General features: G+C 42.5%; 1 protein-coding gene across 2 annotated transcripts; it reads left to right on the forward strand.

The window, feature by feature from the left end:
* Positions 1–55,096: 55,096 nt before the first annotated feature.
* ATP5MC3 (ATP synthase membrane subunit c locus 3) lies at positions 55,097–60,267 on the forward strand. 2 transcript variants are annotated; one of them, XM_075001750.1, is made up of 5 exons: positions 55,097–55,235; positions 55,311–55,410; positions 56,579–56,656; positions 56,977–57,170; positions 60,019–60,267. In XM_075001750.1, exons 2-5 carry the CDS (start codon positions 55,372–55,374, stop codon positions 60,131–60,133), a joined length of 426 nt encoding a protein of 141 aa, XP_074857851.1. In that variant the 5' UTR covers positions 55,097–55,235; positions 55,311–55,371; the 3' UTR covers positions 60,134–60,267. The 2 variants fall into 2 exon arrangements, with proteins under 2 accessions (XP_074857851.1, XP_074857852.1); XM_075001751.1 differs by lacking the exon at positions 55,097–55,235 and having other exon boundaries at positions 55,242–55,410; positions 56,579–56,641.
* Positions 60,268–60,948: the final 681 nt, after the last annotated feature.

The following is a 60,948-nucleotide window of genomic DNA, read 5'->3' on the forward strand; positions in this document are numbered from 1 at the left end:
GATCTTAGAAGGGATGTGGCCTTGGGTAGAAGGGGTAGGACTGGAGCAGCCAGTCCTTAGCACCAACCAGAGTGCACCACTCTGTAGCTGTCCCGTCCCCCTACAGCTTTCAGAGCCATCCAGAGCATGCCATCTGGCTCACCTGCATCAATTTAGAGTCCTGGGCCCAAAGGCAACACCACCACCACCCTGGCAGTGGGCCTGCTCTTTACTGATGTCAGTGGAGATGTCATCTTAAAAACTGATGGTAAAACATCCTTCTGTTCTCATATAATCAAAGAATCCTAGGGGTGGAAGGGATCTTAGAAGGTCATCGAGTCCAGCCCCCTGATCAAAGCAGGATCAACCCTAACTAAATCATCCTAGCCAGGACTGTCAAGCCAGGACTTAAAAACCTGTAGGGATGGAGATTCCACCACCTTTTCTAGGTAAAGCATTCCAGTGCTTCAGCACCCTTCTGGTGAAATTGTTTTTCCTAATATCCAACCTACACCTCTCCCTCTTTAATTACAGACCACTGCTCCTTGTTTTGCCATCTGTCACCACTGAGAACAATATCTCTCCATCCTCTTTAGAGTTCCCCTTCAGGAAGTTGAAGGCTGCTATCAAATCACCCCTCACTCTTCTCTTCTGCAAACTAAGTAAGCCCAAATCCCTCAGCCTCTTCTCACAGGTCATGTGCTCCAGCCCCCTAATCATTTTCATTGCCCTCCACTGAACCCATTCGAATGCATCTACATCCTTTCTATACTGGGGGCAGTGGGGCAGAACTGGACACAATACTCCAGATGTGGCCTTACCAGTGCCAAATAAAGGGGAATAATAACTTCTCTAGGTCTGCTGGAAATGCTCCTCCTAATGCAGCCCAATGTGCCGTTAGCCTTCTTGGCTACAAGGGCACACTGTGGACTCACATCCAGCCTCTCATCCACCGGAATCCCCAGGGTCTTGTCTTCTGCACTGCTACTTAGCCAGTCGGTCCCCAGCCTATAACAATGCTTGGGATTCTTCCGTCCCAAGTGCTGGACTCTGCACGTGTCCTTGTTGAACCTCATCAGATGTCTTTTGGCCAATTCTCCAATTTATCTAGGTTAATCTGGACCATATCCCTACCCTCCAATGTATCTACCTCTCCCCCTAGCTTAGTGTCATCCGTAAATTTGCTGAGGGTGCAATCCATCCACTCATCGGGGTCATTAATAAAGATGTTGAACAATACTGGCCCCGGAACCGATCCTTGGGGCACTCTGAAGCATGCAAAAGGGTTCTGTTGCTTACTTCTACTAAAAAGTGGTGATGTCAAAATACTGTGGTATTACGCTGTACACTTTTGCTGAGTAAAGACTTAGTAATGTTATGTGATCCTAGAGTATTAGCTTTCTTTACTATGTGAAAAGAAACCTCGTATTTTGTGCTTCCTGTTCTTAAATGTTTTATATTTTCTGTTATCATCACCCTTCATGTTCATTTTATCTGGCAGCTTGTAATTTAGGATAGTCATTCAGAGCAGAATTCCAGAGTGGCTTCTCTGGGTAAAATGTATATCGTTTCCTGTAAAAGGAGATGAGGTTACAAATAGTGTGTGGCACTGCAAGATGAGGTTTCAGGACTTCAAAATCCTCTCTAATTATTCACCACACCAGGATGCTCCTGTCATCTCTTACCATGCAGACTAGCACTCAAAAAAATACAAGTGACCCTCGCTACCATACATAATTTGGCAGCTTAATTGGCAAGAGGAGTGTGAAAAGTAGGCTAGGAAAACCCTCTGAGACTGATAGGGCATATATCAGTGGCTTCATCAAGGTAGCAATCCCCAGGTGATTGGAGACAGCAAATATTTCATCAGGAAAAATATAAAGGTGCTTCAACTGTGAAGCCTAGAGCAAATGATTGTGGCACACATGTTTTAAAGAGCCGTTCTTATCCCATGTCGCTAACAAAAAATGGAAAAAAATGATTGATACTAATGACTCTAAAATTACGGGTATTGTGCACTTGAGGGCAGCTTGTATTTGAGCAGAGGGTTAACGAAAGTAGCCATTCAGTTGTAGGACGGCTGTTAAATTTCTTTAAAACAGGATTTGTTTTTGTGTAGCGAATCACACAGTATGTGCTATTCTAGCATACATCAAAATGGAAGACATACTGATGCCGATTTTATTTCATTGTCACTGAGCTCATTTAGATCAGTTGGGCTCATAAAAACTCCCATTTATGGAATAGTGTTATCACATTTACAGTGAGATTACCGCAGGAGCCTTTCAAGTTAAAACAGCACAGCTATCACTAGAAGTGGTTCAAATGGTTTTTTAAATCAAAATGTCTGCATTTAATTTTTGGGTGGACAGTAAAAGCAATTTGGCTTTCTCATTGTGTACCTGGCAGTGAAGGAAAAATGTCAAGATGAATTCTCAGAGATTTCAGGACAAAGGCTTAAAATCTGCCTTCCTGGTGAACCCATTAGGGGATTGCCCAAATGTACATTTTGGGCAAATTTTTGTTTTAATTATTTAAATGTGCATGTGTCCGTTTGCAGTGGGAGGTCAATGCTTTGTGAATTGAAACAGGGAATCTACTGATGAGAGGTGTTTCTGTAATACATTTTTGGTGAACAATATGTGTTGTATTACGTTTTGAAATGAGTACCTTTGTGCTTTCTCCCATGCTGTCCCACCCATTGGGAAGTGCTCCCCAAAAGCATCTGCGAAGTTATCATTATTCACTTCATGTCCCTCCTTGAAATGCTCCTTTGCTGTGACATCTACAAAAAAAACTTTGCAATAGTTCAACCACTGAAGGGTAGCGTTTGTCTATCCATCTTCTGTCTCTTACCTTAAACTGGAAGCACCTTGAGGTGGGGACCAGCTCTTTGCTCTGCATCTGTATAGCATCTAGCACATGACTAATGCTCATATGTGCTATGGTAATACAAATAATAATATGAGTTAACATAATAACCTATTTTGACTTAGCAAGGCTCACAAGAAACTGGAAAATACTAAGGGATCATCTATCCCTTTGTGCATGTCAGGGCAGCTAGCATAAATGGATCCAAACGTGTACAAACATCAGTAGAATAGTCCCTAAATTGAGGGAGAAGGCTGAATTAGATGCTACTGTATATGAACTATATAGTAAAAATATTGAAATTGGCCCATTCACACTTGGTAAATTGGACAATTGGACAATTGGTAAAGGCATATGGAAGTCTCTACCTGCAGGTTGCCAATTAAAATACATCCCAGATCACTAGTGAAAGCATGAGAGGGCACTGGTTTCAGTCCTCATCCCAGTGGCCAAGGGCTCACATTACCAAATTGTCTCAACTGGCAGTAAGGGGCAATGTTGTTCACATTCCCAGCAGAATTCAATATCAGCCTGTGCATGGACAGCTAGGTGTCTTTGCAGCCCTCTTGATGGATGCTTTTAGTTCAAGGCTGCGTCTATACTTACCTGGAATATCGACGGCTGCTATGCAATTTTAGGTACGCCAATTGCTTGCCAAAACTCGACTTTGCAGCTGTCAATATTTGTCCCTGTCCCCACTGCAGAATGCCATTGGGAGCGCTCCTCCCATTGGCATTCCTTAGTCATTGCATCTCACAAGGAGTTCCAGGGTTGACATTGACCTCAGAATGCACTGTTTCACACATGCGCGAAACAACACCCTAGAAGATGGAACCTAAGAGTTTAATCTTCCATGGTGAGTGTAGACCCAGCTGAAGCTTGAGGAGGCTTGCTATGCAAGAAAGCTTTCACAGTCCCTGTCCATCCTGTAGCCATTCTTGTGCTTAATACTGATATTTGACCATAAAAATATATATTATAACTTTATAGCTCTGATTATCCATTTCATGACATGAGCTTTTTCTTGAAGAAGAACCCACTATGGTATGTGGAATAGCAAGACCCCCTTCAGACACATGGGAGAGGGTCTCCTGCCTTGATTCTTGCTTTATACGCTAGTTATTTTCCAGGATTACTGTGATGTTATGGACCCAATCTTGAATCCAATAAATAAATAAAAAGCTCCTGGGGATGGTTCAATTATATAAGTTTGTCAGCCTAGGCAAAGAGAATAACCATTCTTAAAATAATTGCTGTACTATATGTTAATTAGTCATTGTCACTGAATGACAGGACTGGATTAGCAGACAGGTGCATGCAAAACCATATCTAGAGTACTACATGTGCACAAATTTTAGCAGCTAACAATCTTATTTGCAATCTGCAAGTGAGATTAGAATTTAGTTAAACATCTTGAAGATATACAAAATGGCTTGTAGGGTTATTTGCTCCTAAGTAATTGGCAGGAACTCCCGCTCATTAGAATAACCTTTCTACTGACATGCCAAATGTGCTCTGTGTAGAGATGTTCAATAATCAACAACCAATTGTTTATCTTTTCACATCACTCAGCGTGACACATCAGAGATATTAACCACATGGGTTAAGGCCAGTGCCAATCGTTGTTTATATCTCAGTTGAGCTGATTCTCCTTCAATCTATATAATGCCTCCAAAATAGAGTGATATTGCAGCCTCCATAAAAATCCCAGAATGTTTCACACAAAGATACACGCACATTACCACTTCCCCAGCAAAACAAACCAAACGCCACCTACATTAAACAATGGCAGAAAAATATAACACTGTTTGGTTTTAAGAACATAGAAATTGTCAGTCTGGATTGGATCAGTGATCTGTCTAGTGCATTAGCCTCTCTCACAATAGTGAACACCAAATACTGCCAAATTAAAAACAAGAAACCTGGAGGAGGATGATAATGGAATAACCTGTCTGGTTCCTATCAGGGAAATTCCTGCTCTACCTTCTCCATAGCATTATTTTGTATATCTTCTTCCTCATAGAATCACAGACTCATAGGGCTAGAAGTGACCTCAGGAGGTCATTGAGTCCAGCCCCCATCCCAAAGCAGGATCAATCCCAATAAAGTCATCCCAGCCAGGGCTCTGTCGAGCAGGGACTTGAAAAACCTCTGGGCATGGAGATTCTACCACCTCTGTAGGCAACGCATTCCAGAGCTTCACCACCCTCCTGGTGAGGTAGTTTTTCCTAATATCCAACCGACTCCTCTCCTTCTGTAACTTCAGACCATTGCTCCTTGTTCTGTCATCTGTAGCCCCTGAGAACAGTTTCTCTCTATGCTCTTTAGAGCTCCCGTTCAGGAAGTTGAAGGCCATTATTAAATCACCCCCCAGTCTTCTCTTCTTCAAACTAAATAAGCTCAAATCCCTCAGCCTCTCCTCATAGGTCATGTGCTCCAGCCCCTAAATCATTTTCATTGCCCTCCACTGAACCTGCTCCAGGACATCGACATCCTTTCTATATGGGGGGCCCAAAACTGGACACAATAACAATCAGGTCCCTCATCCAAGTCATTAATAAAGATATTGAACAACACCAGTCCCAGAACTGAGCCTTGGGGCATTCTATTTGAAACCAACAGCTATGCAAATACTGAGGCATTGACCACTACCGTGGTCCTGTTCCCTTCCTAAAGTAAATAATCCCAATCTTTTCAATGTTGCATATGTCTAATAGTCCTAATCATTCTCATCACCTGTATTCTCAGCTGTTGTAACCCACTCCCCTTGCAGATTAGCTAAATGCTGTTCGAGTGACCAGAACTGAACCTAGGGTGCACCATTGCATAATATTCTGCTGTTATAGAATTCTTCATCCCTTTCTTTATGCAGCCTATTTGGTTTGTTTTTGACTCCTGCTGCATGTTGAGCAGAGGTCTTCAGTGAGCTGTTTGCAGTGATGATGCCCAGGTCCTCTTCCTGAACTGAGAGCAAATTTGGAATTCAATCAGGTATTTGATGAGCTAAAATGTTTCTTGCATGGACTATTTTGGATTCTCAAATTTCCATATGCTTTCATATTACCCTTTCACTTAGCTTGCCTATGAACTCTCTAATTCTTTTCCAGAACAGCCTGAAAATGTGACCACTTTGCTGCTCCGCCCCTTTTCTGGATCAATGATGAATAATTTAAACACCAGTCCCGATATGGAACCTTGTGCCACCTCACTCCTTACCTTCAGCCAGGGTAAAAGTTAACCGTTTATTCCTAAACCTTTAACTCTTAACCTTCTTTTATGACAGTACTGGTCCTCTTTCTCCCTGACTATATACAACCTTATTATCCTTACTACTTCCTGTGAAGGACTTAGATTATTTTTAAAGTAACAATGAGCTCAGTAAGTCTAATATCTAGTTAGGGGAATACCAAACAAGAAGCCAAATTATTAAATCCCATGTTGTTTTAGGCATATGATGAGTTCCACTGGGGAGACTCTTGGACCAGCTCCTGAGGTGGTCTGTGCACCCCTCAAAGTCAGTATGCTGGTCATACATGCATGCATTCCATGCGTAGTGGATCCTGTTCAGCTTGTCAGCCTCGTGACAATGGTGGACTAGAAGCATGAGAGCTGGCGTATGCTGAATTGAGCTGAAAACAAGGTGGCGGTTTCAGGAAGGGTCTGGGTTATAATTATAACACAGGAAACTTGGCCACACCCATCATAAGTAGCCATCCGGCTAACTAAAATCATGCCGGATTACACAGTTTGCCGGACAAGAGCGTTCTGGATTATGGAAGTTCAGCCTGTAGTACAGCTTGAGCCTCTCTAGCCTGGCACTCTGTTGCCTGGCAACATGGTCCAGCATGATCTTAGATAGCCGAGAGGGCCATTTATCAAGGGTGTGGCCAAGTTTCCTGTGGTTCCCATAAAGTTTGTTTACAGCCACCAGTCCCAGCCCTCAGTGTTCTGTGCTGTTATTTAGCTCTAATTTATTCCAAATCAACATCTGTGATCTGGCGTGATATTAGTTAGCTTGATGTCTGCTTAGGGGTGTGACCAAGTTTTCTGCAGTCCCATAAATTTTGTTTACAGCCACCAACCTTGCTCTCAGTGTTCTGTGCTGTTATTTAGCTGTAATTTAACTCTAAATGTCTTCTAAGAGCTCAGTAAGCAGGGGAAGTGTTGGTAATGCTGCTAGACAATATGTACACCATGAGATGTCATCTTGGGGCATAGATGACCTGTGACAAATTAAATAAATAGTGGCCAGGTTAGACCACATATGATGAGTTCATTCAAGGGAAGTCAGTTGCAGAAGAGACTGGCAAGGCCAATTCTGTGGAGATAATAGAAAGAAATAAGGGTTTTTTTTGTCTTCATAGTGACGGTCACAAGGCTGATACACCCCATCATCGTACAGAGCAGGGCAGAGGTATGTCAGTGCCCCACAGTCAAGTTTAAAGAATGCCCCACATCTTGAGACGGTGCAGGTCAGTGACCATGTTGTTTGCTATTGCCTAGATAGGAGGACAGAGTCAATACTGCCACCCCTGTGGTCATGGTAGCATGGACTGAGGATGAATCACTGTGATAACCTTTGTGGTTGGGCTAGTGGAACCCAATGCTAATCAGCAGGCTGGGCCACCATCCCAGAATTGTGGCCCAGGTTCTTCCACACAGCTAAGTCCCAGTCCAGGGCCAAAACATATAGTATTTGGTTCTGATGCCATTTCTGCACAAAGTTTCCATCTAGGTCACTCCCTGTCTCTCTAGAATCTTTGGCATTTGTGGTCCTTCAGTCTTTTCCCATCTGATGTCTTCCATCCGTGTGTCAGGATCTGGTTCTGTTTGGCTCACCTCCAATCCTTGGAGTGAAGGAGGTCCACCTTCTCCAGCAGTCAGACCAGACTGAGCTCCTCTCCAGCCTTTAATGCCTTGGCTGCAGCTAGAGTATGCCCCTTGAATAGCAGGGGGAGGGGGCATGGCCTCTTCTGCTAACAGAGAAGCATTAGATCACAATGTACCTGTGCAAGGCTGATACACTCCATCACAGTGACATTGCAATATTGTTGTGCAGGTGCTGGAAACTTACCAAGTTGGAGCTCCCAGCACCTAGAAACAAAAGTGTTTCTCACTGTGATTTGGGTCTTCTCTTTTTATCACGAATAAAATAGTGGTTAGTTGTTGATTTGCTCCAGGAGACCCTTGCCAGGATGGAGAATCCATTGCAGCAAATCCTACACAAACATGATCTTCCCATGAACGTGACAGTCCAAGGCAGAGATTGTAATTTCTTTTCTAACAATGAATTGCACCCTGCTAGGCAGGGAGCTTTAAGTGAATTACTCATGCTATGTTGGTAAAGATATAAAATTCCTCAGTAAGGGTATAAAATTCTGGTTCTAAGAACACTGATCAAAGGTTGACTAGAGTGATAAACCCACATCATTTCTAGTTACATTTCAACCAAGTTGTATTCACTTAAGTACGAGTAAATTGGAGCTTCCTGTATTCATGTCTGTCTCATGACCACTAAAACCAACCATAGAGATATCAGTTCAGATTCTGTGTCCCAGAGTGGTGGTTCCAGGAAGTTGACTTCCAGATGCTCTGCCTCCCAGATCCTGTGTAAGTTAGTGATGGGCCCTACTAATTTTCACTTCTGACATGCACTTCCAGCACAGGGCGAAATACGTCCTGGGTGTCTGGCTGGCTTTGGACCACTTGACCCAGCACAAAGTGGCTTTAGCTTCTCAGAAAATTTAGCCCACTGAAATTGATTTTTGAGGGAGAATACTTACTTCCTAGGGGAATACATGGTAACAAATTCCCTCAAATGAGCAATCATCATGTTCAAGAAATCTATTACTTTATGGTCAAACCATAATTAGCTAAGACATTGAGCTAAGATGCCACCTATATGAGCTAAGATGCCACCTTTGTGGTTGATGTCACTGAAACTGTAGTAGCAAAGGTCTGGCAGTGTCTGTCTTCAGCCTTTCATAATCCATGCCAGTTGGCTATTTGTTCTGAGTTGTTTACAGAAATGGTTGTGGTCTTATTGTCTGGTACCCTTCTCATGAAGGGGTTTGGTTCATTGAGATAGTTTTTCAGGTTAAGATCTGTCTACAACCTTTATACCTATAGGTGATTAGATTTTGCAGATTCCACAGCAGGCTGAGACAGACAAGTAGTATTGAATGTGAGTAGGTTTATTCCTTCTTTGCAGAAAGTTCACAGGTTGAGGTGGCTGCTACTGAGGTGGATAGACAATTATTTTTCTTATGCTGAGGTCTTCAGAGTTCTAATCTGACATATAGAATAGGGTCAGTATTTTGTTACAAATAATTAATGTGACTAATTTTACCTCTTTCTGTTCTCCAGTTTCCACAAACAAATGATGACACTTCCAGATTTGTGAATCATTAATTCTTCCTCCATGTAACCATTGCTTAGTAAACTGTTAAAGAAGAGCTCATTGTGCAAATTCTGAATGTGCAGGTCGGTGGCATAAACCACCATGGAACTGGCAGCTATGGAAGGGAAAATCAGCTCTGTAAATTCTGAATTACATTTGAAGCATAAACTTCAGAGTTAGGACCAACCATTAACAATATGAATGTCTATAGTTCATAGTTTTGCCTTGGAGACTATTTGAATATTGAAGATTTGCATTCCATTTTTACAAGTGCCAGTACTGGTAAAGCTGACATTCAAATATTTTCAGAAAGTGAACATGGAAGTTGACAGGTTTCAGAGCAGTAGCCATCTGTATCTGCGAAAACAACAAGTGCCGTGGCACCTTATAAACTAACAGATTTTTGGAGCATAGGCTTTCATGGGCAAAGACCCACTTTGTCAGATGCTTTTTCATGGAAGTTGAGATTCTCAGCCCCTATTTGCTGTGGAAGTCTGTGTCTCATTGTTACTTGCATAGCCCATCCCCTGGTTTATCTCAGTCCCATTGAGTGGATCCCTCCACCCCCAGACCATCCCAGCATCAGGAGATGAATATGTGGCTTAAAGTCACCTTAGTTCCCCCTAGCTTGGGCTATAAGTTCTATCTTGTGGCTCTGAGGTAAAAAAGTCTCACCCAAAGAAAGACAGACATAGCGGAAGTGAACTCACTTAAACATTTTCACCAATTTTTTGTAGTATTCCCATGAATAGCCACACCTGAGAAACAGCAGTTGAGATAGCTCTGGTCACTGAGATCACCTGCTGCATACCTGAGAGGATTGGTTCACATTTCTTGTGGTTCACACTCTGTGTATTGTACACAGTTATCTGCATTTCCCGGAGATGACCCAGCCCTGCTTATAGTGGCGGGGAGAGTGAAAGCAACCAACTTCAGCAATGTTACTGAGCATGCTCAGTACAGGCCAAGTAGCAAATCGAGGGTGCGGGCATGTGAACCTGCAGGTCCCCAGGCCTGGTGTTTCAAAAGGAGCCTGGAGCTCTGGTTGCTGCCCCTTTGAATTGGTGGGGCAGTGCTGCTGCATGCAGCTGGGGGGGTGGAGAGGACCAGTGCTGTGTTACAGGTGGCACCGAGGGCTAAATACCCTAGTCCCCACTCTTTCCACCATCAGTCCCACCCCCTCTGGGAAGCGAAGCTGGGGCCATCTCCCACCTTGCCCTGGGTCCTGCAGCACCTCTCTGCACTACAGTGCATCCCCTATCCCAAATGTTCCCTCAACATCGAACAGTTGATAGTAACTCTGGGGCCTGATTCTCTCATCACATAACAAACTCCCTTTGATTTCAAGTATTATGGTGTTTTATCTCAATTTCAATCAGGAAGCAATTACAGTAGATCACTCATTACATCATTTGAGTAATGCAACAAGTAAGGTAACTTCTTGAACTAAGACCATACAACACTGCTTTATGCTCTTTGTCACACCTTGCATCGGGTAGCTATTAAAGAATAGATCGTTGCTTCTCAGAAGGTAAAAACCTTAAATCCATTGAAGGAAATGTCCTTTGTCATTGGCTTCAATGGGGGTACGCCATGGCCAACAATTGGGTAACTATCCCTTTCTTCACACCACAGGTACATGTCTTCTGAAATATCATTTGAATGCCTGTACTCACCAGTCCTTGCAAAGAACAAATAGTCAAAGCTGTAATAAATGTGCTCACTGACCTGAATTTGATTGGATTCCCTCTGAGAAAGGAAAAAGAACAACAGACACATACTGCAATTGGACATAAGTCAAATGAGGGCCTTTTGAAAGGTTGGTTATAAGGTTTTTGCACTTATATAGCCTACTCCTAGAGAGAACAGTTGAGTCTTTTATGGATCCATCCATGCATGCTATTTACCTTTGGGGTGAGGCTATTTTTATGTAAAACAAACCTGTAAAAGCACCTTTTCTTCCTGTCCTTGTTTGATAAGTTCAGCAGGAGAACCCCGAGCCATGGTTGCACACCGGGGATGGCTCTTCATTGTCGGATCTAGATGCCAAACTAGAAAAGAGATACGGTGTTTTCTGCAGCAGCATCTGTTTTTTTGACAAACCCTACACACTGTTGCATTGATGACTCTGGATTTGCTTCTTAGTCTTCCAACCAGGAAGACCGATGTTCTCTTGAGGTGCTAAAGTTTTGCCCTTCCTCCAGAATAGTCTATTTCCCTTTTTCTGCCATGGTGTTCAATAACTGCCATATGATAACTGAGGTTCTTGTTGCCATACATTTTTTTTTAAAAAAAGTAAATTTAGACTATTAATGCAAAAGCATTATTAGAAAAAAGACTAAATCTTTGCTGCTGACGTGTTGACTTTTAGATCACCATATATGTGTATTAAAAATGGGGATAACTCCTCTTGCAATGACCCACAATAGCGCATCTATGAGTGTGCTATACCTGTAAACAACAATAAGGATCGATGTTATCTCATGGATAACCCATCAAGGATTTAATGTAGTAGGATGTCAAAATAAAACACACTTTAGCAGATAGCTTTATAATACATCAGTGAATCAAGTTACAGTAAAGGGAATCACTGTGTATTTTCATTCTGCACCTTTCACCAAAGGTTTTTACAATGATATTAAATATTAACTCTGTATAGGTTTAATCCCAAGATGCAGCAGCAGCCTTAAGGTTAATAGTCTTTTTAATTAAGGGATAAGTCAGTTATTGAACACAGAAGCTAATCACAAAAGGATTACCACTGAAAATGAACATAGTCTGTGCAATTAGTCTGATAATTAAGACTTAAGTACTGGACAGAGATCAAAGTACTTGTAATCTGCAATAAAGTTCCTGGAGTTGTAAGGATTTTCAAAATGTTAGCTTGTGCTTTATTGCACCTTCCATTTATTGTGTACCCATGATAGCAGCAAACACATTTTCCCAATGGATGTCAGCATGTATAACTGCAACAGCTGTTACTACATAAGCCTGGTGTTTCTCACAATATGATTACTCTGTCAACGACTACCATAAAAGGTGGCATCTGTATTCATCAAACAGAGTTATCAATAAATGTAAAGCCATACAACAATTAGCGATCTCCAAGGAAGAACAAATCCAACAGAAAAAAATGTCAACTACGCTATTTAATTACTAAGATTGTTAATCAATAAAATACCTTCATAACTTTTAATTAAATTTTTATTTGAACTGGATGTTTAGAGAATCTGATTCTTTGTTTTCATTTCATTTAACAGTTGCTCTACTAAAGTACTGGTGGCATCTGTGACATCCTCTGGGGGACACTTCATGTCTGTAATTGCATTTTGTCACCTACAGAGGGTGTTAAGAATCCTTGTTAAAATCAAGGAAATAGTTAAGAGACATCTCACTGTAGCCATTATTATAGTACAAATTACCAGGTAAAGCAATCCAGAAGCTGTCAGGAAAGGTTAGTAAGAAAGCATGTCAGGAAATCAACCATTCAGCAATTCATCATGGCCTAACACTAGGTCTAAAATGAAACCTTTTTAAAAAGGGATTGTTTTATGAAGTAGGAGACATTATCTTCTTTTACGGAAGTGAATAAAGATAACACTGAGAACATTTTTTTTATGAAAGATATAAAAGCATAATGATGAAAAATGTTGATTATTTCATCACACAAATTTGCAAGCAAATCAAAAATAAGAGAGTTTGCTGGAACTGAAAAGACACTGTCCTGTATATTACCTTGATTTTATTTGAATTTTTAAGATAGAACATCATCTTGCAGTCTTTGGTCAAGAAAAATTCCCAGGGTTTCTAATTCATTAACATGATCTGGACTGTGTAAGGCTTCAGGAAACACAAAAATTGTGTAACATATTTCCATATTTTTGCCTAAAAATACTGATTGCCAAACGTTCTTTAGTCTGTTGAAGAAAAATAAGGCCTGTTCTACACTAGGGATCAAAGTCGATCCCAGATATGCAATTCTAGCCATGCCATTTGTGTAGCTAGAATCACTGTATCAGGATCGACATTCTTCCTTGGTATAGATCAAGCCTCTTTGGGCTCACACTGATATCCCTTACTCTGTGCATGAGTGTGGAGTACCAGGGTCAACGGCTGGGCCCAGAGAGTTTGGTTTTGCTGCGTCTTCGCACGCATGGCAAAACCAATCCCCAGCAGAGCGATCGCAACGCACCAACTTCCCAGTAAGTATAGACATACCCTAGGAGTATGTTATTGTTTGTCTTACTAGCAAGTATAATCTGCCCCTTTCTGAAAGGACTTGGCAAATTAGTAAATCCAATTTGATAATTTACCCTTGATTGTTTTTCTTACATCTCTGTGATTTCCTGTTTAATATTCAGAACAAGGGGCAACAGTTAATCCACAGCAGGGCAGCCTACTACATCTTCTGATAATTTTTCAGGTTGAACATCCCATTATCTATCAGAGAGGATAGTGACAACAAAGCTGAAGAGACAGAAAAGATTTTCTTAATTCTCAGTAGCAGAAAAATGCTGCCTGGAGATTGTTGGAGTCTTAGGGGAAAGCTAGTCTCAAAAGGATTGGGTCATTTTGGAGAATTTCTAAAGGGACACAGAAAATTTCACTCATAGGTCACTGGGGAAGGTCATGTTGGGCTCAGATTAATAGAGCGCAAAAGCCCTTATCCTCTGACAGCTGACGGGTGGCCTATGTGAAATGTGTCTGTGCCATAACTACTGGACCCTACAAAGCCCTCCTTCCCTGAGTAATACAGGGTTTTAGTTTGTACATGGTCACTATTAAATCAGCATCCTATTCCAACTGGTCATTGAAAAGCAATGGAGATCAATCTAGTGAAAATGCATAAATGTTCTTTCTAAAATGAATAAATGTCCCCTAGCTTTTGGTTTCCATTTGATATTGGATGAAAAATTGTCACTTGACTACTCCTGTCATTTCTCACAAACAAATTACAGAAACTAAGATTCTTCTAAGTTTTATTTAATAATTCATTGATCTTTATGATTAGTAGTAGAAAATTAATCAGCTATCCAAAGCAAGAATAGGACTCAACAAGAAAATTTATTTTCCATTTATTTCTATCTCTTCACATTATAATGACTTAACAGAATGTAGAGAATGTTGAATGTAATATAGTTCTAAGCAATGTGTTAAAACCTAGTTTGATTTTTCTGACGCTAAAACTATGGGAGGTTTAATAATGGGACATAAACTGGGAGCACCTTTCTGTGTATAAGAAATGGGATGTGTCTACGTGCATACACATCATTCATATGTTACCAAGACTTTGTGTTCATTTGCCATGTTGAATGACACATATACCACTGAGATGTAAAAACTATGTACGACCATCTATGAATATAAGAATATCCTCATGAAGAGATAATAGCATAAATCACTTTTACAATGTGAATTTCAGAGAGAGATGGAAATCCAGTCAACCACCTTCAATACAGAACTTTTTAAATTGTTTCCTAAATTATTTATACATATATTTTAATTCATGGAAGAACACATTAACAAAATGCTACTTCCATGACATTCTGGATGAGAATCTATTTTGTTACAATGCTAAAAATTCTCAATCCATCAGTTAAATGCAGATTCGGGGCACAGTCTCATATTTCCTTGTCAAATAAATTATGTCTTACATCAAAGACCACACAGATTCCTACTTAACAAAACAGGGGAATGTCTGAATGCATCATAAATGTGAAATATGAAGGAGGACAAAATGAGACAGCCAATAAAATGGAAGATTTGTTAGTCAGCTAAACAGTACCTTAGAAATGATGCGCCTGGCAATCAAAATTTGTGATTAAAGAAATATTCTTTAATCTGTCACTAACTTTCCCTATAGATTGAGGTCCTATTATAATAATAAATGACAAAAATCTGCAAGGAACAAAAAGATTATACAAACAAAAAGTAGCAAATGAAAACAGAACAAGAAACGTGTGCATTTCTAATATATATTTTAAGGGGAAAATCTAATTTACCTGTAAAAACAGCAAAATATACAGAAAATGATTAAAGAAAACTATGGAGAACACCATCCAAACTGGAGGCTAATGACAGACACACATGTCTCTAATCACAAAATACTGGCCTACTTTAAAATATTTGTAGTCAGACTAATAAATTTCATAGACCGTAATCACCAGTTCACAATATCAGTTTTATACCAGTGTATCTTTGAAATCAGTAGTGTCACCTTGACATAAAATTGGTGTAATATAACTACGCTCATTATTTACAAATATGACCATTTATGGCTATTGAAGTATCTCAGATTTCTTAAAATAATACACATCAGCCCATGTTTCAGAAAATTGGGACTTTCCTGGGAGATTGGAGTACCCAGGAAATGCAGGACTGTGAGTCTAATCAGTATAAAATGTTTTAAAAATCCAAGGACCCACGGCGTTCCTTTTGTATGGATGGGCAGATTAAATAAAACCTCTGAGAGAAGTGTATGTTCCCTTACCAAGACTTTCTTCTGCATCATCTTGGCTTCCACGGTTGTGGGAGAAGATGTTTTCCGCTGGTTCTCACTGATAAAACACCCCACTCTGTAAAAGGTGAACTGTCAGACGGGGTCACCAACAGAGGAGGGAGGAGGGCAAGGGGGCAATTGCCCCTGAGACTGGCATTTCAAAGGGTCCCAGAGCTCTGGCTGCTGCTGCTGCTGCTACTACTTTGGTCTCTTTGAAATTCTATGGTAGTGGTAGTCTGGCTGCCTGTTGCTGTCAGGGATGGATGACGCTAAAGGCTGACTGTCCTTCGCCCCATCCCTTCTGCTTTTGGCCCTGCCCCTTCCAGGCATGGAGCCAGGCCCCCAGCAGCTGTTGGTGCCGCTGCTGTCAGATATAAAACAAGTCTGTACTTCACACTTTCCTCTTCTATTCATTTCCTTTCTTCTCTCAAGGCGTCTTGCGCCAATACACTCCTGATGTGTATTAGAAAATACATACACCATGATGCTCCAGGGATTAACAAGCCCTGTATTCTTTTGTGTGAAATACAGGTTCCTACAGTGTAACGCTTTGAGCTTATGGGTGCTTAGCTGAATCAAAGCTGAAATCTGTTGTCTTGTTGTTTTTGTTGTTTTACATTTGACCATCTCTAAATAAGGGCAGCTGCCTACTTTCATCAGATACTGATTGATAAGCATCAGAGGGGTAGCCGAGTTCATTTGTAAGTTCGAAAACGAGAAGTCCTGTGGCACCTTATAGCCTAGCAGATATTTTGGAGCAGAAGCTTTCGTGGGCAAAGACCTGCTTCATCAGATGCATGAGTGGGGGGTTCCAGAGGAGGGTCTAAATTTATAGGCTCCTGAAAGGAGGGAGTCCCAGTCAAGAGGAAGGCCAGAGTTGACAAGGTCAAGTCAGTCATGGGCCACATCCTCCGTGACTGAATTGAACAAGACTTCTTGTTGTTTCTGATAAATAAGCAGTAGCAATAAGCTAATTCTTCTCTTTGGCCAGCATGCTGTTGTAGTTGTGAAGAGAGGACAGGTTCACACCTCCAGATCAACTGCTGGTAGTAAGCCTCACCCTTCCTGACTGAGCTAACCTTGTTATCCCCAGCCTTGCTCTGGCTTATTTATACCTGGCCCTGCAGATTTCCAAGACCATCATCTGATGAAGTGAGTCTGTGCTCACGAAAGCTCATGCTCAAAACTTTTCTGTTAGTCTATAAGGTGCCACAGGACCCTTCGTTGCTGTTACAGATCCAGACTAACACGGCTACCCCTCCGATACTTGCCACTTTAAAGATTTTGTGTGTGTGTGTGTGTGTGTGTGTGTGTGTGTGTGTGTGTAAAAGTACATATGTCAGTCTCTATTGGAAATGAAATTGATCTGAAGAAGTGGGTCTGTCCCACAGAGGCTCATCACCAAATAAATCATTTTGTTAGTCTTTTGGCTAAATTAACAGTCTGCTTTCACCAATAGGGTCATGCCACATTGTTGAAGTTCTTGGCACCATTTGAATAAAGATCTGTCGGAGTACAGTATATACTTCTACCACTAATTACCTTAATATTTACATAAGTACCATTGAACATGGCATGTTATCTAACTGGATCAGCAATACTAAGCTGAGAAAGAGATGGCCAAACCAACATGCCTCACTGAGAGACAGGAATGATTTTCATACACACAATAGCTGAAAACCGTAGGATACAAAGCTGTGTAACTTATGGTTTTGTTTACAGTGCACTGCGCCAGTGCATTTTTGGGGATCTTCTGTCTGGAGTTTAGTCAGTTGCAACCTGTTACAATGAAATATTTTGCTCCCTCACAGACTTTTCTTTTGTTTTTACTTTTCATTTAAAGTTAAAATCACATGCAATGGAAAAAGTCCCATATATACTGTCAGTGTGCGTCAAAAAATACAACACAAACCATGGCAGCCTTTTAAGAAAGGTCACGCTGTGTCAGAAGTATGGCCCATCTAGGCCAGTATCGAGGCTTCAAATGGCAGCTGCTGCCAGAAGTTTCAGAGGAAGTGAACGGAACAGGGCAATTTATCAAGTGGTCCATCCTCTGTTGGTCGTCCAAGTTTATAGCTGTTGGAAGGTTAGTAATGCCCAGACCATGTGTTGTGTCTCTGATCATCTTTGCTAAAAGCCACAGATGGCCCTATCTTCTATGAATTTACCTAATTCTTTTTTTAACCCAGTTATTCTTTTACAACAACTCCAGGAATGAGTTTCACAGATTGATAGTGCACTGTGTGAAGTGCTTCCTTCTGTTTGCTTTAAACCTGCTGACAATTCATTTCATTGGTTGACCTCTAGTTCTTGTGTTATGTGAAGGAGTAAATAACAATTCCTTATTCACTTCCTTTAAGCTTTTCATGATAGTAGAGACCTCCATTATATGCCCCCTTCAGTCATCTCTTTTCCACGCTGAAGGATTCCACTTTTCTTAATCTTTTCTCATGTAGCAACTGTTGGTCAGCTTCTGATAATTTTTGTTGTCCTCCTCTGTGCTTTTTTTTTTTTTGGTGGGTGCTGGGGTGATCAGAACTGTAGGTAATATGTAAGGTGTGGGCATACTGCGGATGTATTTAGTGGTATTATGGCATTTTTGTCTTACCCATCTTTTGCCTAACAGTTCCTAACACGATTATCATTCTTGACTGCCACTGAACACTGGGCAGATGTTTTCAGAGAACTATCCACAATGACTCCAAGGTCTTTCTTGAGTGGTAACAGCTAATTTAGGCCCTGTTTTTTTGTACAAATAGTTGGGCTTGTGTTTTTCAGTGCGCATTACTTTGCATTTATCAACATTGGACTTTATCTGCCATTTTCTTGCCCCATCACCTTGCAACATCCCTTTGTAACTCGTTGCTGTCTGCTTTGGATTTAACTACCTTGGGTCAACTGCAATCTTTGCCACCTCACTCTTTAACCTTTCCCCTAAATCATCTGTAGATGTGTTGAACAGCAGAGGTCCCAGTATAGCTCCTGGGGGACCCAACTATTTACCTAACTGTACTGAAAACTGGCCATTCATTCCTAACCTTGATTTCCTATCTTTTAACTGGGATTGAATCGTCATTCTCATGATTCATGACAGGACCTTCCCGCTTATCTCATGACTCCTTGAGTTACTTAAGAGCATTTGGGGAGGACCTTAGCAAAGGCTTTCTGAAAGTCCAACTATACTATAGTCACTGGATTATGCCCAGTAGAAACATCCATCTAACAACTGCAAAAAAAAATCAAATTGATATAGAAGGATATAGAAAGAAACTGTTCCCAACCTGTATAAAACCAATAATGATGCTATAACATACTTTGGATAACATCTCCCATATATATATATATAGCAGTGAGCATTGAAAGCTTAACAGTTACCACCTGTCTCTACCTACTTTTACAATAGAAAATACAACAGTAATATAATTTATAAGCACATAATCACACAAGGTGAAATCCTAGCCCCACTGAAGGCATGGCAGAACTCCCAGTCAGTAGGGCTGGGATTTCAGGCATAGTGAATATATGTAACAATATATACATCCTCCATCCATAAAACTATTAAAGAGATTAGATTCCTTTAAATATAGTAATGTTGTCATTCTACACATGTTCACAATACCTCTCTGATAATTCACTCGTCATGAGGAATCTTTCAGTTTCTTTTATTTCTCTTTTAAGTTTTATATAAAAAACAGCCACCTGAATTACGCTTCTATAAGTAATTTACAATGTCACAGAGCAGAACTGGCAAGACTAGACACAGTGTCAGCTGCTTGTTGTAAATAAAAATGGGAGGTAGGTATTTTTCATTGAAGTGTACTAAAAACTCTTCAGAAATTCAGAGTAATGAATTTTTCATCCAAGCCTCATTGGCCTTAGAAAATTAGATAATTGTGCTGAGGGCAGAGTAATATATGTATTATATTTATCAACAATATTTGTTTGGTTGAGTCACTTTAGATTTATATTCCAAAGAGGTGAACGCTATTTAAATTAAATTTAAAGTAGAAATCAGGTGCTGGTTTGCTACTCTTTTGCTAGTACATGCTTTTTTTTAATTTCAGAGCAGCATCTATAGAAAACTGCCATTCTGGAAGGTGCCACTTTTGTGGACTGTGGAAAAAATAGATCCAATCCATTATACTTAGTATGCCCCTTGTCAGTTTATTGAAACCCATTTTAGAAGGCGAATTGCCTTACGGAAAATTAAATCTAGTTTATCTATGGTGATTAAATTCGTTCTCCTTTTAAACCAGTCCCAGGAGTGTTTCTTATCTTAAATATAAAATACTTTAAGTGCAGCCTCTGGTGATTGATAGGAACTGACTTTTAATACCATCTATAGTATTAAATAACTGTGTTCCAGGATACACTTGCTGGCAGCCCACAGAGAGCTAACTGGTTGCATGACATTCAGGTCTGCTTGCTTTTGAAGTCAGTAACAAAACTTTCACTTAATCAGTTGTTGCAGGATTATGCCCAGGTTGATGGCACCCCCTCCTGGTGTCCATGCTCTTCATTTTAAAAAACAGCATGGAAACTCATGTATTTAGACAGAAACAACAATGATCGAGTTTAGCTGCCCTCACAGACAGTAATCCCTACAAAAGGGAACAGAGAACAACGGCACTCAGGGACCAGAGTGCAGAATCAAAACAGCTTAACATGACAAAATGTTTAGATTACATCTACACTACCTGGTAGATCAACCCACCCAGGGTCAATCTTCTGGGGTTTGATTTCACGTGTCTGGTGGGGACAGGCAAAATTGAACTATCGGAGTTGACAGTCAACTCCTGAACTCCTCAAACTCATGAGGAATAAGGGAGGACAGCTAGGTAAGTTGATTGTAGATAAGTCGATTCCAGCTACCCAATTGCCATAGCTGGAATTGTGTGTCTATGATTGACTTTAAGGTCTAGTGTAGACCTGACATTAATGTTGCTTCTCCACGCAAGCAACTGTTGTAATCGCCAATGATGTGTGATTGCCAGTAAGAATGCGTGTCCATCAGTGGAAGTGGCAAAGACCCAGGAGACAATCTTTCTATTCCAATAAGGTCTGCACCATGAAAACATTGTGGTGGTTAAATCAATCTGAAGCGTATGCACCAGTAACAAGTTTCATTGGTACCGCAAAGCCCAGGAACAATGGTGTATATTCTTGTGTACCATCTAATGGGACCTGATCCTTAAATAGCTATTTACGTTCCGCTATCTAAAGTGGCCTCTCTATACTCTGCCTTTACTACTCCTGTGCCCCCTGTCCCATTAGTCAGTTAGCATTTCTGTGACTGATCTCCCTTCTAGATTACTTTATGCATAATATCCTGATGCAATGTAATTGGAAATGTATTTTCCACATGGTTAAAATGTTACATTTCTCCTTCACCCAATGAAATGGTTTTGGGAAGAGAAAATGAAACTGACATCCTTCAGGCTTGATCCTCTCTGAATAGGAGGTGGGTAGGGGCAAGGTTAATTATTAGCAGTGCTACATGTGTGCTATCTGCAATTGACCACTGGGTCCTTCAGTTTTAACACACTTTCAGTGGTACCATTCAGCACTCTGAGGCCAGAGTTTTTACTGCCCTTTTAGTAGGTTTAATAAGGAAATGGCACTTGCAACTAAAATTTGCAATGCCCGCATTTTTGCCTTACTGCAGCTTCACACAGACGTATTGCTTCAGTTTGTCATCTTTTCCTCTGGACCCTCTACACTTCATCTTACTCTAAAATCAGTCAGCAGCATTTCAGAGGCATCCCACATGGTGCTGCCAGTGATGTCCTCACTTATTTAGAGCCTATCTAAAGGCAACAAAAATGTGTATTCTCATTTCAAAATATACTGTTTCACAATTTGTATTATCTTTAGAAGGAACAGTGCAGCTGAAGCTCTGTCGAGCCAACAATTATGAGTCTTTGAATTTATTTCAGTAAATTAAACCTCCCACACCCTGAACTGTTCTCCACATCCATTCCCACCCCAAATCTTTCCTGAAGTTTGATAAGGTTCAGTTAATGCTGTGCAGTGACTATATTGAAATAACTCTTAACTGAACCCAACATGTCTAAGCTGCCCAAACATGTACTGCATAGAAAGCCAACAATCCCCAATATCCTGTCTCAGCACATTGACATTCAAGCCTGGGGTGGATTCATTTTTTGGAGATTGTTTCTTCTGTCCTTCTTCGAAATTCTGGGCAGGAAACTGGAAGGGTTCTCCCCAAGCATCCTTGCACTGCCTGATCTAACCAGAAAGAGATTCATATCCCATTTTTCACTAGACCAGACACAGGAAGTACTAAAAATCTCATGTCTGTTGAGTTGCTCAGATAAACTTCTGTGTTAAGATTCAGTTTCCACTCAGTGAAGTTAAATGTAGTTAAACTAAAGTTTGGGTACCTATCCCAATCAAAGTAAATTTTGCAACTGGTCTGAGGTTTCATCTTAGTAATAAAAACATACCCCATTATTTCTATATGACTGACTTTTGCAGCTGAACTTTACTGCCTGCTACCCACACTGGTTTATTAGCGGGTAGGCCTGGCTGCTGGCTAAATTGCAGTTCTCAATCCCATGCTATTAATGCCATGTTACAATAAAACCTTAATCGGAGAAATAAAATCCCCAAGTGTTATATTTTTATTAACCCCATTTTTGTTCTCCTCTGTAATTCTCCCCACAGGTGGGCAGAGGAGGAATATCCTCCTCCTCCTCCAGGAGCTCTGAGAAGCCTGTTCATTGGCAATGCCTGTGGTCACAGATTTGTGCATTTGCAAGTCACCTAACAGAAAGGGGGAGGGGGCATGAAACAGGGAAGCCAGCTCCTCTCTGTGGTTTGTGTGAATCTCCGCAACCATTGGTGGATTGATGAAAAACAATCTGGGTAGAAGTTATTACTGGTTAGACTCCACTGGGCATTAGCTCCCCGAGGAGGAGGTGACGACAAGCCACTGAGGTGGGAGAGCCTGTGGCCAGAAGGTTGAGTGACCCTGCAGAAAGTGCAGCCCTGAAGTTCCTAGTTTAGTTCTTTTTCCCTCTCTCTTTTGAAATATACCAGTCTGTTTTGAGCTTTGTACCTTGAGATTTAGGGCTTGGAATGTATTTGTGAGGCGTGGCAATGAAAATAGACGGTATGCTTATGGGGCAGGAGCCATCTTTTCATTAAATGAACGTACAGGGTCTACAGCCCTGATCGCCACTAGGAACTATGGCGCTGCATATAAATCACAATAATAAGGTTCACCACATCAGATCTGGGGAGGCTTCAGAGGGAGCTATCCAAAAATATCCGTGCAGAAGCAGGGTCAGAGTAGGGCTCGTTGTGTGAAATGAGGTGAACAAGGGAGGACAGGGTTGCAAAGGAGCCCACGGAAAGGGCTCCTCCTCTAATATCTCCCCCTCCCCCGCACCAGATTGGCAGATTGAAGCTTGTAGACAGGTGAAACACAACACAGAGACTATGCTTTTGAGCATGGCTATGGTTACACTACAGTGATCTGTTCACAGAAGTCACTGTTGGAAGCGATTCCTGCACAAAACTTCTGTTGACAGAGTACGGCCACACACAAAAGCCAATTGGGAGAGTGCAGCGCTCTATCAACAGAAGGGCTGGACTGCCTGGCTGCTCTGTTGACAAAATGGGCTCCTGGAAGCACACAAGACTGGGCTGCTCATTGTTGCGGATGCCCTGTCCTTCAAGAGAAGCATGTCCGCACAGCTTTTTTGTAGACAGAATCTGTCAACAGTAGCATTATGCCTCATGGCTGAGAGGCAGAACGCTGCTGGTGAAAGTGCTGAGTTTTGTTGACAAACTGTTGACAAACCACATTTTGTGTGGACGTTCCACCAGTTTTGTCGGCAAAACTCGCTAAACTCGCTAGTGTAACTGGAGCCCATGAGTTTAGTACTTGTGGAAATTCTATTCACTGTTGGTTTTTTTTTCCAAATCCCTCAGAGGGTTATTGTAGGCAGGACCAGTGCAAGCTTCTTTGCATTGCCCAAAAATATGTTTCATTGCAGTTCTGTAAGATCTGGGCCTGAGGTTGGGATTTTCAAAGTAACCTAAGACTCCATTGAGTTTTAGGTTACATCTACACTGCTGAGTTTTTGCAACATTAGTTTCACTGGTGCTAGTGAACCGGTAAAAGAAAGGTGATGGTTTGTGTTCTCAACTCATTTCCACAGACATCATCAGATGGTGTTCCCATTTGCAACACTTCCACCACTGATGAGTGCAGAACGCTGAGGGCAGCTATCCCATGGTACAGCTCTCTCCATTTTGACGATAGGTCTTGTGGGAAGGGGGAGGTGATTATAAGAATCCTAGGTCCCTGCACAACTCCCTCCCCTCAATCACTGATCAGCTCCAATAGCTCAGCATTGTTCTGAACAGGGAATCAGTGCGGAGCAGCCATTGTCATCTGGCCAGAGGCTAAGGGAGTACTTGCCAACAAAACAGGATGGGGAGTTTCAAAGTTCTCAGAGTTTTACAGGGGGAGGGGCAGACATCTGTTTACCTGGCATCAGAATAGCAGAGTTGCTAGCCAGAGTGGTCACCTGGCACTGTGGTATGCCCTCCAGGGATTAAAACAGGAAACAGTAAAAATGTTGTCTTAACTTGCAAAAATATCACCAGTAGGAACTGTACACCTTCTGTGGAGGTTGTTTTCTGTTTGCAGTGAAACTTCTGGGTTTCACCACAAAAAGTTATCGGCTAGTGTAGACGCTTCCATGGTTTTTGTGCAAAAAAGGGACTTTTAGCACTGTAAATGGCAAGTATAGACCTGCTCTCAGTTGAAGTTGTGTGCTTAACTCCCTTAGGATCTTTTGAACCCTCTTTTGAATAGTAACACTTTGCTGTTGAATCAGTTCCAGTGTGCTTATTATTGCAGTTTTACAGCAGCTGAAATCAATAGTGTTATAACAGTGTAAAATATCAATAACACATGGGGGAACCCAGCCCATCGTTTGTGGAATTGTTGTAGGCCACAGTCTACAACATACTGAAAGGACAACAGGCTACCAAACTTATAATAATTAGGACTCCTACCTGAGGTGAAAAGCTATTGCCTTATGGAACTATTTTCCAATCATCATCTTTCCAGCTGAGCTGGACTAGTGACACTATAAACTGGCAATTAAAAGACTCAAGTTTAGAAATACATTCAAGCTTTCCAGGTCCCACAATGGCAAAGGTTAAGTGGATTATGTGGAGATAATTCACTCCACTCAAGGGGGAGGGTGCTGATAGCCTTGTTGGTTACCTCCCTCTTTCCACCTCACTTGCTGGTATACTTATAATCATAGTGTCAACATTACAACATTGTCAACAGTGAAGTGGGGGAAAAAAAAAACATAGAAACCTTCCCAAGGGGCACTGCAATTACCAGCTGAGAGATTGCAGCAATGACTGATACTTATAGATTCAACTGTGCTTGCAGCCCTGAAAATGAGTTTGGGATTACTCTCAATTAACATTTTTAATACATCACCATTTCAAACAGTAATCTAGATCGATGGATAAATAAACAGCAGTTTTTTCAAGGGGGAGAAATGTTACTAAGAATGTTTATTATATATCTACTACCTTAGCATGCTCAGTCTGAATTAGAAACAACCACTACACCTCTAGTTGTGTGGCAACACCTACATAGTGTTTCCAATTAACTTTGTACGTTTTTAATCAGTGACAAATGCATTTTTGTAAATTCAATTTGCCTTTTATTGCAGAACCTATAAAATGCCTTGCAACATTCCGGAACTTTGTGAATGTTTTACTTGTTACTGACATAATGCAGCTGTTGGACCTACAACAAAGGCTAAGGTTTATGAGCAATCTGAATTAGGATGTAGGTTAAGCAATTAAAGTCCAAGAAAAGACGGGAGAAAAGATAACTCTCCAAAAATTACACTTGCCAACATCCAAAAATGCATTGCAGAACATTTTGCGTGTAGGACCTGTAGAAATTAAAATGTTTAGAAATACTAAGGAAGCTATGTTCCCTTTTTAACACTCCATGTTGAAAGAGTTTGGTAAATGGAAAGGAAACAGATTTCATTAATAAATCTACACTGCTATTTGTTTTCTTTTTAATCAGATTCAAATGTGTCCTGCTAAAGAGCCAAGTGATTAGATCATAAATCTGGATGTCCTTGATGAAGGAAAAGCTTATCTGTAAAGCAATCATCGCACTGCCAGTTCTTCATCTGCACATTTTTACAGGTGCTGAAAAAGTGGTTTAATTTCAGATCACTTGCTAGAATTTCTGGGCATTAATAGCATGCTTGCAGGATCTTTAGTTAAAAGAACAGGTCAGTTGCACTATCTGGAAATAAGACATTATGTCTCCTTTTCTACTTCTGAAAAAGATATTGAAACAATATAATGTGTTTGGAATAAATGGAAATTAATATTTCACTTTAGGGCTGTCTGACAATTCAGTACATTGGGCCAACCTCTACGTTCATTTACAGGCAATGCTGTTGGACTTGACATTTCTGAGTTCAGTAGGATCATACAGGTGTAGTTGAGTATAATCAGACTCCAACATGCTTTCAAAAGTGTGAAAAGAATCTAATTTAAAACTGTTACTTATAATTTAATTAGTGGAGATCCTGATTCTGCAGATCAGGACCAACACATTTATTATATCAGGTTTCTCATTTCTTCATGGTGTTTTTAGGTAGAATATTGCATATTTTTCATATTTTTTCATTCATTTTGTCTGGGTGCTTTTCTGATTACTTCTAACACTTTGAAGAAGGTTGTTAGTTCAGTTCCTCCTTTGTGTGGTCTGGGTCATAGAGATGATTTGTCACTTACCCTGACTGTGTCCAGATTGTGGCTTCAGCTATGGTTATCACTGGACCACAGATATTAGTATTGCAGTGCTAGAAAGAAGTTAGAAACTAAATCTCTCTTTGGATTTCTAACCTTATGAAAACAATAAGAAGTGAAACATAAACTCTCAGATTTATAAACATTCGTACTATCAGAATGAGGAATACTACTTTGCATTGGGTGAAACAAGTTTTGTAATTTGTGAGATGGTTGCTTGGCTCTTTCTTTCACCTTAATCTAAAGTCTATTGTGTTTCATTAAGAATTCTTTTGATGCCTGTGTTGCTGAGTAAAGTAATGCCATATACCTGAATAGAGTTGTCATACATAATTATTAGGGCAGGGGGCAGGACTCCATGGTCTCTCGAGGTCCCTTCCAGTCCTGATATTCTATGATAATGGCAGAGCACTGGTATTAGTGGAATCAGAATCTTGGTCAATGAAAGATGTTTCATTGGCTGAGTGAGAGCAGACCAGGCCCTATACCATAAAACAGTGGATTCATACTCTGTTATGTAGTTGCTGCATAAAATTCTCAAACCTGTAAAGACAATCATGTTCTTACCTTTATGCTCTGTGAGTAATCCCTTCCAAATCAACAGAAGAAATCAGATGCATAAATTTAAGATTTGTATTTCACGTTTTTAATTTAATTTAATTTAATGTATTTTAAAATCCTTTTCTAGATTCTTCTGTGACTATCATAATTATCATTTTCAGAAGTTTTTTAATGTATCATATAAATCATATTCATTACTAATCCTCATGGGTTGATAGACTTAATCCGCACTTAAAACAGGCATATCTTCATTTTACTAGACATCATTTTCTTTAATTTAGGTTTACAAACTTTAGTTTTATTTCTTCTGTGACCCTTTGCCCATAAACACAAATATTAACTTAAGAGGTCAGTGAGCCATTGGTGAATGCATGCAGAGAAGATTAAAAAAAACAATACACAATCCTCTCCTGGGAAAGATCAAATGGCTACTTAAGCAAATGCAACCTAAACCACTAGAGTTTAGTTGAGAGAGAGGGGAGGGGGGAATGAGACACCTCTGCTATAATTAACACCTTGTAGTTGCTCTCTCCAATGCTTCAGACAGACTGTGCTCCATTAAGGGGTGAAGAAAACACAAATTAGCAATTGCTCAGTACTTTGAAACCTAAAATCAAAAGTAACATCATAATTAATACAAGGCAACTGGCATTGCTAAGTGGTTGGGAAGTAGTCCTGAAGGAATTCAGCACCCATGCACTAGCTCCATCATTTCCATATAGTTGTGATGAGCTGTGGGTCTGCTGAGCAATTAAAAAAACAAACAAAGCCACTGTTTCTGCACTGATATCTAATAATTAGAATCAAATCCTTCAGTCCATACTCTGGTAAAATTTATACCACCATAGGTTAGGGTTTTGCCTGAGCAAAGACTGCAATATTTACAGCACAATTTGGAGCCAAAATCATTATTCATTTAATTGCCTTCTAATTGTTTGAGGCTTCTCTCTTTGTGTTCTTGAAGCTATTTCTCCAATTCCTTGTCCCTAGGAGCACATTACTTCAGTCAATGTCACCAAAAATAAAATGTTTTGCTTATAGGGACAACTTGGAGCATGTCCAGTGAAGGAACTGTGGCTCTTTATCTGTTGGTTTGCGTTGCTAGGCAAGTTTCTGGAAAAGATAAAAGCAGTACGCCTTGCAGGAATACTGTTTTCCTGACTTCAGAGTTGAAAGTGGTGTCATTTGTATGTTCTGTACTTGGAGCAGATACATTTATGTAATATGGTCTGTTCCCTGCTGCTCTACTCCATCCTGTACTTTCATCTATCATGGCCCTGGGCAGTGTCTAGCCAGTTCTTTAGTCTGTTGAATAAAAACCTGTGTTATTTGACTAACCTGTGCAAATGTCGTATGTTGCACTACATTTATTTTGTCATGTACGTAACCTGTTCAGATTTATATCCTGCCATTGGACAAGGGACACCAAGACTCTGAGGTGGCAGAAGCATTCTCTTGCTCTCTCTCGCTCTCCCGCTCTCTGTTGCTTGGCTCTCTGGTTCTTGGTCATATTGTCAGGGTCTAACTGCTTGCTATACGCTGGGTTGAGAAGGCATTTTTCCCCCCAGGATAAGAGGTGACCGTTAGGTGGGAGTGATTGCTTTCCTTTGCAAGGATGCAGGGCACTTGCCAGGATTATCAGGGTATGTCTCATTTAATCATTTCCTTCCATTGCACAATGGTCCTCTTATATTCTCTGCTTGTGGCACAAAATAGTCTATGGTCTAGTTTTGGCTGTTGAGTTTCATGGGTGGGCGTTGCATGGTATTGGTAGCCTGTGATATACAAGACATCAGACCTGATAATCAGGCGGTCCCTTGTGACTTTTAGTGCATATTGTGTTGTTTTATTTATTTTTAAAAGTAGGAGAAAAAAGAAAATAAATTAGGGCCCCAGGTATTCCATGATTCCATCCCAGTGGAATTGACATGGAATTCTCCACATTGAAGGATTGTGCAGCAAAGTCTTCCGCTTTTTTAATGTGGTTCTTCTCACTCTTACATTTCAGAGAGAACCTTGACACCAAGAACAGATGAAAACCTGAGTTTCAATAGCCCAGACCACAACTGCTCTGTGAAACCCATCTAGTGATACACATACCCATCAAACTGCTGAAGTTTTTGCAGTTTCTCATTAGCTGGCAAGGTGCTATAGGACATATATACTCAGCAGCTAGATGAGTAAATCCAGTTCATAAGATGACATCCTGTGCTCAGTAACCTTATCAGTGTATCTTCACTGATTGCAGGCAGACAGTGAAACTGAGAAGAGAATTACTTTGGACCAAAGGCTGCAAAATTAATCATTTCTGACCACAGTCAGTGTTCAAGTATGTGCACATTTTGTTTCCAGCCGCTCCAGATTCAGGTCTAAGCAAAACTGATTTTGACAATACAAATTTGTTCTGAACAATCCCTCCTTCCGCAGGTAGGGTTAGTGTTTTCCTCTAGCTCTCTTGTGCTTAGGGCTGTGTAACACAGATCAGTATTTTATGGGTACTTACCATATGCGTGTACAACTTTATGAGTGCACATGTGTCTAAAACATGAGCAATAAACTCTTTGTCTTTGCAGACAGAATTGTATCTGCATGACCTATTTTAACTGGCTGCTACATGGCACGTGCATTTATAAACTTAGACAAAATATGGTGGAGCTACAGTATAATCACACATTTGCAATTTTAATTGAAAATATCTGAGCAGCTTCCTTTATGCCAGGACAAATTTACATAAAAGAAAGAGAACAATGAGTTCTGATTTATAATATGTATAAATTTAAAGCAAGAAATAATCCCTTATTTTTTAATAGCAAAGATGCTTCTTAGGAATTAGTTTAGAAATAAAGCACACACAGTGGTCGGAAGGCAATAGCCCATGGTGCTGAAATTATCTACAGCTACAGTGTCCAGTACATTTGCCACGTACCACATGTGGAGAATGGGACACCACAATGTGGTGATTCTGGACTCTGGAGCTGCATGCGTCTCTTGGAACCTTTAAATGCAGCTCCTCAGAGCTGCACATGTGGAGTGCTCTCCACCTGCGCGCCACAACTCCTGTGGCTCCTGCAGCAGCGCCTCTGGTGAGTCACCATGTTCAGTTTGCACAAGGAGAGGAGTGGGGGTGTCTGTCTCTGGCGGGGGGCGGGGAGGGGCTGTGACGAATACAGAAGGATGACAACCACAAGTGTGGTGATCCTTGAATTACTATTGGACGCCACTGATCTATAGAAATAGCATTTCCTCCTCAGGAATGTACATGGGAATGACTTCTAAAGCCAACATCTTCGACCTGGAGACATCATCAAACACGAAGTTGCTTTATTTGCAGTAGTTATTCCATCGGCCATGAAAAACAAATGTATTTTAATCAGTGATAATAACAAGGAACTATCTTAAGAACGATCTGGAAACAGCTACTGAATGCCGATCGATGATTTCCAGCCCTCTTCTGATTTCTTTGGCCATTTCTTATTTTCCAGAAACTTCTCTGATAGTTCCTGTGTGTATGCCAGACTGCAACTTGAGGCAGAAATAATAATAATAATAATAATAATAATAATAATAATAATAATAAAAATGCTGGAAGAGGGAAATAAAAAATAACCAATTTGAAGACTTTTCACCTCTTTGCAGTTTGTAGTCTTACAAGGGCTCGAGCTCACAAAAAGCAGAAATCCACAGGGTTAATCTGGGATTAACCCTGAAAGATATTCAAGGCTGACAGATTACTAGATCTCTGTCACCTTTTAAAGCCTAAACTGAATGTATGTATCATGATTTCTGTAAATATGTTGCCTTCTTTAACTCTGCCTCTCTCATTTCTGTTTTCCAGTTAATAAATCCTTAATTAGTTTGTTAGAGGTTTTGCTGCTAGCATTGTCTTTGGTGTGAGATCTACCATACAAATTGATCTGGGGTAAGCATCTTGTCTCTGGGGAGCCACCTAAATATTTTTTTGATTTTTGGTGTAAGTGACCATTGTTCACTAAGCCTCTTTGGTGGCAAGACTGGAAAACCTAAGGAAGTGGTTCTCAAACATTTTTGCTCACAGCCCACCATATTCAATGCAAACTTTTCTGCAGGCCACCAGCCAACCACCCATGAAGACAAAACCCATTTGCTTATATCTAATACTAAATTATTCATCTGAGGCTACTGGAGTATAACAACATAAATATGCAGCTATAACATCAGGGGGCCTGTATTTAGATCTTAATATGTATATCATGTTACTTTATCAAACTTTGTTTTAAATCTAGTAAAAAGATTTCACCATAATCTTGATTTATAGCAGGGGTAGGGAACCTTTTTTGGGTCAGAGGTCACTGACCAACAGCAAAATCAATCGGGGGCCACATAAAGGTGAGAAGTGAAAAGAAAACCCACCTCCAACCCTCACTGATGTAGTCCCTGAGATACCTCACTCCCCTCGTGCTCCATGCCCATGGGAGGGAGCAGAGGAGGAAGAAGAACCTCAGTTCAAGGCTTCCCACAGGGTAGATTAACTCTTCTGGCATCCTGGGTCTAGTAGATTTTGTGAGCCCCCTAGGCCATTGGTTTTCAACCAGTGTGCCCTGATGCATTGGTATGCCATGAGAACAGTTGAAGTGTGCCCTGAAATTTCATCAATTTCCCTTCTCAGAAGCTCTTTGCAGAGCCTACTGATGAACCCACATCAGCTGCAGCTTAAGCAGCAAGGCTGCCTGAGTCCCCACTGGTGCAAGATTGGTCAATTTCCCTCCTTGGTGGCTCTTCGCAGAGCTGCCATGAGGAGAAATGCTGACCCTGCAGGAGCCCGTTCATGCTGGGAGGCAGCTAAAATTCTGCTTCCAAGACCAAAAAGCTGGTGGGGAGCCCGCCTCTCCTCCCTGCTACGGTGGAGGGGGGAGGAGGATAAGAGCCTGTTGGAGCTGCAGTGTGGTTTAAATGCCATGTCCCCACTCCAACAGGCTGGAAGGGAGGGAAGCCAGCTCTTGAGAGCTGCCTCCGCCTGCCAGCTGTCCACTTTTTTGCACACCAGAAGGCACTAACCCGGTAAGTTCCTATTTACTCTACTTTGCATTTTGCTCTCATCCATTGAATTTCAATTATTTATCATTTCAATTATTTAATAAAAATTAGGCTTTTAAAAATATTGTTACAGATATGAAATTCATAACGTGAAAAGGCGAAATTCAAACGCATGAACTGAATGCTGTGTGCAGAACAGATCTAGGGTTATGGATAGTTAGAAATAGTTGAGTTGAGCACATTTTGAAAATATATCTGTGCTTGCTGTCTAAGATGGTGTACTCTGTAATGGATTTGAAACTTTAATGCATTTGATCGTTGTTTAGCTTGTATGCACTACTGCGTGGCAAACCTCTCTAATAAATCGTAACCGTAGTAAATGTAAGTAAAGGTGATGTTAATGAGCAATTGATTCAACTGAAAAAAGTGGGTGTGCCATGGAATTGTTTGTCTCGTTGAAGCATGCCGTGGTGATGAAAAGATTGGGAACCACAGTCCTAGGCTCTGGAGTGGACGAAAAATACGGGGTTTAGTGTGTGGGAGGTGGCTGCTGGGAGTGGGGTAGAGATGGGAGTAGGAGTCTGGGCAGGAGGTGGGTGTAAAAGCAGGCTGAGGGCGCAAGGTCTGTATGGGAGATAGGGTGCAGGAAGAGGCTGAGGAGGTGAAGTCTGGCTGGAGGAAGGGTGCAGGAACAGACTGGTGGGGAGATCTGGGCGGGAGGTTATGTTGAGGTTGGAGGGGATGGAAGGGTGAGTACAGGAGGGGTCTGGATATGAGAGAGGTGAGAGTGCAAGGTCTGAACATGAGGGGGATGGGGGGCACTCACCCAGCCAATGAGAGCATCAGGGAAACCTCCTGTAGTGGGTTCATGTGCTGCTGTTCCTCCAGCCAGGGGGAGGGCAAACAGCAGTGCATGAAGCCAATTATTCTCACCGCAAGCTGGATTTGGCCCACGGGCCTCCTCTCCTCAGCCCACTGGCACTCCAATCTTCTGGGAGTTACAGGGGTGCTGGACTAAAGCACCAGCACAGGCTGCATGCTGCAGAGGGGGAAGCCCCGAGCCTATGGCGCACCTCCAATGTGGTCACAGACCACTAGTGATTCCTGGACCACACTTTGAGAACCCATGTTGCAACCATTATGTGGGGGGTTGTGAGACTGTTTTGGCGACACAGGAAATCACATTTGTAACTGGCTTGATAAAATCTAAGTATAGTCCATTCCAGCAGTTTGGGGTTGTCTGCCCTGCTTTGGCAACCTCCTTGAGGTTGATATGCATGTCTGGGAACTGTGCAGACCATGTGACAAAGACCTCATATTAGTTCCATTGCAGCATGGGAGGTACTGTCGACTTGAGGTGTGAGGTCGTCTATGCGGAGGCTGAAAATATCAGCACGGTGTATAAGAGCACCGGGGTACTTTCCTGAAGGCAGAGTGTAAAGCAATATAGCTAATCACCAAAGCTCAGAATTTTATTTAAGGCTGTCACTGGATTATGGATTATGGCTTCCCATATCGCTAGCTATAGAACGTACCAGTTGCATGCAGTATGCAGTGTTCATTTAATTACCTCTATCGAATACAAACACCTACATTTTATATTATATATCTATAGATCTACAGATTGATGGATCTCTACATTGATAGATTGATAATAGAGCCACCAAAAAGCTATATTAATTTAAGGTTTATCTTCCAGCAGTACATTTCCTCACAACACAAGCATACAAAGGAAATCAGAAATTAAGACACCATTTAGACCCAACCAAAAGCATTATTAGCTTGCTCCCAGTATGCTACTCAGACGCATCATCATTCTAGGGCAGGGGTTCTCAAATGGTGGGGTTGTGACGCCTCAGAAGCTTGCAAGATTATTATATGTGGGGTCATAGCTGTCAGCCTTTACCCCAAAACTGCTTTGCCGTCAGCATAGTGTTAAATAACAAGAAGTCTTATTAATTTGTAAGTAGGTGCGGGATAGCACTTGTAGGTTTGCTGTCTGTAAGGGGATCACTGTTACAAAAGTTTGAGAGCCGCTGTACTGTGGCCTTCTTCAATACGTTCACTTTCAGTTGGCCAATGACAGCTATGAAAAGTAGAAAATTTGGAAGGAAATCATTAGTCTGGGAAAAAAGCTGACTTTTAAGGTGATGAGTAACACAAAAATCTTTAAAATCTCAGAGTGAGAAATTATAGTTCTATATTTGTGGAATTTGTGCAGTTTAGATCACAGTTCTATGAGACAATTGCAACCTGAATTACTAAACATATTTAAATCGTACTGTCAGTTCCTGGAGATTGCCAGTGGTTTAAGCAAGAAGGTCACAGAGATTATTCCAGATAGTGCTCATTAGTGGTATTTGTTTTTTCTCTATATAATGATGTTGCTCAGTTAAATCTTTGGGGGATTCACATTGAATAGTAAAGGAATGTGTGACAATACATAATGGTAGAGCTAAATCCTATCCTCAGGTACTTTTCTCAGTTCCCATCAGTGTCAATGGCAGCTTGTGAGGCAGTTGCCTTAGGACAGAGTTTGATGGAAATGATTAACAGTGGATTGTGTGTCCTATAAAGGCATGATGCCTTGAAGATTTGTAAGAGTTTCGTCCTTAGTGCTCCCCCTGCTGGTAGTGAAAAATGAAAATAAAAGTGCAAGCACCTTTGTTTCAATTGGATTTTTGACTAATTCCAAAATTCAGTTGTCTGCCAAAGTGAGTCAAACATTCCCAGTAAATTTTCAATATATTAGCTAAATTCAAAGATAAAATATACTAGGACCCATTTTTAAATGAATCATGTTAGACATATATGATCTCTGTCAAATGCAATTTATTTTCCAATGGCATTCAAGTATCACAAACTACCTTTACAGGTGGAAAGGAAAGATGAGTCAATTGTTTAGAGATCTGAGTACTGAAGTTCTCACACTAGTAGAAAGGGGAAGAAAAAGAGGTAGAATGAAGGAAACAAGGATGACTGACCTCAAAATCAGCATTCAAAAGCAGTTTTTGGATCAAATTTAGACATTGAAAACAGTGTGAATCTATGGCCTCATGTTCTTCCTCCATATTACTCATAAACCAGAATAATCTGAACATCTGTGCATGGGAATGTGTGCGCCAAAAGACACAGACCATCCCTGACTCCTTGTCCCACCTCAAAATATTTCAAGCCTCTAAGAACAGAATGCCTATGGAACATGGAGCTATGACGAGGAATCTCCTCTCTTCAAGCTTTTGGTTATAGACCTGCGCTCAGCTCAAGGGCTGAAATCAGTCCATGGTCCGTATATTCTGTGTGCCAACATTCTCTTTGGTTAAAAGTGATGCAGAGTTGGCAAACTTATGTAATGTCCATTGATTATAATGAACTTTGCAAATGTGGATCTAAAAGAAGGATTTGATCCTGAGCTTCTTATTTAGCACACAATTTGTATATTTACATATGCCAGACATCACTTGCCAATGCGGGTTCTGTTCATTAACACAAAGGCCAGGTTTGATTATCCCTCCTGTTCACTAGGTTCTGAACAGTAGAACATGCATATCAACAGCCAAACCTTTGTAACTAAATCATGAGCAAACATCTACAGTAGAGCTAAAACTAACAGTATGAGTCTATCTAACAACCCAAAGTGAAATAGGTTTGTTGGTCTCACGTGATAAAAACACCGTGACTAAACTGATGGTCTCTATTCAAGATGAGTTTTGGACTGAGATAATATGCAGATATACAGGACTAAATTACTTCACTCAAGAGATATTTGTGGGTGCGATCTATCAAGGCCAAAGCAAGGTTGCTAATTGTACACTTGCATGTAGATAGAGAAGACTTTACATTGTGCTCCCACTAGCATTTTAATCTCTTCCCTATTGATGTTAAAACAACATTTTTCAGCCAATGTAACCATACATTCCAAAGACTTGTATGGATATGATGTTGAGATCTAAGACAGAACAAACAAACAGAGAGAGAGAGAGATGAAATAAAACAGTAGCACAGTTTTTGCATATTGCCCAGTTAAAACTAGGGGACCATAATTTCAGTGCAAGTTCAAAATAGGGCGTGACCCTGGGACTAGGTCCGATATTTTCACAGCTATTACAGGAATAACTAGTGTCTTGCACATTCAGGGGTTTTGTATGATAGATAACAATAATCCACCATGAAAACACAGCCTGTACTATTATCTATTATATACATAACCCCAAAATGTGCTAGATACTATTTGTATCATGAAAACTACTTTGATGCTTTTCCCTGTGGTTCAGAGTGTAGTATTTCTCTCTATACATTCAAGCCACTAGATAAACCGGGGTTAGATTTAAAGTTCTAAAAATCCAGTTTTAAATGTACAGTTTAAAAAAAAAGTCATTTGAGCCCAAGTTATTTGTTGTTCAATGTAATATTATCAGATCCTGAAACATCAGACTATTGCAGTGATATTTAGCTTGCTGCAATCAAGGTGACGTCATTGTTTCCATTGCAAATTCTCTTTTTCAGAGTGCTTATTTCTGTCAGACTATTAACTCATCTAATTAGAAGGAAGGCTACACAGAGCAGATGAGGGTTTTTAATGAGCTGCCCATTATATCTCTTTTTATTGATGACATTAATTTCTACATCTGAAATCTTTTCTAGGTATCCATGATAATCCACTTCTAATTTCTTTAGATGACTCTTGTTCCTTCCCTGACTTCACAATTAATTTGATGGAGGAAATCTTAGATCCCTTTTTGCAGAACAGGCCACAGATGAGTGACTGAAAGGTTTGCCTCTCTACAGATAAATTCAAGCACTTGTGTGTTTTGGGAGGGATGTAATGTAATGTATTGCACCCACTTTGGAAATGGGTGCAAAGTGGTCAAATGGTTCAGAGCTGGGTTTTCTGAGACACAGGCTGCTAATTTTTTTTCTGTGTTGTGGTTGTAACCTCAGGATTCCATCCAAAGTTGTGCAGCTAAAACAAACTCCACAGAGCTTTAGAAAAATTGTATTACTCCAGTTGTGCCATTGTATGACTCCTGAAAGCTGTAAGTCGTTTAGCTTCCTGCAGACTTTCATTAAGCATGGAAGTAGGTGTCTTTTAAAACCTCTACAGAATACACTTCTGGCACCTCTTTTGGTGGCATAGGCATATTTTCTACTATATGCTTTTCCTTCTGCAGTTTTTGTTGTGTATCTCAGTAGCGTTAATAGGGGCGCTGTATTCCAGGGCTCAGAATCACCAAACTTTTGCCTTCCAAACTAGCTTATACTCATCAATAATGAAGAAATATATCCATTATTTGATGAAGGAAAAGAGTTTAATGAAGAGGTGTGGGTAGATCAATAACTACATCAGTTTCTCTGCATTACAAGCATTTCTGTGCAATTTATGTATCTTCTCCTTTTGGAAGTTCCCTTCCATGAAGTCAGAATCATCAGGAATAGATAATGGTTGTATTTTGTGTCCAGAAAAAGACTCATCTCTTCAGCACCTGCCAGTAGCAATGATCAGCACAGGAAGCCCTATCCTGGTCTTCATACATACACCGTTTAACCATGTAGGGAGACAAGGCGTGTTCCCTTGGCAGGGAAACATTACCCAAAAAGGAGATTTGAAGAGTACAGACAAATGTAGTGCCCTGTTTTCCACAGCTGACAGGGCTTTCGGACATCGTTGGGTAGATACACACAGACTACAGCACTCAGCCTCACAGCCCAGGTGGACAGACCTGAGTTTGTGGGGCTCATGCTAGCAATGGAAAGACAGCTGAGCAGAGCACTTTAGAAATGGCAGCTCAGGCTCTGAAGCCCACTCCATCCCCTCAGCTTCAGATTGTGAGCTCCAGCCTGACTTGCAACATCTACCCCAGTAGTGGGCAAGCTGTGGACACATGGACACAGGCCACATGTAGCCCCTTGGGGTTCTATTTGTGGCCTGCAAGGTATTTCCTTTGCCGTTGTCCACACTCAGGGTCACCAGATTCTGCTGGTTTCCATCTGCACAGTGTTTTCTTCCTACTGGCACTGCTGAAGAGAAACTTGTATAAAGTAATGGCACCTACAGTGTGGTGCATGCTGATTGCACACAACATTGACTGACAGCCATGCACTCCCTCTTTATCTGGTCAAAGTACTGTTATGATTGTGCCTGTCTCATAGAATGGGAAGGGACCTTGAGAGGCCATTGAGTCCAGTCCCCTGCACTCACAGCAAGACCTATCACCCTGACAAATTTTTTCTAATCTATTTGGCCCCAGGTCCCTAACTGGCCCCCTCAAGGATTGAACTCACAACACTGGGTTTAGCAGGCCAATGCGTTCAGTCGGCACATCCTGCACATTCCAGTTATGTAACCTTCGATAGCAAAATTACCCTAGCCCAGGAGACCATCTTGGTTAACAACAATCTTGCAGCCTGCTAAAATAGAAGAGGCCCACTCATGTGGCCCTCTCACTCGCCTACATTGCTGATCTACACAGCTGTTTTGGGGTGAGAGCATGAGTCCTGTGAGCCCAAGTCCGTTTACCCCAGCTGGGAGACTCACTGCTACGGGTGGTGTAAATGTACTCTCAGACGTCGAGAGGTTTTATAGGTTAGCTCAGTGAAGTTGTGGCTTTTCTCCCATTTTAACCAAATGCACAGGGAGGTAGGATAGTTTTATGGTTAAGATCATGGACTGGGATATTCAAGATAGGGGATCAGTATTTAACTCTGCCACAGACATGCTGTGTTACCCTGGACAAGTCATTTAATCTCAGTTCCCATCTTCAAAATAATTTGTGTATTTAGACTGCAAATAATTTGGCAGGTACCATCTCTTATCATGTGTTTGTATAGCATCTAGTACAGTGAGGATTTACTCCCAGTTCAAGCCTCTAGGCATTACCTAAATATATGTTAGAAGAAAATGCCTTTTCCATCATTCAGGGCCTCTGCTCTCTGGCTTGAACTTTACCCAAAGAGAATATGTGTCATAAGAAGACAATGCGGGTAAAACGGTCAAATGAAATTCAGAAAGTTTTGTTTTCAGTTCAGATTTTGAATATTTTTAGTTTAGTTCTTATATGTTCTTAACTAATTCTCCCACCTCTAATGAAGACTCATCTGAAAATCCTTAGATGGAACCATTCTGTTTCTCTCTTTGCAATACTCAGGACTTGTCCACATTGCCACTTTACTGTGCTGCAAATTTCTCACTCAGCTGGAGTGACACAAGCGGGGGGGGGGGGCACAGAGGGTCAAAGGCCACCCTGCCCCTCCAGATACTGTGGTGGAAGAGGCAAGAGGCCAGGAGGTAGCAGACAGAGAACTCCTGTCCTATGGACGTTTCTTCCTATGGCCACGGGCCCTGCATTTTGGTCCATCCTCATACTCTCATCAGTGGTGGGTGGAAGCAGAGCACCCAGCTTGAGCTGCGTTGCTTTGGAGGAGGGGTCTTGAGTGAAGGGGTGGAACCACCCCTCCCCCCACACACTTAACAGTGGTGGGAAGAGGAGCAATGCAGCCAGCAGCTGGGGAAGCAGAGCGGGCTGGGACTGCTGCCAGTGAGTGCGAGGGGGTAGGGAGCTGACCCCTGCTGCCTCTGGTTCCAGGACCCCTCGCTAGTGTCCTGGGCCATGTGACTTGGGAGAGGGGTGAAGCAGGGGTGAGAGCTTGGGAAAAGAGTTGGAATGAAAGTGGAAGAGCTGGGAAGAGGCAGGACCTGGGGCAGAGTGAGAGCAGGGCAGGGGCACAAAGAAGTGGGGCGCGCTTCTGGGCAAGGGATGGTGCAGGGAGGAGTCACTTGGGTGGGATGGTCATGTGGCTGGTGACCCCCTTGTGTCCCTCCCAAACAGTTGCCACTGTTGCTCAGGGGTAAACACCCTACCCCCACGTGCAGCAAGTTACAGTGCTATAAAGTGCCAGTGAAAACAGGCTCCGCAGCGCTGGAAGAGCTCTCTCCCAGCCCTGGTGTGGTGACCACATGGCTGCATTAAACCATTGCCTCAGCTGTGCTTTAATCTTAGCAGTATAGACAAAGCCTTAGAGTTGGACAGTGGTCAAAGTGAGCAGGAGTTGCTAGGAACTGAGCTCCAGAGAGCTTTTTTCTGCAGATCAGAACCAGCACGCCTAGTGTATTTGAAAAAATTGAATTCAGAGCTGTAATCCATCTACTCTAGTATCTTGCCTCCACAGCAGTGAGCACCAGATGCTTTGGAGGAAGGTACAAGGAAGCTCTCCAAAAGGTAGCTATAGATGTATCCTCTTGCCTCCATCTTCCCGCCATCCCAAAAGTATCGTGCTTTTGCTGATGGCAAGAAATGAAACCAAACAACTTTAATTTGAAGCCAGAGGTCCAGATTCTGTTACTGGCTCTGCCACACACTTTGTGTGCTACTTTAGGCACGACATTTAGGGGCCTGAGCCAGTGCCCACTGAAGTCAATGGGAATCTTTCTGTTGACTTCAGTAGAAGTTGGATTAGGCCCTTATCTTTACCATGTCCCTGGTTGTCCCTCTCCATTGATGGTTTAATAATATTTTATCTATCCCACAGGGATGTGGTACAGTTTAATTCATTTGCTTGTAAAGTGATTGGAAAGTCTCAGATGGAAGATGTGAAAACAATACGCAAGTGAGAAATCTCACTGTGGGAGGCACTGCTAAGCAGTTACCATTTAAAGTGTGATCGTAAGTCCCACTGAAGACAGATGAAAACATGCTTACGAGCTTTAAGGTCTGATTCAGTCAGATTCTTACACATACATACAAACTTAAGTACATGAACAGGCCCACTGACTTCAATGAGACTATTCATGCTCCACGTTATGTACTTAAGTACCTTGCTGAAGGGCAACCTTACAGATAATTATATTCTTAAGATTAAGGACATGCTTAAGCATTTTGCTGAATCAGGACTTAAAATCCTGATTGCTCAAATTCTTTCTGACCATCCATAGCTGTACATATTCAAGACTATGAGGTTCTACATATCAGATGATATGAAATATTACAGGTGAATAGCAGTACACTTATAACACAAAACCAAGCAAAAAGTATAAAGTCAAATAGTCCAGGATAACGTCCAGGAATCGTCCTTGCCCAATAATTCACTATTTTTACAAAGCATTGAAATCACAATATGACTCTGCATTTTGAAATAGTGTTGGTGGTCTCTTCATGCCTTCTAAACATCTAACAGTTAGCTAAGCAAACACACGTGACTGATTAAAAGAAGAAAGGGAACTATTTTTATAGGGACCATTAAACTTTAATTGCCATCTGGCAGGGGATGATTAGAAAAGATCAAAATTAAGGCAGTCAACACAAATACTGTGTGGATACCTCAGGGAATTGACGTGGATGGAAGACGGTGGACTTGCGGCTATATTAAGAGACAGACATCGAAGGAAGTGGTGAACACATCCTTTATGGGCGTTTTCCTAATGGCCACATTCATAGCAGCAGAAAAAGAGGAGAGATCAGAAACACCTGGGAACAATCAGATGCTTACTACTGTCATAAAAAGGAAAATTAAAGCATTATACAAGAGCCACACCATTTTGGTTTCTCTACAAGTCAGGAAGGAAATGTTTATTGTGGAGGTGTGTTGAACTTGGCAGGTAGTTAATATTCAAATTAGCCTTCTAGCTTTAAACTGGAATTTAAAGAGAGTGCTGGTCTGTGCTCTGTCTTTTAGATGAATGACCTTTACGAGTATAGACCTGTGGTTAATCTGACTGAACACTGGATGTCACTATTTATACACACAAATAGTTGTTCTGGAGGTATTACGTATATGACGCTTAGAACAATTGGGCCATGACTTTTCCACATTATTTCCACTTTTCCACATATTCCTGATGTAGCAATCTCAGTGAGCCAGAATTGTAGAAAGGTGTAGAATCGTAACTGGGAAGGGACCTCGAAAGGTCATCTACTCCAGTCACTTGCATTCATGGCAGGACCATCTAGACCATCTCTGACAGGTGTTTGTCTAACTTGCTCTTAAAAAAAATCTCCTATGGCAACTTATTCCACTTCTTAACCATCCTGATTGTTCAGAAGGGTCCAACCTAAACCTCCCTTGCTACACTTTAAGCCCATTGTTTCTTGTCCTACCCTCAACAGTTAAGAAGAACAATTCTTCTCCTTCCTCCTCGTAACAACCTTTTATGCACTTGAAAACTGCTATATCCCATCTGTCTTCTCTTTTCCAGTGTGTGTATTCACAGGACAACTTTCACAGACGATCTTCTGAACTGGTGGGAGCGGTGCCCCTTTGGGTCTTGGTTTCCTGAACTTTCTCCTTCCAAACATACCTACTCAACATCTGCTGTACTGTACTTTGTGCTACAATCACTGGGGTTTAGGGGAGGGGGAGGATGAGTTCTTGACAGATACATAAGGATCCCAAACCTGCACTGGCTGCTTCCAGACTGGTTGGATTTTTAATGTGTAGACCGTATCACCTCCTTCTGCCTTGCCTTTGGGGCTGCTAGGCACCTGCAACACACCCCTTCCATAAGCATTATAGTTCAAGAATGTAGGGCAGTCATCCATGCAAGACAGCTCATGCTTCCACTGAACTGTAAAAATCCCATTGACTGAAACAGGATCAGAGTAGGTTATGGGAAGGCACTAGGTGCTGAACGCATTTGGTATCATATAGGCTGAGTTCTAAATTATTTGTTAGGGGCTTCTCTTTCTCACTATAGTGCACTGGAAGTATTAAGATCATCCCATTAACAGTTTTAGACTACTATTTTGAATATTCATCATCAGGGTGGACTCATTTTAGCCTGTGGGGCTTTTAGGCTCATATTTAGCCTAAAAGCCTCTGATTCAGCAAAGCTCTTAGGATCAGTTTTTAAAAAGGTATTTAGGTTCCTAAAGTTGCAGATGTTAAAAAGCGTGAAAGAGTTGAGACCCTCAGAGGTATTTAGGCACTGAACATTGAATCAATAAGAGTTAGGTTCCTAGGCACTTTTGAAAATCCAAAAGTTCTTCTTTAGGCACCTTTACAAATCTACCCTTTACATACACGCATACTTTGAATTAAACATGCTTACAGTTAAGCTCATGCTGCAGTGCTTTCCTGAAACAGACCCCTAAATATTCACTAAGATTTTATTTAGTGCTTTACAGGTGTTTGGTTTCAAGTAGTGTTACATATTCTTGACTTTTTCCAACATAATATTAATACTAAAGTGCTCTGGAATCTGGGCACTGGACATAAAAAAACGTATTATGGCTGTTTTTCTTATTGAAAAATCAGGGGCCCTAAGCGGAACTGCATGGTTGAAAATTGTCTGCCCTGCCTCTAGCACGCTACCCAAGTGGCACAAGCACTGTTCCATCTATCCTGTGTTATGGCCACAAGGAAAAGCTGTGGAATTGGGATTAACGATCATCAGACAATGTGATACAACTATGTTAATTTAATCACGCCCTAAACTATTTCTAGCCCCATCCCATGCACACACTCCTGGTAAAAGAAATAATCTGGGCAGGATGGCAGACACAGTGTGGGTCCACATTAATTTTGTTTTATTTATATGCCAATTGGTGGGGTGGGGGAACAGGTTATCTCAGTTTCATGGTTCTAGCTCTGTAAAGAAGCAAAATTTTATTGTCTTTTCTTCCCAAAATATGTTACAGTCTTACAGCAATAGACGTTCACCAGAGAAAGCAATGCAACACTGGTAAGCTTCTGCAATTTGTTGATTCAGCTTTGATGCCAGAACCTCTCATATGTATAAAAGACTATGGCCGTCTCTTGTTAACAACATGCAGAGCTTCTCTTTTCTGCATGAAAAATTCCAAAATGCAGCACCAGCTTGAAAGAGAAACACAGTAAACATTTGTTGATTTTATAATGCCCACAAGCATCTACAGATGTGATCCCATGTAATGAAGCATGTGGCCCTAAACGGGAATTATTTACAAACAGCAGGATCTCCTGGCAGAAGCAATGACACTTGCTGTGTTATGAAAGCATCTCCTCTAAAACCATGTTTGGTTACCACCTATGCCCTGTTGAAATTGGCACAGTAAATTCAGAGTGGGAACAATGCCAGCCTAGCAGATGGGAATGACTGTAGGCATGCCAGAAAACCAGTATGTTCATCAAGTTTGAATATTAGGGACAGATTCCAGTCCAAGAATGTAGAAATGACAGCCTGTACACAGTGCTTGTACCTTAGGTTAAAGGAATAGGCACATCTTTTTGAGTTACAATAGTCAATTCAGCACTGAGACCTAGGAGCTTCTGGACTGTGACAAATATTTTCCACATACTCAGCACCATTCAGCCTGCGATTTCTAAGCAGTCTGTGAGCATCAGTGCTGTTAGCTTCCTGTGAAGTATGTAAATATTACCTCATTGTACAGATGAAAAACCTGAGGCATAGCAGCATTTACGGGCAAGCTGTACCCACTTTTGAGGCCAGGGATGTGGGCTCACACTGCCCCAGAGCAAGCTCTGAGGGAGAGTCTGTCTCAGAAGACATAATACAGTAGGGTCACAACATTCACAAGGATTCGGTGTTGAGAACCCTCGCGAATGTTGAATTTCGTGAATATCATTTTGTGAATATCATTTTAAGCTGGCTGGGGGAGAGGAACTCGGTGGGCTCCTGGGCAGCAGTGGGGGAGGTGGAGACTGGTAGCGGGGCTGTGGGGAGCTGGTCAGTGGCCGTGCTGTGCCCCTGACTGGAGGCATGGTCAGGCGCCCCACTCTGTATAGGCCGGGCTTCGGTTGACCTCTGTCACTGTGGTGTGGGGCATGTGAGCTTTGCGGCTGCTGGAGCTGGGCCCCCTTCTCACCTGACTTCCAGCGCAGGCACCACAGCCCCATGCCGCAGCCTCGCCCATGCCCTGCACTGCTCCGCCTGCAGCCCCAACGTGTGCGGCTGCCAGCGTTCCCCTCTCACAGCCCTGAGGAAGCAGTCTCTGGCACACCTCCCTAGAAGCCCTGACAAAGCAGAGCCACCAGTGATCCTGGCCCCAGAGCCCTGGCAAAGCAGCAGCACTGGCACTCCCCGCCAACAGCCCCGGGCAAGCAGCAGCCGTGGGCACTCCCTGCCTGGAGCCCTGGGGAAGCAGCAGCTGCTCACGAATAATTGAATTCACGAACGTTAAACTCGTGAATGTCACAACCTTGCTGTACTACTCCAGCTCCCTGCCATGCAGGAGGTATGCATATGCCGTATGATTCCTTTGCAAAGTCCAGACTGATTACCACTATGCAGCTGTCCAGCTCTTCCTCTCATTTTCAGAACACTTTATTCTCCAAAGGCAATAGGAAATATGGATCTTTATATTCCCATGAACAAGGAGAGCTAAACAAAGCAAGCAGTCCTGTAGTACCTTAAAGGCTAATGATTTTATTTATTAGCTAATGAGCTTTCATGGGAAAGACCCACTTCTTCAGATTCTGGAGGAAAACTGAGACAAAACAGAGGAATCAGCTAAATATAAAAAGTAAAAAAGTGAGGAGTGGGGAGGAGAGAGAGAAAGCTCTGGACAGAGCAGATTAAGTAAAGTGGGATGTCTGCCATTCCTGCAAATATTAAAGGTAGGGAAATTGTCCTTGTAATGTGTAAGATAATTGAGATCCTTGTTGAGTCCCCTGTGAAAGGTATCAAATTTGCAAATGAATTCCAATTCAGATCTCTCCCTTTGTAATCTGGTGTTAAAATTTCTTTGCAGTAATATACAAACCTTAAAATCATTTGTGGAGTGTCCTGCCAGGTTAAAGTGCTCACTTACCATTTTATGTGTATTCAAATTCCTAACATCTGATTTGTTTCCATTCATCCTTTGGTCTAGGGACTGTCCAGTTTGTCCAATGTACATGCAGAGTGGCATAGCTGGTACATGATGGCATATATCACATTAGTGGAAATGCAGGAATATTAGCCCCTGATGGTGTGATTTACATGTTTAGGTCCAGTGATGGTGTCTCTAGTATGGGTATGTGGACAGAGCTGGTAATGGTTATGTTGCAAGCAAAGGTTCCAAGGTTGCTGTTACTGTGGTATGGTGCATGGCTGGTAGTGAGAATTTTCTTAAGGTTAGGTGGTTGTCTGTAAGAAACAACAGGCCTCTCACCCAGGGCCTGTGAAAGTGAGGGATCACATTCCTATATAGGTTGTACATTGTCAATAATGCACTGGAGGGGTTTAGGTTGAAATCGTAGGTGATGACAAGTGATGTTCTGTGGTTTATCCTCTTGGGTCTATCTAGAGGTAGATGGCTTCTGGATATTTATCTGTCCTTGTCAATCTGTTCCTTTACTTCTCCAGATGGTAATTAAGTTTTATGAATGCCTGGGAGAGATCTTGAAGATTTTTGTCTCTGTCAGTGGGGTTGGAACAGTTGTGGTTGTATCTTAGGGTTTGACTAGGAAGGCTCTTTTCATCCTTCTGTTCTGTTATCACCCACAGTCTGGCCCCAACTGACTTGCCTAAGGTAAAACAGGTTACCCATGGGACAACCAGATCTAAAAGCCAGGTCTCTCTACACCCAGTTCTGTGCCATCACTACAGTACTGATCTATAAAACTAAGAGACTGAGCTGCAACCTGCTTTGTAGAAAGGTCCACAATTTCAAAAGAGTCTACTAATCAGTGACGCCTCCTTTTGCCTCCCAAAGTTCATGCTCATGCTTGAAAATTTGGCCTAATTGTGTCCTAAAGCTTGGCCTCCTCTGCTGATCTTTAGAGTTGCAGGTAGGACTGCGTTCTGCTTCTAGACCCATGGAAAAGCGGCACAGGATCGAGAGGTGGAATGGGAAACTATCTGAGGTGGCATTCCAACAGATTGTTTGATGAGACGTTAATACCCTGGAAGGAGGGATTGGCTACAAGGCTGGGTCATGAAAAAGGAACATTTTGAGATGCAAAGAGAGTGACCTCAGCATGAGCAAGTGATGACAGAGGGTGCCATACTTGGTGAAAGCTAATTCCCAGACCTAGCCACCTCACTATTCCTGCAGTGAGTTGAGCCCTTTACAGTGCTCCATCTAAGCTCACTTTCAAAACACAATTTCCAAAATATGGAAGTGACGGATACGACTTGTGATCTGTGCCCTAGTGAGAGGTGAATTTCACCTTCATTGAATGGATTCTAATTTCATGTCATGACCTTTCAGAGGCATTAAACAGAAAACTTTTGATTATACTTTGAACAACAGGATTTTGCCTGAATATGCATCTCTGATTTCTTCTGTAGCAAACATAATTTGGGAATTCAGACTTATAATGTATTGTTTATCAGATGTATTTTGTGTTAAGAATTTTTCTGGCATACGATGCAAAGCACTCCGTGGAGTTGATTATACAGATATGCCACCTACACTTTACCTCTTTGACTTCCTGAACTACTCTGTAGTCATTGAAATTCAACTATATTTGGAGGGGAAACCAGCTTATATTTATACTGCTTCTACATGCCAGCTCCCAATGATTCTGATCAGTTTTGCTTGTCAATGAATGGAAATCTAGGCATAAAAAAGATCATGAAACAAAGTCACGACCAGAAATACCAGTTCCAATGAGTGGAACTGTTCAATGCTGCCAGTTCCATGCTGCATGTCAGCTGACATTTGTGTACAGTAATAATTACAGTCTGCATCATGTCAGTGTAAATTTATTTCAGGGCTACTGTGAGCACCCCAGTCAAGAAGGGGATAAAGAGCTCCTCTGAGCACATACTGCTTCAACCCAGGGGATATGGGAGACTCATCAAGCTTACAGATAGGCAGCATTTTAAAATGAAGGATCCTGGCTCAGTCCAACGTGGCATACTGAAGGAGCACGATTGCAACTCAAATATTGCTGGTGCCCGAAAGCAGGGGTAATCGACTGGAGTAACAGCTTGGGCTATGTCTACACTATGTCCCCACAACTTTTGGTGCTCACAAGTCTGAATAAACATAAGTTACATCAACATAAGCACTGGTGTGGACAGTGCTATGTTTGTGGGAGAAGCTCTACCATGGCATAGTTTCTGCCACTCACAGGGGCTGGAATAGTTAAGCTGACAGGTGAGCTCTCTCCCATCAGCTCAGAGGAGCCACATTAGAGAGCTTATAACACCATAGCTGCATCAGAGTAATAGCACTGCTGTAAATGCTCTAGTGTCGCATCTTTTAGTTGCCCTAGCCCTCTCAGAAAGGAAAAGTGGTGGGTCTTTTTTTCCCTTTGGTGTCCCAAAAGCCTAGGACTCTGCAGCAGAAACATGCTCTTTGTATGGCCTACTTTAACTGCCCCCACAAGCATGCAGGTGCCTTTGAGCAGCAGAGGTGGAGGGCTGAGCCTTGAATTCAAAAACAGAACCATCTCTTAAAGGCAGCATTTGAGAAGTAAAGCCCACTACAACTCCAAGCAAAGATATTCTGAGTACGTCTACATGATGTGGCTCAAAAACAAGTTTTTGGAAATAAGAGATCAAATTCTTGGTAAATTTAAGTTTTTACAGTTTTCTTCAGTGTGAAAAAATTTTAATGGAAAACTCCAGGCACACATTTAAGACTAATTGCATCTTACCAGACTAAACACTTTTTTCGGGCCCTATTGGAAATTCATCCACTCGGAAACAGTCTGGGTATAAGAAATCTTTTTAGAAAGGTCTGTTAGAATTAAGCTTGAACAGAGGTTCCAGATGTAAATAACAGCTACAATGTACTCTGATTCCTCCTAAAAGCAACAGCTGAGACATGCATAAAATATTAATATCGACCGTTATGTCTTAACACGGCCTAAAAGCAACATTTAACAAGTGTTGGGTAATGGCAGGTTTAATGTTAAGATCAAAGCTTGCGACTGCATATTTGAAAAGCATTCTAGAATGGGTATCATGACAAACTGCACGATACTCAGGAGACTTTAGGACGGTTTTAGTAACATTAAAAGATATGGTGTTTAAGAACAAAGCACCATCTGAGTACACCAGAGCTATAAGATTAACTGATCGAAGATGGAGCTGTGTAAAAGACAAATATAAAATGGACTTTGTCTATCGGCCGCTTTGCAGCTCACAGTGGACAGTCTGGAATGTCAAAAGCAGCTAGTTCCTGCCACTACTCCCATCACCATGACTTCAGTGCTATTTTTAGTGCATTAGCTCAGTCAAAGCTAGTGCATGGACATCTGCTCCAAGAGAAATTATCCCTCCACCAGCCCTGTAGTTATAGGAAAAGAGGGGTGGTTAAAGCTGATAGTTTACTTATTGTATAAATACATGCTGTATGCCCAGTACAGGTAAAAAGAAGTACTGCTCCCCACTGAAATATAAACACACTGCAACACCCATTCTGCCATACAATCGTTTCAGGACCTTATCAATATCTCCCACACTTTTCCCTTATTTGGAGGGGAGATAAAGCAGAACATAAGACAGAAATTACTCAGCTTTGGTTTGCATACTATAGTAGGGGTAGTCATGTGGTCTGTTCCACCAGTGTAGCTTGCACGTCCCTTCTACTTCTAGGCACATCTAAGGGGGACTATCTTGGTGAATAACTTCATTGCATATTTTGCTGTTCTGCCCTTGCCTTTTTGAATAACGCCATTCTCTGCCTCCTAATCACTGGTTTCAGTGTAACGTCATCCAGCCAAGACAACCTAGAGATGTAGAGGGAATTACTATCACACTAGCTCCCAGTGCCCATCGTAACTCCTTCAATACCAATACACAAAGAAAACTGCAGAGTGAGACTATATGGGGACCATAATCCCCCTTCTCCCACAAACTGGCAAGGCGAGACAGCATATACACATACACTCTAAAATCGCAACGCATCTAGTACCTTCCCAACAGGTAGTCCACTTACCATATCTGAGGTGTCCCAGAGACTGGGAAGAACTTCAGGGAGCTAAAGTAACAAGTACTTATTAAAGCAATGATATCATGGTCTATCTAAAAAATGAGCAATACCCCCCTGTTTGTTGGTGGCGGGGGCAGGGGGCAGCTGCATACCTCATAACCACAGCACCTGTAATAGCCAGACCATTAGGGACAGGGACTCTATGGGTGGCAGAGGGCTTAGTAAACATGAGGGAGTGGGATGGGGACAAAAAAGGGAAGATTCAGGATAAGATGTTTTCAACGCTCATCACAGCAGCCCTTAAAAATGCAAAACGAGTGAGTAGCGATGGCACTATTTGAGGACCCAGAGAGAGAAGGAAAAGGAAATCTCAACACGGAATGGGGTGATGACTGGAGACCGCATGGGAGTTGCCAGGAAATGCACTGCCATAGGCCAAAAGGACATGGAAAAGGGAAGGGAGTTGCAAAGGCAGATCACGGAACTACGTTAAGCCAAAATTAACTACTTAACCACATGCTCCTGTTTGGACAGCAGACACTGCAGACCTGCGCATGGATACCCAGCCTTGTTCTTCCTCCCCTGGACAATACAAACTAGTAGAACCACCAGCAACTCCTCTCTAGTGTACCTGTACAAACATTCCCCTCACACAGCCAGCCTCTGGGCATGAAGAATACTTGCAGTTGTGAGCCCAGCACTTTGAGCTCACCAATCCCTCTGACAAGGAGAGGAGGAGGAAAGGCCAATGCTTACCTCTGATTTTAACCATCCTCTGACTTATTTGTTCTGCCCTGTCCTTTCATTTTTAGCAGCACTGCTGTTGTTTAATATGTTTTCCACAACTGAGGGTTGTTAGCGTGGTTTGTTAAATGTATTTTCAAGTAACAATTGTTTTAATATAGTTTCAGTTAAAACTTTAATACTTGTTACATTACTATTTGGCTCATAATACATACAATTTAAAATTAATCCATTTTAACTCATCACTGAAACAAAGCCAGAAATCCTTTTACCTAAAGGTGAAATGATCCGCGGAATTAAATAAAAATACATCAGCAAGGTCCCACTTCCACTACCATAGACTACTGCATGTCGCTTAAAGTGCAGCCCCCTCCCTCGCTAACAGACTGACAGCTGGATGTACATCTGCACATTTTCCGGCTTAAGGGTCAAAATAAAAACAACCAGTATCCCTAACAATATTCCACTAGAATTTCCATTTTCTATTGGACACAGGGTGGCTGCACCTCTGTCCGCCTCCCATCACAAAGGGTTTCTCCCTTGGTCTCACAGAATACATGATACTTTAATGGTGAGCAACTTTTTTCTCTGCTACTTCCAACCTATTTCATGAACAGCACTCCTTCCCTTCCTAATGGCCAAATGCACAGACCACTACCACTCTGCCACTGCTGACTCATAGTTAAAAAAGTTCCTTCCTTCTTCCCTCCACATTAACTGCTGATAATGGGCTACATCCTCCATGACTGAACAGACCTTGTCAGCTCTGGCCCTCCTCTTGACTGGTACTCCCTCCTTTTCATAAGCTCATGCATTTAAACGCTCCTCTGGAACCCCCCCACTCATGTATCTGGTGAAGCCGGTCTTTGCCCATGAAAGGCTATGCTACAAAGTATCTGTGCTGCAGGACTTCTTGTTGTTTTTGAAGATGCAGACTAACTCGGCTACTCCTCTGATGCTTCCTTCCTTCTGTCCATGTAATCTGTGAATGGCTTTATCTAACCAGGGAAGCAAACATAATCTGGGTCACCATGAATAACTAGAGAAACCTCACACCATTACTGTCCATAATGTTATTTGGGGGCAGGGGGAGCAGTCCTTTTCTCCATGAATGCAAATAGGGATGAATTAGGAAAGGTCGTAGCATCCGGATCCTTCCAGACCATCCTGCATTTATGTATCCAATCTTGCCATGGTGATCAACCAGCTCTTGGAGCACAACCGTAACATACACCTTTCTGGCTACGTCTAGACTACAGGCTTCTGTCAACAAAACTTCTGTCGACAGAGCACAGATTCAGACTGCAGACCTCTAAGAAGAGATCTGCCAGTCACAAGCATTCTGTCAACATCCCATCACACCTAGTTCCACAAGGAAAAAGAGATGTCTGTGGCGGGTTTTCTAACATTCATCCCCGTGTCTACGGGCCAAATGTTGCCAAAGCCTCTCCTGCCAGAACTTTTGGCAGGAGATACGCATATGCATTATGCAATTTGCGTATCTTTTGCTAACAGTTCTCAGCAAGTTAGATACAGCCTATCACAGGCACTCAGCTTGCACACTGAGGTCAAAACGTCAAATTTCAGCACTCCACCTCAGAAACGTTACTGACCCTGATATAGACCATTATATTTAACCTCGTTCTCCCTTTCTGAATTCAATAACAGGTGTCTGACTAATGTATATCTTCCAGCAAGAAGATGGCACTGCCTTAATTTGAAGACAACATGTAGAGAAACCACCACTTCCCTTAGTGCAGTGTAGGCCAATAATAATTCAAAGATAGCCACACTTCTGTTTATGACCCTTGCAGATTCGCCACAGCCCTCCTCCCCAAATGAATGCCCTCTCCCTCTCCCAGAGATAGGTGCTCCCTGACTACCTTCTACCCCTTGCTCTAACTGTATATTTTGGTGACTCATTGGAGGTGCCACAACTGGAGCTGGGCTGCCAGGGCAGGAGCTGCGGGAGCAGCACAGCTGCTCTGTTGCAGAAGGAGCCAGGTGGAGCTGTGGGAGCCATGCTGGGGGAACTATTCCAGGGGCCACCTCCACTGCCACACATGCATCCCACCAAGTGGTGGGGCACGTGCGTGGAGAGGTGTTTCATGTGTGTGGCCCTGCTGAGCCACATTTCGCCACATCCCAGCACCCCATTTGCTACATGTGGTGAACAGGGAGTGTACTGGACACCAGGGCCTTAGTGGTTTGGCCCAATGGTTTATCACTTTTACTATTAAAATTTTCACAGAGCCTTATTTTTAATTTAAATGTGTCAGACTTTAACTTCTAGCCATAGCATCTTGTTATGCCTTTCTTCACTAAAGCACCTTTTAGTACTCAGTATTTTCTCCCCAAAATGATACTTATATGTTTAGCTGAGACACCTTTCAATCTTTTCCAAAAGTTGAATAGTTTGATCTCTTTAAGCCTTTCACTGTTTGTCTTCCATCTCTCCAATTTCTCTGTATGCATTTTAAAATGCAGAGACCAGAACAGTATGTAGGATTCCATTATCAGCCTCGCTACAGCTTGCACCTCTTAAATCCGGTACTCCCTCGTCCAGCATGACCAAGGATGTTGCCAGAATTGAGAGTAGTCTGCAGGTGCAGGAGGCCCAGCGGGACTGAGAGCAGGAGCCCCTGCTTGCCCCACAGCTGCAGGGCAGGAAGCTGCCAGGGGTCCAGGTGCCCGAGTCCCTCTTGCTCTGCAGTAGTGGGGTAGGAGGCTATTGTGGGGGCCAGGAGCTGGACCCCTGATGGTTCTGCAGAGATGGGTGGCTGCCGCGGGGCTGGGAGCCTGAACCCCCATTTGCCACACAGTAGTGGGGGCTGGGACGCTGCAGTGGAGGCCAGGAGACTGAGACCCCCTTGCCCTGCAGCAGCAGGAGCTGGGAAGCTACTACAGGGTGGAAGTTGAAGCCCTGCTTGCCCTGTGGCAGGGGAGAGAGGCAGGGGCTGGCTGGAGCCCTGTGGCGGCCCTTGGGAGCCTAGGCTGGGACCAGAACCCCAGGGGAGAGAGGCTGCAGCTGCAGTAGTCCCTGAGTACAGCCCTGCACCTTCCCTTATCCAGCAAATTCTCTTGTTCGGGACTTGTCCGGTCCCAAGCATCCCAGATAAGTGCAACTTGCAATATGCTGAATAGGGGTAAAGCACCTCCATGCTCCCCCTTCTCTGTTTACGTATCCCTGGATCACATTTGCCCCTTTGACCACAACATTAATTTGGAGCTTATGCTGAGCTACTTTTCCATATGACCCCTAAATCCTTTTCACTATCAGTGCTGTCCAGCTCCTCATTCAATTGATATGGCCCATGCTTTGTTCCTAGATCATCATCAGTTAAATAGCTTTTGCCATTTTTCCTTCTGAGTCTTTGTGCATTCATACTTTTTTGCAGTAGTGTTTTAACTAAGATAACAACTTCTTCACCATTTTAAAGATGCCCTTTTATGCCAGACAATAAACATTCCTTATAGATCCAGTATAAATCTACTTGTTCTTGTCCTGCACGTGAAAAACAATCATGAAAACACCAGGCACTGTAATTGGGTCTATGGGATAAAACACTGAACTCTGTCAGCAAGCCTCCACGAGCAGCAGCACAGGCCCAAGCCTGGATGAAAGAGGGCTCGTCAGATGAGTGTTGAAGCGCTGACAGTCGAACAACACTACAAATGAAATCTGATGCCAGTACAACTAAATGATAAAAGACGCCAGCTCGGATGTCGCCCGGATAAACAAGGTCCGTGATACCAATCGAGTGATCAGGGTTGGGTCGATAAGTTGGCTCGATAAGTTGGCTATGATATAGTAGATTGGTGCAGAGCTAGTCTACAGAAACTACGCCACTCCGCACTGGACAGGAAAAGATGGAAGGAAATAGTGAGAGAAGCATCAGACACCAATGGGCACTGAGCCCGTGGTTACTGATGATGATAAAATGTGGCTTGGGGGGGGGGGGGGGCGGAGTATCCCTTAAAAGTAACAGTTGTGGTCCCTTGGGGGTTATTTTCCCTAAGAAAACGAGTGAGCCCTGAACCAGATCTGCTCTTCTGGACCAGTAAAAGGGGCAGCACTTCCGAGCCTTGTGAAAGCAGCAGAAACAAGGAGGTTGTCACAGGGACAGGGCAGCTGGCAGATGCTGCAGGCTCCTCGAGACAGGGACCAGCTCCCACCACGGCTCTGACGCCTGCCCTCGGGCCCGGCTCGTCGAAGGGCTGTAGCGCGGGCCCAGCTCTGGGCGACGGAGGCGCGTGCGGGGAGAAAGCGACGCTCCCGCTCCAAGGCCCCAAGCCGGGGCTGCCCTGCAGCCTGAGCGCGGCCGTGGGAGGGCGCGGCCGGGACAGCGCCCGCCGCGGCCCCTCTCCGCCCCGCCCCTCCGGCGCGACCAATAAAGTTGCTACAAAGTGACCTTGAGACGCTGCGTTTACGTTCCCCGGCTGTGCATCCGGGTGTTCCTCGCCCCGCCGCGCCTGCGCACCGCGCTGTCCCATTCAGTCTGCTCGACCTCTGCCGCTGCAGCCGGTAAGTGGGGGAGGCGCTGGGGGGCCCGCCCCTGTGCGGCGTCCCCGGCCCTCACCGTTCGTGCCCTCTCCGCAGGGAGGCAGATTCCAGCGCCCAGAAGGCCCCGGGGACACAGCGCCGCCCGCAGCCCTCTGCCATGTTCGCCTGCGCGAAGCTCGCCTCCTCCCCGGCCCTGGTGAGTGGTGCGCGCCCCAGCCCCGGGGATGAGCGGCGCCGGCGGATGTAGTAGCAGCGGGGGCAGGTCGGGGCTGCTTGGGGGACGCGGCGATAAGTGAGCTCTGGTCGAGGCCTGGCTCCCGCAGCCCCTTGGTGCCGGGCTGCGCCGCGCCGCGTGGCGGCTCGCGGGCAGGCCCTAGCGGGGTCTGCGGGAGAGGGACGATCCCTGGCCCGAGAGCTCGGCGCGGCGCCTGGGGCCTAGCCCCCGCCCAGCCACTTGCTGTCGGTCAAACTCCAGCCTGTCGCTTCCGCTGTGCATGAGGGAGGCTCGGCGCCCGCCCCGGCCGGGGATTTCTCTGCTGCTGCCGCCGGGCCCGCGGCCTCTCCATTATGCCGTGGACACGGGCTGGGCACGAGTCAGCGTGACCTTAGAGCGCCGGGCGCCCAAGGACACCAGCAGGCCGCGCTGGAGCGAGCTCATTCATTGCTCGCGCGCTAGATGGAGTTAGGGGTGTTTGGCTCCCAAAACTGTCCGGCTCTTCCTTGCAGGAGAGCGAAGGACTTCAAATTGTTCCGCTGAAGGACGGCTCAAGCGTCTGCTTCATTTGTCTCACCGCTGAAACATGAAGGCAGTTACTTGTCATGTCACTTGGAAAGAGTATTCTTGCAGCCACCTGTGTTTCATGCTGTAGCAGAACAGTGATACAAATGAACCAGCCAGAAGCACTCGTTCTAACGATTTAAACAAGTGGTTAGTAACTTGAGCAGAATCAGGTTACATATGTTCAATATTCTCCTTTCAACTTCAAAATGTGGTGTCATTTCCCCTTTTATTATTGTTGTTAGCTAGATCACACTTAAATATTACATGCCTTCAATATTACAGATCTGTTTAACAATCGCTCCAAAGAATGGATTCGCATAAACCTGAGCATCAATCCTTAAAAGAACCCATTACAGCAAAGGTGGCCTTGTGTTAGGTATCACATAATGAAGGGATCCAAGTGAGAAGTGAAAGTTTTTGTTCTTAACATTACTAGATGTTACCATCTGTGGATTGCCACTGTCCACTGCCTTGACCTTTAAGATCAAAGACTTAGTGACTAGCAAAATCCTTGGGCTTAAAAAATGTCACTGTTAAAAGTCAGTGCAGTTAAGTAGATATATATCACTGTTTTCTCTTACAGATCCGTGCAGGATCAAGAGTCTTGTACAGACCAATTTCTGCATCGGTGTTTTCTAGCCCAGAGGTCAGGACTGGAGAGGTACCTTTTATAAACTAAACTCTGTAGCTTCCTAAACTATCTGGTGAGCCCAACTGTTCACATCCTAGCTTTCAAATGTACTTTTACAAAATAAAATATTGACTGACAGATGCATAAGGGAACATCTTTTTCTCATCAAATCTACAGCCCATTATGTTCAAGTAATATGTAGAAGTCTGAATATCTAGTCACAGACTCTAGCTAACGCTTTACGCATTTGGGTTTATTGTATTTTTAGTAGAACAGCTGAATAACTCCAAACTTCAAAATAGCCATGAAATGTTTCTGTATTTAAGTGTTTTTCATGTTTTGTTTCCTAGGGCAGCGCAACACTAAATGGGGCCCCGAACCCTGTCTTCCAAGTAGCACTTAGAGAGTTCCAGACTAGTGCTATCAGCAGGGACATTGACACTGCTGCCAAATTTATTGGTGCTGGTGCTGCCACAGTAGGAGTGGCTGGTTCCGGTGCTGGTATCGGAACTGTCTTTGGTAGTCTAATCATTGGTTATGCCAGGTAATCCTCTTTTATGATATCATTTAAGGATATGTAAACCTGTTGATCAATTTGAAGATATATATTGGTAGCAAAGTCTTGGTGATCTTCCACTAAAACAATCAGTGTGTAGAGTTGAATAAAGCTAAGATCTTGGTTAGATGGAATATTAGCTAATAGCACACCAGGCAGAAGTCCTGAACTTCCAAGGATTGTCGACACAACATAGCTTTTAGCAAGATTGCCATGTCAACACAGTTGGGTCACTAAAAGTCTGATATTTTAAACACTGTCAGCACTTCAGATGTCAAAATTCTACAAGGGGGGGGGCTCATGTTTGTTACAGAGAGTGTTCTGTTCATACTGCCATTTGCCACAGCAAACCTTGTCTTATGGAGTTGCAAGGGGTGGGGAGAGGAAGAGGTATTTAAACACATGTGAAGGACAAAACTTTTTAGTGTAGGCAAAGCCCTAAGATTGTGGACTTCAGTACACATCTCCATAGAGCTGGAAGGGAACTTAGGAGGTCATTGTGTCCAGTCCCCTACCCTCTTGGCAGGGCTAAGCACCATCCCCCTGCCCCACTTTTTTTTTTTTTAAATCTATTTTCCCCAGATTCCTAAATGAGGGCCCCCTCAAGAATTGAACTCACAACCCTGGGTTTAGAAGGTCAATGCTCAAACCATTGAGTTATCCCTCAACTTACTTAATTTCATGTTCAAAGTTTGTCTCCGTTTCTGAACCCCCAGAACCTATTTTAGACCAACTATAACTTTAAAAACATATTGTACGGGAAAACTGGATGGTGGATGTTAATACTAACTTTGAGGTCCTGTGCCTTTTCTAACCCAACTGACAGTTTTTGTTCTTAAGAGTATAATTCTTGCTACAGCCCTGAAATCTTCTGTCAAGTACAATGTTAGTCACTGCAGAAACTACTTCCATGTCAACCAACTAACGTCAGACAAGCGATTCCATTCTTGGTGCTTGAGGGAGACCCTTTTTAAAAAAGGGAATGTTAGTTCCATGTGTTCTGTAACTTTGCTGCTTCTATTTCACTTACTTCCCATGCAATAGTACACTTGAACCTCTGCACTCTGGGTGTCCATCATTTTGGAACTCCTATAGCATGGACCCTGGGAGCTGTTAGCTGAGGGAACAGCAATGGCACACCATGCTTCCCCTGTGGCATTTCCCCACCACTTACCTAGCAGGGTGGGGCACAGAGCTGTGTGTGCCCCCAGGAGCAGGGCACCAGGTAAGCACCGGAGCCCCCTCATGTCCAGATCCCACAGCACTCTCCATGGCCAAGCAAATTCTTCAATCTAATACATTGTGTTTTCTAAGGGTTGCAGGATTAAAGAGATTCATATATCCCAAATCTTATGACTGAAAAGACCGCAGATGACTTGGGTGTGAAATGACAAACCCTGTGCTTCCCTGTCTTTTTAAAAAGTTCGCCCACCTTACCTCGGTGGTGGGCAACCTGTGGCCCACTGGGGCAAACCCCATCTGCATCCCTGCCCCATGCTCCTCTTGTGCGCAAGGGCCCCAAATCCTCACTCTTCCCACTCCTTCCCTGCAATTTGAAGTGAGTGAATCAGTCTGTGCTTCTCCCCCTCCCTCCCAGAACTGGAATGCTGTGAACAGAAGATTCAGTGTTCCAGCTCTAGGAGGACAGGAAGGAGCAGGGATGAATTACAAATGCTCCAAAAGTGCTGTGAGGTGGAGAAATGGGTATGTATGGGACTCCAGTGCATCTGAGGTGGGTGGAGGAGGTGCGCAGACAGGAGCTGTGCCGACCACAGGTGAATCCCCAGTGTGCTGCTGTGGCCCACTGAGGTGAAGGAGGGAGGGATCCATCCCTGCCTTACCTTGTTTCTCTCTGTGAACTCCTGTGAAGTTTTAACTTTGCACTAAAATCCTGAAGGCTTTTTTGTTTTTTAAATCACTCAGGAAACTTTTAACCAAACTAGAGGGAGTATTTGATACTACAAAAAAAGACTGATTCACTCTGACATTCATATGGCTTCTGGGTTTTGTTTTGTTTTTTGTTTTTTTTTTTCCCCCTGGGGGCAGAGAGGGCATGGAGGCAAATGTTGCAACATACTAAGCCAGAATTACCTTCTCTTCTTTGATTCCATACTTAAGGATATTCAGTGACAGAGAGAGAGCCGTGTTAGTCTGTATTTTATCAAAACAAAAAAGCAGTCATGTAGCACTTTAAAGACTAACAAATAATTCATTGGGTGATGAGCTTTTGTGGGACAGACACACTTCTTCAGGTCATAGGCTTACCAGATATTCAGTTATTCAAGGCTATTCAGTTGCAGTTTTGTAACACTAAGGGGGCTCACAAACAATCTCAGGAAGAGAAATAGAGTTGTGGGTTACTTCTAAGCAAGTGTTCAGAATAATTCTGGCTATATAATAAACTCGGGCCCTTAAATATTCTCAGTTTGCACTGCATGCCAGTGGAATGAATTTGAGAAAGCTTAAGCTGATAATGGCGGCATATGAACTCTACCTGTTGAAACGTCTGCCTACAAAAGTGCTTTTGGTTTTGCACTTGTACAGACAGGGCCTTCAGGCTTGTAAAGTTGAGTTTATGTAAAATGTCAGCCTGAACAAGGGTATACTAATATGAAATGTATACAACTTAAATCCAGTCTTAATTTACTCGGAAGTCATAATTGCATGATGAAGTCTGTTACCGTTTGTGTGGGTTTACTATGCGTCTTCCCTGCTATTGCAAGGAATCTGTAGCCTGAAAGTAACTTGAAAATTCTTAACCAGCTTTATCAGATGCATCAAACTGTTCTATACACGTGCAGATTAACAATTTATACCTCCACTTTTTCTTTTTTAGAAATCCGTCTCTGAAGCAGCAGCTGTTTTCCTATGCTATCCTGGGATTCGCCCTGTCTGAAGCTATGGGTCTCTTTTGTCTGATGGTTGCTTTCTTGATCCTGTTCGCAATGTGAAGAAATCCACTGCTTGTAATGTTGGCATTAGTAAACAACAAACATAATTGTATGTATTTTACTGGGACATGCAAAATGTTCGTCTGGAAACAAAGTTTGTTTCCAAAGTCATTTCATTAAAGACAAAAACTTTAGTGGTCTAGTTGTGGCCTTTGTTTATTAATTGGAACATTGTTGATTGTGTGCAGAAGTTTTTGGGGCAGACTGGAGGATGTTTGTTAAATGTGGAAAAACTGTAAATTGGATTTGCAGTGACCACAAATATGTCCTGATCACTGTGAATTGCCAAAGAGTGCACGATCCTGAAACCATAATTTGATTGCCAAGTTTGAAATGCACATTTGGAGGCTTTCTCTATGTAGTTGCAGCCAGTTTTAGTTCTAAGTTGCATTTGTCTGGCTTTCTCGGTAAAGACCTCTAAAATAGCCTGTCTAAAGCTACTGGTGATTTGAGGTATATGAATTGACAGAAGCACAACTAAACATTTTAGATCCTTTTCCTCTACTACAACTGTGTTTCCTGTTTTTATGTTGCTGAACTTTGGCAGTGTGTTCCATAGCATCTTTTCCTCTAAGGATCAAAATCAGAAGTTGTCAATAGACCAAATGTGGACTGGCAGATGCTTGTGAAAGGACTCTGAAATCTTCTTTTTATTATTTACAGTACTTAGTATTTTTCTCTGGAGTCTGAACTTTGACTATGCTTTAACCAAGAAATTTGGACCTTAACAAAATAGATTATGCCAATCTAAATTCTTGAAATAGCAGCATTATCACAATTTGTGTAGAAAGAAAGTCTCTGTCTTTCAAGAGGCC

Source organism: Carettochelys insculpta, chromosome 8 (genome assembly GCF_033958435.1).
Source record: "Carettochelys insculpta isolate YL-2023 chromosome 8, ASM3395843v1, whole genome shotgun sequence".
Taxonomy (NCBI): Eukaryota; Metazoa; Chordata; order Testudines; family Carettochelyidae; genus Carettochelys; species Carettochelys insculpta.

Coding starts and splice junctions, on each gene's coding strand:
- ATP5MC3 (XM_075001750.1), top strand. CDS start 55,372: ATGTTCGCCTGCGCGAAGCTCGCCTCCTCCCCGGCCCTG. Junction 55,411..56,578: donor TCGCCTCCTCCCCGGCCCTG/GTGAGTGGTGCG, acceptor TTTCTCTTACAG/ATCCGTGCAGGATCAAGAGT. Junction 56,657..56,976: donor CAGAGGTCAGGACTGGAGAG/GTACCTTTTATA, acceptor TTTGTTTCCTAG/GGCAGCGCAACACTAAATGG.